Source organism: Acomys russatus, chromosome 6 (assembly GCF_903995435.1).
Source record: "Acomys russatus chromosome 6, mAcoRus1.1, whole genome shotgun sequence".
NCBI lineage: Eukaryota > Metazoa > Chordata > Mammalia > Rodentia > Muridae > Acomys > Acomys russatus.
Window position 1 is genome coordinate 70,583,185 of NC_067142.1, and position 65,064 is coordinate 70,648,248.

Here is a 65,064-nt window from a genome sequence, read left to right on the forward strand (position 1 = left end):
GGGGATATGCTCTCAAAAGTGGGAGTGGGCTGCAGAGCTGGGAGGGGTCCCTGAGCCCAGAACCCCTGGTTTCATGACACCCGTGGCTCTTTATGAGCCCTTTACATGACGTCATGCACATGCTCTATTTGTTTTTTGGTTTTTTTTAACATGTAGCCTGCAGTGAGTAGCTGTGCGCGCGCGCGTGTGTGTGTGTGTGTGTGCGTGCGTGCGCGTGCGTGCGTGCTTGTAGGGAGAACTCCTGGGTTCCATTTGAATGTAAAAATAAAAGGAGGAGGACCTGACTACTACTAAAGTATGAAGATTTTTTTTGGGGGGGGGAGGATTTTTTCCCTTTTTTAAAAATTTTTTTTATTAATTTATTCTTGTTACATCTCAATGGTTATCCCATCCCTTGTATCCTCCCATTCTTCCCTCCCTCCCCTTTTCCCATTATTCCCCTCCCCTATGACTGTTCCTGAGGGGGATTACCTCCCCCTGTATATGCTCATAGGGTATCAAGTCTCTTCTTGGCTACCTGCTGTCCTTCCTCTGAGTGCCACCAGGTCTCCCCCTCCAGGGGACATGGTCAAATGTGAGGCACCAGAGTACGTGAGAAAGTCATATCCCACTCTCCACTCAACTGTGGAGACTGTTCTGACCATTGGCTAGATCTGGGAAGGGGTTTAAAGTTTACCGCCTGTATTGTCCTTGGCTGGTGCCTTAGTTTGAGCGGGACCCCTGGGCCCAAATCTGCCTATCATAATGTTCTACTTGTAGGTTTCTAGGACCCTCTGGATCCTTCTATTTTGCTATTCTCCCATGCTTCTCTCATCTAGAGTCCCAATAGGATGTCCTCCCCTCTGTCCCAGTTTCCTGGTAAGTGAAGGCTTTCGTGGGACATGCCCCTTGGGCTAGTATGCAGATATAAGTGAGTATATACCATTTGAGTCTTTCTGCTTCTGGGTTAACTCACTCATTATGATCATTTCTAGCTCAATCCATTTATCCACAAATTTCAGGAATTCCTTGTTTTTAATAGCTGAGTAGTATTCCATAGTGTATATGTACCACAGTTTCTTTATCCATTCTTCTACTGATGGACACTTAGGCTGTTTCCATGTTCTGGCTATTATGAATAAGGCTGCTATGAACATGGTTGAGCAAATTTTCTTGTTGTGTGCTGGAGCATCTTCTGGGTATATTCCAAGGAGTGGAATAGCTGGGTCTTGAGGAAGCCCTATTCCCATTTTTCTGAGATAGCACCAGATAGATTTCCAAAGTGGCTGTACTAGTTTGCATTCCCACCAGCAATGAAGGAGTGTTCCTCTCTCCCCACATCCTTACCAGCATGTGATGTCACTTGAATTTTTGATCTTAGCCATTCTAATGGGTGTAAGATGGAATCTCAGAGTTGTTTTGATTTGCATTTCCCTGAAGATTTTTATTGTAACTATAAAGGAGAAAACAAGCAGAGGGAAGAGTCCAGGCTGTACATGGCTGCCAAACTAACCCTGACCATGAGAGGAGAGAGGGGGAGGGAGAGCAAGAGAGGCACTGCTGACAAAGCAGCAGCTAGGCCAAGAGGCCTGAAAGATTGGTGTAGCCAAAATGGCTGAGTTATATAGGCTAGCCTGGGGGAAGGGAAGTGGAAGGTTATCCCCAAGAGAGAAGAGATTTAGAGGAAGGGGAGGAGTGAAAAGCACAGGGAGGAGCCACAGATACTGAGTGGTGCTGGAAGAGCAAGCCAGCATCTGCTTTGGTATTCTGATCAGCACCTCAGCTATTTTTCCACCAGGGCTTTCTGAGACCTAACTCCTCTCTTCCGCCATTACTTGACTTTATATGTAATCGAAGTCTTTTTCTTCATACCCTGCTCTCCTGCCACAAAATAACACATCATTTACCGTCACTTCCTAGGACACGGTAATATTGTATTCTTTCCATACAAGATACATTTCTAAGCCCTAATGGCATTTTTTTTCTCCATGTGTGTCCTTCCAGTCCACCGTTGTTTGTTGTCTCAGTCACTAGCACACACACAATGGTTGCACAGCTTCATTCTAGGCCTGGCATGATAGTGTGCTACCTTAGTCTGCACACTAGGGAGGTGCAGGCATATACATTTTTTTGGCATTAAAGGCTAATTTGGTCTACATAGTCAGTTACAGGACAGCCAGGCCTACATAATGAGACCCTGCCCTCCCCCCCAAAAAAAGTCACTTTAGAGCCCTCTGCTATAACTGAATTCTGTGTTGGGAATGTAACCACGATCCTTTTAAGTTAATAGTATTGTATTTTTGTGCCATAAGAATAGTTTATGGGTTCTCTCCTTCCACTGTGTGGATGCAGGGAATGCATTCAAGTCTTCAGGCCTAGTGACAAGTGCATTTACCTGTTGCACCATCTCCAGGACCCAAGGATATTAATTTCTATTACTGTTTGTTATTTTAAGTTCCTTTTAATATTGGTATCTGTACAAGTTTTCTAACTTCTATCTGTATAAGTACTCTAACTCATCAGATTAGAATTACCAATTTATTTTTGTTTGTCTCATTTCCGTTTCAAGCATATCTCCAGTTTCTACCTCCCAGTTTAACTTTTTGAAACTCTGCATAATGAGCATTATATAACAATCACCCACAACACATAAAATAGTCCAGTAATTTTTCTTTTTTCTTGTTATGATTTTTATTCCATCAAAGTACCATGTAACCCACATTAGCCTTGAACTCACAGTCCTGTTGCCTCAATGTTTCCAGGGCTGGGGTTGCAGAGGTAGGCCATGTAAAATACATTAATTAATTCACGGAACACCACAAGCCACCTTATGAGGTGCTATCCACCATGGTCCTTCTTGCAAAGAGAACATTGCAGTCTAAGAACTCTCAACTGTTAATGTGCTTTTCCTTCTATTCATCAATAAAAGTAATTTTCTACTTGTGACAGAAATGTAAAGTTCCATTTTAGCTAAATAAAATGCATACTAGTTAGGAACAAAAGTTGAGACATGTGGGGAAGGTGGAATACAAGTAACTGAAATATGGAAACATTGCTTAGTTCATTGTTGTCAATAATGGAAATGTATTTAAAGCCTCTTCATTAATGGGTGGCACTGTACGTCTTTGTTTTAAGATGTAGCCTTATATCTATGGAAAACAATGTTTTTGCATCATCTATCGGTGTTTTTTAGACTCTGGACTTACCTGATAATAATGACCTGACTTGCTCTCGTTGACACTTGCTGATTTGTTTGTGTTTCTGGTTTCTTTGCACTCTGTTCTTTATGGGATGTGACCTTTGTCATATTCCAGAAGACAGGTATAAGCCTAGTCTAACGGTTTTTCCCTTCTGCTCTGAGCTCAACCCCCAGCTGACAGAACTGAGAGCAAGGTTCAAATCTGGTCAAATCGTGGGGCTGGGATAACAGGTCAGTGGCAAAACATATGCACTAGGTTCAGGGTTTGAGTCTAGCACCAGGGAAAGAGACTGGGCTGGGGAGGGACTTCCCATGCTTCTTAATAAAACCCTGGAGGTATGAGCACATGATCTAGTTTGGGCAGTTAGGAGGATATTTTTTGTTTTGGGTTTTGTGGGGTTTTTTTTTTTAAGCTTGTAAGGAACCACCATAAAAGGTTTTATATATATATACACGAGAATTCTATAGGCAGTTTATCAGATAGAGCCATAAAATTCCTGTAAATTAGAGCAAATACTGAAAGGTAGGAAAGCCAGTATGGATGTGTTCTTGAGGTTAGTGGTCTGCTACAGTAAACATCAAATAATATAAATGAATCAAGTGGGAGGAACCCTTTAATGGTCATTGGGGCTGGAGAGATGGTTGAGCGGTTAAGAGCGCATGGTGCTCTTGCAAAGGACTCAGTTTGGTTCTAGCCCCTGTGCAGACTGTCTCACAGCCACCTCTGCTTCTAGCTCCAGGGGGACTCTGAAGATGCATGTACTGACATATGCATGCCCTCTGACACATATACACGTAAATTAAAAATACAGATACATCTTTATTTAAAAAAAAAAAAAAAGAAAATCCCATCAATACAGCAAATATGAACAAACCAAAGCAAAGTACGTCAGCAAGAGATGTTGGAACTCCAGGGGCAAAGACAAGAGCTCGGTATCTTCCAGGGAAGGATACAGTAAGCTCCATATCAAGAAGCAGAAATACCTCAAGATTTCAGAACAGCAGCAGCATTGGAAAAGGAATACGATGACAATGAATAGTAACAAGCCAGAGCTATGAGACGAATTGCAGATGGAGCCTAAGAAGCATAGCACTGAGAAAAAGAAGTAAGCTATGAGACAAAACAGGGCTGAGGATGCAGCAGTCAGTGGTAACCAGAGCCCTTAGCATGCGGAAGGCCTTAGGTTCAATTGCCAGTGCTGAAACACTCGCCCTCCAGTTAGTTGAAAAGAAGTAAAAAAGGGGGGAGGGGTGGAAAGGGGTGTGAAATTTGCTAACATTTATACTGAAAAGGAAAGGGAGAAACTGAGGTCAACTGAGAAAGTAGGAAGAGGGAAAAGGCCGAGGAGAGGGAAAGGGGAGGACACGGAGGCTTCTAGAGGAACATTGGAATCCACATAGCAAAACCACTGCTAGATGCTTGTCTCTAGACAAGAGAAGCTGGCTCCCACGGAGACAGAGTTCATAGGAGAATTGCTCTTCCCTGTGTGCCCTTGCTGTGTCTTTAACTCCATGCTTTGTGACCCAGCCATTTTCTAGCACCTCTACCATACTCCCCCACAGGGGGAGCTATCGAGTGACATTTCCTTCCAGTCCCTACCTAACTAACCCTAACCTTGATTTCCTCACACTCTCCCCAGAAATTAGAAAAACTAATAAATCTTCATTTATGCTCTCATTGTATTTTATATCGCAATACGTTCCAGGAAAGCTCAGCTCACGAATAGACACCCAAACCAAGTATGAAGTAAAAAAAAAAAAAAAAAAAAAAAAATGAATGTCAAAAGAGTGATTAGACGTCCTGACGCCAGATACATGTCTAGAGATGCAGGCACGAACTAGATTCTAAAGTCCGGCGCAAGAAAAAACAAACAAAGCGAAAATCTGGCCAGTTGGTTACACATCTACAAATTCTGGCTCAGGAGACAATGAAGACAGAAGACTGTTAAAGGCAAACACCCTGCGAGGAGCCTTCAAGCCAGATTCTTGGTTGGTCTCAGCAACAGGAGTAAGTTGTGAACTAAGGTCGTCTCACTCTCTGAGAAGTGGAAGATGCTTCAGAAACTCAGATAACACAAGTTTCATTCATACCCAAGTTTGAATGAAAATGAAACTAACACGCGCCGTAGAAAAAGAAGAAGAAAAGCCCAAGACTTTTTTTGTTTTGTTTTCTCTAAGTGTCTTGCACATGGCTGGGCTTTTCAAAATTTGCTTCTCTCAGTGAATTGTCTCTGAGAGCCGAGCTGATTGGACTTTAGGCTTCTAGTGAGTTAAACGCTATGAAAGGAAGTGAGCTTTGACCAAACCTTGCTCCTGGCTCACAAAAACTCTGGGCTACTGGCGATTAAAAGATCACAAAACACAAGCATGTAGGACAGAGCGTTCCAACCTGGACAGAGGTGTTCTGGCAGCTATGGCATCGTCTGACACTCAAAGAAAAAGAGTGGCTGTTATCGGTGGTGGTTTGGTAAGTGTGTTCAGGCGTGGATTGCTCTTTGGGTGTATCTTTATTATTTTCTTATTATCTCACTAATGATTATGATATCATGTGTAGATTGTTGACTCTAATGTTTAAATATACCTACTATAAATAAGCATTGCTTTTTATTAGTAATTATTTCATATTAATCACTGATATTTCCATATAGGCATATATTATGTATTAATCATGTCTGTCTACCCTTCTACTCTCTTTCTTCCCTCATGCCTCCCTCTCAGTATATCTTAAATTTTTAGTTGTTTCTTTCTTTCTTTCTTTCTTTCTTTCTTTTTTCTTTCTTTCTCCCCTGCTGTGTGTGTGTGTGTGTGTGTGTGTGTGTGTTTCCATAAGTAACAGAAACTTGTCTTTATGTCCTTACATTATTTTATTTAACCTGATGTCCTCTAAATCCACTTGTTTTCATTAAAGTGACTTAAGACACATTCCTGTTTTAAATAACAGGATTTTACTCTTTTGTGGCAAAATGCTGAGCCATTGTGTATGTGTTCCATACTGTCTTTATCCATTAACTCACTAACAGCCATCGTGGCGATAAGTTCAGATAGCAGCATTTGTTTTAAATTGCTCTTCCCAGGAAAGGTAAATTTTTAAATTTAACTAACTTATTCAGATTACAACTCAATAGTTATCCCATCACTTATATCCTCCCATTCCTCCCTCCCTCCTGCTTTCACCCTATTCCCCCCCCCCCAGGTCTATGACTGAGGGGGACCTCCTCCCACTCTATATGGTCATAGGCTACCAAGTCTCATCTTGGTAGCCTGCTTATTCTTTCTTTGAGTGCCACCAGGCCTCCTCACTCAGAGGAGGTGGTCAAATATGGGGCACCAGAGTTCATGTCAGAGTCAGTCCCCACTCTCCAGATAACTGTGGAGAATGTCCTGTCAATTGGGTAGATCACAGTAGGGGTTCGATGTTTACTACTTGTATTGTCCTTGGTTAGTGCAATAGTTTGAGCAGAGGCCCCTGGGCAGGAAAGGTAATTTATAGCTACTACATATAAAGATGTCTGTTTTCTTTTGTCACTTTGGTTTAGTATTTTCTAAAAAACAAACAACAAAAATGAGAAAAACAAAAACAAAATAAACTTTATTTTGCTCCCAAACATGGCTATTCTTTTAAAATAGGAATGGGTTTTACTAAAAACATTTTCCCCACTCTTGTTAATAAACTAACTCAGTACTCTCTAATGAGAAGAAGAGGTTCAAGACACCGTAAATTACTAGTTTTAAAATCTATTAGATACTCACTAGGTATTTAGATAAATGGGAAACAACACATTTGCTCACTCAAATGACTTGCCAATGTGACAGGATGGTGAGTGAGCCCTTTACTTTCTACTTCAACAGGTGAAGTTACAGGGATATCACTCAGACCAAGCAAGATGTGAGATGGTGTTGAATTTCACCCCTGTGGAGGAAGGAGTGTGAATATGTACCACATTGTATGTGTGTGTGTGTGTGTGTGTATGTGTGTGTGTGTGTGTCTAGAAAGACAGCATGGGTGTTGGGAAGTGAACTCTTATGTTTTTGGTTGTGAGCCTAGCCTTTAACAGCTAAGCCATGTCTCCAGCCCTGTACCACATTTTTACAGCCAAAACTAGCTCCCTCCAAAACCAAACAACAACCCCCCCAAAAAAAAACACTGTACATTTTTCCTCTCAGTAGAACTCTACTAGAATAAATATATTCCAATTAATTAAAATCATCACAGATGTTCCTTAAAATTAAAAATAGAACCTCTCTGCACTCTAGCTACACCACTTCTTAGTTTATATCTAAAATAATCAAGTCAGCTCACTGTAGAGATAAAAATAAGCCTGTCTTCATTGCTACAGTACTCCCAACAACTAGATTACAGACTGTTTAGGTACCCACCGGGACATGAGTGGATAAAGAAAAGGTCATACACACACACACACACACACATACACACACACACACACACACACACACACACACACATACACACACACCATAGGTATTATTCTCCCATAAAGAACAATAAAATAAAATTGTGTTGCTTGCAGGAAATGGATAGGCTAGGTATATTAAAGGTATTTTATCTGATTCTAAATTTTTAAATGCCTAGAAAGGAGCAGAAATAATTGCCCACATCTGTAATGCTAGACATTGGCAGGCTGAGGCAGCAGAGTGGAGTGAGTCTGAGGTCTACCTGGTACGTACAGTAAGGCATTGTCTCAACAAAGCCGAGCAAAACAGCACAAAGGAAGAGCTGCACGTGTTGTGGTCTTTGGGCTTCAGGCCAGGCTTTGCTCTAACTCTCTTCTGTCAAACTGCCGAACAAAATGAGCACGTGTGTATTGCTGCCTTTGTAGATAAAGGAGTGGGCATTCTTGTTAGAAGTGAGCAGCGGAGGTTAGAGGTGAACGGGGAAGCTGTACAGACGGATGGGATCACACCACGCAACAGATCCTCCTACGAGGTTTAATAAGGGGATACAGAGACCATCTCTGGAGACACGTGGGGGGAGAGAGAAAGAGAGAGAGAGAGAAACAGACAGACAGACAGACAGACAGAGGCAGAGACACAGACACAGACACAGAGACAGAGAGACAGAGAGAAGTAGAGAGGAGGGAAGAGATAGAGAAGTAGAGAGAGAGCCACATGGAGGGTCTGTCTTTTATATGGCCCTGGGCAGGGCCACGCCCCATGGCAGGTAAGCAGTGATATCACAGGTAGGCAGACGAAGCGGAATCCTAACAATTCTAGGGAGGAAAAAGGCAATGAAAAAGGAGACAAGACAGTTGAAGTATGCCGTGAGCTACAAGAGCAATGCAAACAGGGCATTGCGTGCAGAGGGTCTTGGCAGGTTCTGCTTATAGTCTGGTCAAGGACAGCCCCACCAGCAAGGGGATAGGACCAGCCACTTCCACAGGATGCAAAACTGACATGGCCAGAGCTTACAGCATCTTGGAAGATCCGGGAAGTGGTCTGGATTTTATTCAAAGTTGCGTTGTATTTGAAAGCCTTGGGGGAACTTTAGTAAGAAGGTAGACTACGGTTTTGAATGCCCTTCGTGCTGGGCGTCGCAGCGCATGCTGGGCCTCGTAGTGCATGCTGGGCATCACAACACCAGGGAAGCTGAGGAAGAATAAGTTCCAGGCAGGTCTGGGCTTTATAACAAGCCCCTACCTCAAAACAAACAAACAAACAAACAAATCCTCTGGCTTTTTATAGGCAACATCTAGGGAAATTAGGAGACAAGACCAGTTGGAAAGCTGGTATGCTTTCATGAATTACTTAGGGTAGCTTCAGTGATGGCTCTTTAAGCATCTCGGAAATCTCAGGGGAAGGGAACAAGTCCACCTGATTTTAGAAGATGCGAACGTGTGCCAGTTTTCTGTAGCTTTCTCCCGAAATGGTACTCAAACTGTTCCTTCGCAGTGAGATGGCTTCCTACACACATCCTGAAGCAAGTTCGCTGCTGAGAATTTGCTTCTGACAGCGGATTTCCAAACTCAAAATGCTGTTGATGCGAAATCGGTTTCAAGTGTTATTGCTGTTCAGTGACCTCGAGATCTTTCTACCCCCACAGCCGGTATGAACTCAGCCAAGATAGGAGATACAGCCCAGAGGCACCAGGAGTGTCTGTCACCAGTCAGAGGCTTAGGAAACCGTTCTTTGCCCAGATACTTCTTCTCGGGCGGAAACTTGAGCCTGGGAGTTTGAACTCAACTCTCCTACCCTTTTTTGCGCTTTTCATACAGAGATCTCTACATTATCCTCCACCTGGTCCTTCCTAATGCCAAAATGGGTCACTCAGAACTTTCACTTTCCCTAAAGGAAACTCACAAAATTCATGTAGTTTCAGGTCAAAGTCTTTACAGTGTGCTGTTTGGGCCAAGTCTGTAATTTCTGCAAATGTTACTGATATGCATGTGTACAGGGCTTGCTGTTGACCTTCCTTAGTGTTCTTATCTTATTAATACTAAAATAAATCTCAATTCGGATTTTTACTGATATTTTAAATTATTTTTTGCAAAGAAATGAATTTCTTTTGTGACATTTGCATATATGTATTCCATTATACTTTGTTCTTGCTCATTCTTCACACAGTGCCTTCCCGGTCCTCCCTCCATCCCTCTTGCTGTCTTCACCCTCCCCCCATGGTATATGTATACATCTTATTGTCCTGATGGTTTCCCACTCACTGTAGTCCTCCTCCTCCCCCTCACAGCTCCCTTCCTACTTTCATGCCCCCTCACATATAGAAATCTGCATTTCACACATGAGAAGAAACATGCTGTTTGTCTATATGAGCCTGTTTATTCCACTTAACAAAGTCATCTGTGATTCCATCTGCTTTCCTGTAAATGTTAAATTTTATTTTTCTTTGCGGCTAAATAAAATGCCACTGTGTAGATGTACCATACTTCCTTCTTTTTTGTAGCTTTTTTTTTTTTTTTTTTTTTTTTTTTTTTGATTACTTAGTTCTTTGACAGCCTTGCGGTGTAAAAGGGACACTATTTATTCTCTCTTCCTTGCCCTTTCTAATCTCCCTCCTACCTCCCTCCTCCACACCTATGTCCCAGATTCCTGACTTTCAGTTTTGTTTTGTGACCCATTTAGTTTAACCAGGGTCCTGTGTGTGGCCATTCATTTTTGCTTCCCACTCTTTAGGCTCGGAGACTTCTCTGTCATTCCATCCCCAGGACATCCTACCAACAGGTAGATGGACTTCGATGGGCTGTGGAACTCTATCTTCCTTTATTCAGCAGGTCAAGGGATACTTTTGATGTTTCTGTAAACCTTTCTCCATCCTCTGAGGCTTTACAAGGGCTCTGATTTCATCAAAGAAGTTTTAACTCCATACCCCCTGCCTCTATCTCTCCAGTAGTCTTGTGGGGGTTCTGAATTACTTCACAGAACCCACACTTGCCTAAATGCAAAAATTTTATTCCTTGCTCTTCATTTGCTGTTTACTTTTGTAGGCGTTTGATGCAGTTATTTAAAACAAATGCAAAATTGATTCATAGATGGCCATGTCACTATGGGTGGCTGCCTCAGGAAGTCTGGCTTATTATGCCCAGGTGTCTAATCCTGTCCAGTTTCTTCCTTCCTCCATCCTTTCTCCCTATGGTCAGGAATTCAGCTGTGCCTCAACAGAGGCAAGGACGCTTGGGGCACTTGGCACATCACATTTCCATGTATATGTCCTTGTCTTCTTAGTCACTTTGCCACCTACCAATTGAAGATGTTAATCCAAATTGTGCACTTTCTACTGACAGTGAGATGAGGAAATAAATTTAGAGCATAAAATCTGTATTCCTAGCCATACGGACCATCCTTGGCAGCTGAACATATTACGCCTATGTTTTCATTTAAGCTTCATTTGAACCTCAATGTCACAGAATAGGATTTCCCATAGTGTTTAATATACTATTGTGACTGGACTTGGAGAAGATGCTCTTAGCTACTTTGTGTTGCAGTTACTAGTTTATGGTTACTGAGCACCCACGAGCCCCCCACAACACAAGAACTAACATATTCCATGACTCTCACTGACCTCTTATTCCTCATCCATGAGATCATTTCCTTGAATATTTTTTAATTTATACATTTATCATATCCATATCATATGATCATGATGCATTAATAAACATAAATGTGTATTTTAATGATATACATAATATACCCATGGCTCTGTCTCTCTATCGTCTTTTTTATAAGAACACCCCATGGTATGAATCACCTGCAACTCCCTCTTCATTTACACTGTGTTAAAAAGTCATGTTGTTGCATTTCCTTGCATAAATCCATCAGAATGTATTTGTCCATTCTTTCGTGATGACCATTTGCAATGTGTCCCCTCATTGACACACACAGAGTCTTCTCTTGGGTATATGCCACAGTATGTGAATATTTAACTTGACATAATAACTACAAGTGACAAGGAAGTGATTCTGTCAATTCATGATTTCTAGCGCGTGATGATTTCACTATCCAGAAACCAGGATGAATCCTATTTTGTCCACAGGAGCAAAGGTTCTATCTTTCCCTCCTCTGACTTGAGGAACCACACATTTGCAAACAAGCAGGGAATGGGGGGAAATTTTAAGAAGAAACATAGGCAAGTTATGGAGCTGTCCCATGTCTGAGTTATACTATGGTGACAGCGATGATGGGCCTTAAACTATCCCAGAAATCCAAGGATGAGGCACGGTCTGCAACTTCCAACCTTAGAAAGGACCCAAACAAACCTTCCACTCAGGTCATCCTTTTCCCCCTAGATCCTAGGATCAACTTTTATCCACGCAAAGGAGCATAAACCCATGGAAGTAGCCCACAGCCCATCACTGGATGCTGTGCCTGGCATAGCCAGTGAGACCCCTGTTTACCACACTGCTTACTAGGCCTCCTTTCCTGAAGCTAATTTTTCAGGGAGTGGATGAATTGATCCCTTGCTTCTAAACCCCGGGCTCCCCATTCTGAAGCCATATTATTCATTGTCCATCGTTTAGATCGTGGCTTGTGTTCCTTCCTCACTTTCATCTGGATGTTTTCCTTAATAGGAGGAGTTTCTCTCTCCCTCCCCGCCTCTCTCTTTCTTTCTTTTTCAAGACAGGGTTTCTCTATGTAGCGTTGCTGTCCTAGACTCACTTTATAGACCAGGCTGACTTCGAACTCACAGTGATCTGCCTGCCTCTGCCTCCTGAGTGCTGGGATTAAAGGTGAGAGCCACCGAGCTCAGCTCCAGGGATTTATTTCTAATGAGCCTTCTTGGGCTCATGCCTACTCTCTGACCCTGTTGTCTTCTGAGCTACATCCCTTCCAGAACCGATGTGTATAACTTTAGAAGGAGCAGTTATGATTATATTCTGATAGAAAAAGAAATCTGCTTCTTCTCCATGTGACTCAACATTCCCAATCCTCAAAGGCTGACTTAGTCTCCAGGAAGATTTACCAGTCCCCTTGTTAGGATTATCTGTTGTCATGTAATAAACCATCCTAAAACTGAATGTCCTAAAATAGTGGCATACTGAGTCTCATCTAGTGGAAGGTTTGTAATGTGGTTGGGGCAGGAGTCACATCCAAGGCTTCACCAGACTGGCCAGACAGCTCATGCCCATACTTGACAGCTGGTGTTGGTTTCTGGGATTCAAGCTCCTGACAGAATAAACTACATGTGGCTTGTCCCTGTGACCTCTCACATGTGACAACATCTAGGTCTTTACAGTTGTTATGATGGAAGCTCAGTGGGCAAAGTACTCATTGCTCGAGCAGGAAGACCTGCGTACGTGCCCTAGCAACTAAAGAAGAGTCAGTGAAGCACGGCTTTAACCCCAGGGCTGGGAAACACAGAGGCAGATCCCTTAGGCCTGCAGGTCAGCCACTCAAGCCAATACATCAGCCTGAGGTTCAATGGGAGACCCTAGCTAAAACATAAGATGGAGACCAATAGAGGAAAAGACCTAATGCTGAACTCTGGTCTCCACACAAACATTGAACCCACACACATGTGCACACATATGTATATACCACACACACAAAGACATAAGTAAGTAATAGATGGTTTGAGATTTTTATATGGATGAACCTCCAAAACATGATCTGTGTTGAAGAAACAGGTGCCAATTTTTAAAAATCCAAACTGTGAGTCTTAAGTATATTGTTCAAAGATGGGCAAAATTAAACTATATTCCATAGGGAGATAGATCTAGGTGGTGAAACTATGAAGAATCAAGAATGAATTACCAAAAAATTCAAGCATCCATCTCCAAGGAAAAAGAAGGGTATGGTATTTAGGTAGAGGTGGGGGAGGGTGTTAGAAGGGGCAAAAATATTCTAGATTTTTAGTTGAGTATGAGTTATAAAGTTTAAGAGGTCATATGGGGTTTGTTTGTAGTTATTCTGCAAACTGCCTACATTTTTATATTCTTTCTGTTTGCAAGTTCAAGTAATCTTGAATTAATTCAATTGTTTTGTTTTCCTTTTCCTTTTTTATTATTGATGAATGAACTCAGATTTCTGCACATGCTAGTCAAAGGCAGTGTCCCCAGTGCCCTTTTCATCTTGAGACAGGCTGCCTCTAAGTTGCACAGGCAGATCTTTAACTCATGAACCTCCAATTTCAGGCATAATCAGGCCTAGATAATTGGACTGGTCTTGCCTGTAGTCTTCTCGGGCAGTGACTACAACTAACTCAATATACTGAATGAACTAATATATCTCTCCATATACAGTATTGCATTTTCCACCAAAATATCTGTGTATGTACAGAACCAGATGAAGACATGAAAAAGATGATTTTGATTTCTAGGTTGGAGCACTCAATGCATGCTTTCTGGCAAAGAGGAATTTTCAAGTTGATGTGTATGAAGCTAGGGAAGGTAAGTTGGTCATGAGAAGAAAACGGGCGAAGAGTTTCCGATCCCTTGATCTATTTCTTTAGATATTACGAATAGAAGACATTTTAATAAAAGAATTTTAAGATATAAGAACTAATAAAATATCTTTAAAACCTCATTGATTTAAGTTTATTGAATACTAATTTTCACTTGACATGTTCTTTAAATGAGTTAATGAGTCTTTCGGTTTGATTCTGAATTGAGCAATTAATTGTTCAAATGCAAGGATTTGCTTACTCCTTAGGAGCATTTAAGAAAGTGTGTGCAACATGGAGTCTGTTTCCTGCTTTTAGATATTCGAGTAGCTAAATTTACACGTGGAAGAAGCATTAACTTGGCCCTTTCTTATCGAGGACGGCAGGCCTTGAAGGCCATTGGTCTAGAAGATCAGGTACATTCTTGATGCAGTTTTCTTTCTTTAAAAAAATTGTGTGACTATGCATGTGTGTGTGTGTGTTAGCCCTGTGTGTTCACGTATTTCTTGGATGAACATGCCCATGATAGTACCCACAAATGCCAAGAGTGTTGGGTGTCCTGCTCCACCAGTCTCTACCTTATCCTCTTGAGACAAGGTCTTTCACAGAGTCTTTGGTTTGCCACTGAGATGGGTCTCATTCCTGCACAGCAAGCACTCTCACTCACCGAGCCATTGTCTTAACCCTCATACGTTTGTATGTGTGTGTGTGTGTGTGTGTGTGTGTGTGTGTGTGTGTGTGTGTGTATGAAGTCCTTGATGGTTTTCAACAAGTCCATGGCATTGATATTTATCCTGATTTGAAATGCCATCTGTTGCTAATGAACTACACATGAAAATTCATTCTGCAAAATCTTGGAAAATTCCAAATTTGATGAGCTAGCGAACCCTTAACAGATGATATGTCTAAAGACTTGAGACATGGCAGACTTGGGGGATATGGAAAAGGACACTCCAAACCCATGTGCTCTCATGTCTCACTCTGGGCTCTTACAGGAAAGGAGATCTCTGATTGGGTGTGCAGGGGTGCCCTAGCTTCCTTTCAGTTTCGATGATGAAACCCTCTGATCAATAGCAAATTAGGAGAGGAAAAGATCCATTTCACCTTAGAGGTCCCAGTCCATCTGTGAAGGAGGACAGAAAAGGAACTACTTACTATTGCATGCAACATTACCAGTGGCCGCAGAATACACAGCCAAGGGAATGCAACAGAAACCACGGAGGATTGCATTCTTCTCCTCACAGGGACCCTTTCTATAGTCATCAGAAAATCACTTAGCCCCCCACTCAGTCCCCTCTACACCTAGCCACTCCCTGTAGTCTGTGACATCTGGCTTAAACCAGATAAACATTCATTTTCTTCCAAGTTAGAGAAGCCCTGGCATACCAGGGAGCAAAATTTTCACTGAGTGACTTTTCAACCATATTGGGCTTCCTGAGTCCCCTTTAAAAACTTTAACTGAAAAAAAAAATCACAATTAACTTCACATCTGTTTAATTCTCCTGGCACAGTAATGGAAAAGGTTATTTCTGGTTCTCCTCAGATAGTTTCCAAAGGTGTGCCCATGAGAGCCAGAATGATCCACTCTCTCTCGGGAAAGAAGTCTGCAATCCCCTACGGGAACAAGTCACAGGTACGTTTACACTGGATGCAGTGGCTTACATGTCAATTCTAACTTAGCCTGCGGTGTGCCTCTTGCTTGTGAGCCCCTCTTTTCCTCCTTGTACTAACTCTGACATCTCCAGCTTCTGTCTAGACACCTGGACATATATATACTAGGTAGCTAGTTAGTTCATAGCGGCTACTGTAGGCAGGGTCTGGCCGACAACGCCGTGACAAAGACTGGGCTACTGCTACTCATCTCATATGAAGTCACTTCCTGTTCTGTGCGTGGCTCCTGCTGCCAAGCTGTTTGGGATGCACCCTCTACCTCCCACCTCCTTTTCAATTAGAGATAATTATGGTATTATTTGTGATTGGGTATCATGAATAAGGACAACTCTGGAGTGTTCTGCACTGCAGTTGCCTTCCCCTAAATGATCCTCTTGGCCTAGATTTGCTGTATAGAATGAACCAGAAATGCTATCAGTACTTTATAGTTCCTAAAACAACAGAGGCCGGATGGTGATGTCGTTTTTGAAAGCAGATCCGTTATCCTGCTCTGTGGTTTTTCTTGTCTTTTACATGCTAACATCCATAACTGGAAGAAAATGGGTATTTATAGCTAATTGTACCCTTGTGTTTAGTTCTTCAAGAGAGAATGAGGGCCCCAAATAGCCATCAACAAGAGAGAATTCATGGTTTGCTTGTTCTTTATGGAGCCATGCCTTAGAAGGCACAGGGCAATGAACAGCCATCAGGATCACAGGAAGAGACTTCAGTAAACCAAGATGAGGGAAGCCTCACTGTGTGGTATGGACAGGAAATGGAAAAGTGGTCTGAAGAAAAGAGGAAGTTGTAGTTTACAGGAAGGCTTCTGAGAAAGTAAAATCTGAAACATTTTGTAGGAATTTGAAGTCCGTAGCAAGACATAATTAACCTAATCAGACGGAGGAAGGCTGGGCGAGACTTCATTTCTAAGCTTCAAGTCTGAAACGCAAAGTAGGTTTCAAGATTTGGAGGTGAGAACTTGAAAGCTCACTCTAGCAGCGCAGAATCTTTAGAGTCCTTGAGCTTGAATCCAGCTGCCAGGCTTCACGGAAGAGGAAGCAGCCTACAGATTTGCATGAGCTATATCAAGGGCAACGCTAAGGCAGCTTTCTTCTCGGAGGTGTGTGCAGGTGTGACCGGCAAGCCGGGAAGCACTGCCTATAGCTGCATTGCTCGCTCTCACTACTGTTTTGTATTGCTCTGGAGCATCCCAATGAAGCTAAGCCATCCAGCTGAGCTCACTCCTGAGCCCTGGCGAACCACTTACCAGTAAACAAAGAAATGGTAGTTCAAATACCAGAGAAACTTGATGAAGAGAGTGACTAGGACCAGAGGCCATGGTGCTTTCTTTTTTTTTTTTTAATTAATTTATTCATATTACATCTCGATTGTTAGCCCTTCCCCTGTTTCCTCCCATTCTTCCCTCCCTCCCATTTCTCCCCTTCTCCCCTCCCCTATGTCTGTGACTGAGGGAGACCTCCTCCCCCTATATATGCTCTCAGAGTATCAAGTCTCTTCTTGGTAACTAGCTATCCTTCCTCTGAGTGCCACCAGGTCTCCCCACCCGGGGGACATGGTCAGAAAAGGGGCACCAGAGTTCGTGTGACAGTCAGAGCTCAAAGAGCTACTCATGGTGCTTTCTCAATCCCCAAGAGGGAGCAGGTGTGTGTGTGACTTCCACTGTTGGTGCCCTCACTACGATAGGGAGGAAGTGGTCCCTTTCCACCGCACGCTGTTTCTCAATTCTGATGAACTGAGTGACTACTAAGTTTACAGCCACCCTCATTCTTCAGTTTCCACATGATTGCGTTGACATCCACTGCATTTTAGTTCAACACAAAGGCCGCCTTGCCCTTAAAGAATTACATCAAGTTGCTTTGAACCACTCAATTGTTCTGCCTTAGGAAGTACAGTCATCCTTATGACTCCAAGAGTTCTTCCCATCTTTGGGGAGCCCACCTTCTGTTGGCCTCTGAAGCCTCTTGGCACCTGGGTCCCTCTCACCCAGTACTGGCTAGTACCACCAAGAGCCATATACATCAAGTCCACCCTTCATCAGTCTCTATGCACAAAACTTCCTTAGTAGCGCTTCTGTGTCAGTATGAGACCCTGAGTTCAAATCCCTCACATCCAGTCTGGCGAGATGTCTCAGCAGTTAAGAGCCTGAGTACAGGCCCCTGCACCCACAGATAGCTCACAGACACCTGTAACTCCAGCTTTGGGAAACTAACACCTTCTCTGCCTTCCTCCACAGACACCTGCATACACACACACACACACACACACACACACACACACACACACACACACACTCAATGATCCAGCAACCACATAAATAGCCAGGTACAGGCACACCTATCATCCCTGCAATCCCAAGGCTGTGAGGTAGAGACAGGAGACTCACTGGGTCTTGCTGGCTGCCAGCCTACCTCCAGGTTGAGTGAGAGATTTTGTTTCAGAGGAATAAGGCAGAGGGTGACAGAGTGGGACATCCGATGACCTACTACGGTCTCCAACCGCACCCATCAGACTCGTATATTACACACATACACACAAACACACAAAAGAGGGACAGTGGAAGGTGGAGAGAGAGGGAGAGAGAATGAATTCGCTGAAGAGATCTGGGCCATGGGTGAAGCATTTTGCACCAGACACACAGTTTAGATATTCATGTGTAAAACTGGCTTCCCAAATCCTTCCTGACCCTTCCTCCTCTAGCTATTTGTCTCTTAGCCCTTCCCCCGTACGATGTACAGATACTTCTTGGCTTTTTTGGACGTTGCCCTCTCCCTCCTAGCCTGCCTGGGGGACTGTCAAGATACCGTGTGATACACAGAGGCGGTCAACTTCAGTCACACTCCTAAGCTGTCTTCCCTCGCTCCCTGAGTAGGAGGCGTTCTCCTTTGAAGGTGCTGAGGGCAGAGGAAGTAACTGTGTTTCCCTGTTGTAGTTGAAACAGTCTGCATTAAAACTTTTGCATTACGTATCTCCAAATAGATTGTGGTTTGCTCCTAACAGCCCCTTTATTCCTTTAGACGTCTTTACTCATTTATTCCTTGAGGGGTCAGCGTTTCAGACTAAGGTGTTGGAGGTGTGTGCTGTGGCAGGAGAGACCCTGACTCTTGCTTAGGAGGCAATGCCATCCAGAGTGCTGCAGAAGGAGATGCATGGAGAAGCCCTGGTGGCCCTCTTGGACCAATGTGTCCTATTGGTTCCCACAGCACAAATGCCCTATAACTAACATATGAAGAATATTTTCATCACATTAACTCAAATATGTATAACTGGAGCGTTTCTTATCATCTCCTATAATGTCTCCTCGCTGTGATGGGAGTGGAACCCGGGGCCTTGCACATGCTGACAAGCCACAGCCCCTGCCTGGCCTTACACACTCTGAACACACATTTGGTTTTCACTGAAACACCGTGATTAGTTACACAGAAATCCAGAAAACAGAACTGTGAGTTAAAGAACAGTCTGTCTTCTTACAACAAAGACAGTGTTACAGGAAAGCTTACCAGGCATGTCTCCCCTAATTTGGAAATTTTATATGCTTTAGATATTTAAACAATGAATTCACTCTAACTCCATCTTTGTTTGGCTTGGTTTGGTTTGGTTTGGTTTTGGAAACAGTGTTTCTTTGCATGGCCCTGGCTGTCCTAGAACTCACTCTGTAGACCAGGCTGACCTCGAACTCACAGAGATCAGCCTGCCTCTGGCTCCCCAGTGCTGGGATTAAAGGCTCAGACCACTACTCTAATTTATAACACTGAATTGTGACTTTCATGGTCCATGATAGATATTTTTGATATAAAATAGTAAATATTTAAACTTAAGTTTTTATGGCTTTACAGGCATGAAGGTGAATACAAGCAACTCAAGATATATTATTATGCATCAGTTTTTATTTGATTTGATTTTTTTCGTTGTGCTTTTAAACCTAACTAAAAATAAAACATTTTAACTGATGCTTAAAACACGATGGTCCCTAGATACCATGTGCATTGCGTTATAGGACAGTCAGCCTGCTACATTTTACCACAAAGTCTGAAAAAACCAACATATGTCATAGCTAGCAGCAGCCTTCCTATTCCCCATGTTACTTGCCGTCACACACAGTTTTCTCTAAAGTTAAGGCTTTGGAAGTAGTTGGAGTTTTTTTTGGTTTTGCTTTTTGGGAAACAGTGCATTGCTCTCATGTTATCAATAGTGAAGCAAATAAACAAGTATTTATTTAGCAAGCTCTGGTGGAAATATGAAAGTTACAATGTTAAAATTATAGCAGTGAAACTAATACTTCAACTGTATGAGAAGGTTTTGATTTTTATAGTATCAAATTTTGAGAACGCCTAAGCTAAAATTTGGATATTATATTTAAGCATATTTGATTAGAGTTGTTTATTATTATCATCATCATTATTATCACACAACTTAAGTGAATGGTTTTAAATCTAGTTTACAGCCTTCTGCTAACTAAATATTTATTTTTGTTGAATAAATTAGGGTTACATTTGCCCCCTGTCTGGAAACAATGTCTACTTTGTTTTTCTTACAGTATATCCTTTCAATAAGCAGAGAAACCTTAAACAAGGACCTACTGACTGGTAAGTCTAATGCTTTTGTTCACTGGATTGGGTAAAGCCCATGAGAATGCTCAGATTGTCACATGGTTTAGTAGGGTTTGGTTGCTGTTCCTTTTTATGGGTTATAAAGAGTCAGACTGTGTACATCACAGAGGCCTTGGAAAAAGAAATAGTAGTAAAATTGCCAGGTGTCTCTTCTCATCTCATCAATTACCTATGGGAGGCTCATTCATTCCTTAGACGCTTCAATTCTTCCACACAGTGTTCAGTCAAGGACTCACAGTCCAGGGGCTCAACAGACAGGAGCAGACACCTTGCCAGGGGCCCTATTAGACATGCATGTCAGGAAGAGAAGATGTGTAGCCTGAAAGGAGGTTACAACCCTGAGGCCATTGCCATAGTCCCTGAGGGCCAAACAAAGCCCCAGGCAAAGTTACATAGCAGTGTAGTTGGGGGGAGGGGAAGAGTGGGAGCTAGAGGAGGGCTAGTGGGGGCCAGATTCTTGTCTGTAGGAGACCAAAGAGGATGTGTGGAGGGGGCAGAGAAGGAAGAAGATATGAGAGCGCAAGATCTAGCACTCAAGTTTGTTCTCCGAGTAACTAGAGAGGACCACTCATAAATAGAGAGCTACCGGGCTGTCAACCAAATCTACAGTTTAGGGAACCAGTGCCCCCCCCCCTAGATTACTACCCATACTCCTGGGAACCAGTGCCCCGCCCCCTGATTACTACCCATACTCCTGGGAACCAGTGCCCCACCCCCTGATTACTACCCATAGTCCTGGGAACCAGTCTCCAGCCCCCCCCTGATTACTACTCATACTCCTGGTATCCTTTCTGTCCTTATTAGAACATTAGATGTTCCACAGAATTAATTTCATCTCTAGTTATATTTGGAACTGTCTTCTGCCTAGATGGTGAGTGGAATGGGAATGATTTACTGCACACACCCCTGTTGATCCTTAAGAAGAAAACAAGCAAGCTTTCAGGAATAGCAATGGAGACCTGTTCAACATACCCCGAGTTTACTAAGATGAAAACAGTAGCCAGCTGTGACTGATATGCCACGCACTATAACAAGTGGTTCACACGCCCGATTTCCACAACCCCCTGACAACTATGTGAGGTGGAAGTCAAGTTTATCCCAGCTTTACAAATGGCAAAACGGGAGCTTAGGGATCTTCAGAACCATTGTTACAAGTGGTAGAGTCTACAAGTGAACTTTAGTCTCTTAATTCCAAAGTCTTTACTTTTTAATGACTCAATTTCTGATTTTAGTATTATATACAAAACACCACCTAATACTAAAGAGCTGAAATATAAAAAAAAGTACAGTTTGGTGTACACAAAAGACATTTCCATAATGCTTTTCTCTAGGAATGCACCTCATCAAATTAATAAAGGGGTACATGTATGCCTCTCTCTCTCTCTCTCTCTGTCTCTCTCTGTCTCTCTCTCTGTCTCTCTCTCTGTCTCTCTCTCTCTCTCTCTCTCTCTCTCTCTCTCTCTCTCTCTCACACACACACACACACACACACACACACATACACACATACACACACACAGTTCAAGTCATGAACCATGTGATCCACCCATCCCACACATTTGATCAACTACTAAATACGCATTTTCCTCTAACTAAATCACCTTCCCTCTGAAAACATTGCAGTAAATCCATTCTCGGATGGACCCACTTTTCATATACAATTGTTTCATGGTTTGCTCAACTATTCAGTATCAATAATAAGGAAAACAAGATAGATATGGTTGGGACATTCAGTAATTCCTGAATCAAGACACTTGTAACAGTCTTTTTGTAAAAGTAATTCTCAGGGGGGTGGAGAGATGGCTCAGAGGTTAAGAGCACTGGCTACTCTTCCAGATGTCAGGAGTTCAATTCCCAGCTAGCACATGGTGGCTCGCAACCATCTATAATGAGATCTGGTGCCCTCTTCTGGTGTACAGGCACACACGCAGGCAGAATACTGACAATAAGTAAATCTTTGTTTTAAAAAAGTAATTCTCAAGATCCTTTATGTAAGGTTCTATAGATATCTGTTAGATCCATTTGACCCATGGCATTGATTAATGATGTTATTTCTCGGCTTAGTTTCTGTTTCAATGACTTATCCTTCAGTGAGAGTGGGGTGTTGAAGTCTCCCACTATTATTGTGTGGGGATCGATGTGTGATTTAAGCTTTTTTAGGAGATCTTTTACAAATGTGGGTGCCCTTGTATTGGGAGCATAGATGTTCAGAATTGTGATGTCATCTTGGTTGACTTTACCTTTGATGAGTATGAAGTGTCCTTCTCATCCCTTTTGATTAATTTTGGTTGAAAGTCTATATTGTTCGATACTAAAATGGCTACGCCTGCTTGCTTCTTGTGACCATTTGCTTGGAATATTTTTTTCCAACCTTTTACCCTGAGATAATGCCTTTCATTATGGGTGAGATGTGTTTCTTGGATGCAGAAGAATGTTGGATCTTGTTTATGTACCCATTCAGTTAGTCTGTGTCTTTTTATTGGAGAATTGAGGCCATTGATGTTGAGAGATATTAATGACCAGTGACTGTTAAGAGTCTTAATTTTGATGTTGTTTCCAGTCGAGCGTTTGTGTAGTTGTGTTTTTGCCATGAGATAGTTACACTCAAACTAAGGCACCAGCCAAAGACAATACAGGAGGTAAACTTTAAACCCCTTCCCAGATCTAGCCAATGGTCAGAATATTCTCCACAGTTGAGTGGAGACCTTGATATGACTTTCTCACGTACTATGGTGCCTCACATTTGACCATGTCCCCTGGAGGGGGAGACCTGGTGGCACTCAGAGGAAGGACAGCAGGTAGCCAAGAAGAGACTTGATACCCTATGAGAATATACAGGGGGAGGTAATCCCCCTCAGGAACAGCCATAGGGGAGGGGAATAATGGGAAAATGGGGGGGGGGGAGGGAGGAATGGGAGGATACAAGGGATGGGATAAACATTGAGATGTAACAAGAATAAATTAATAAAAAAAAAAAAAGAAAAGAAAAAAAAAAGATCCTTTATGTAATGTTCTTTTATGTGAATTTTCTAAGGTGGCATTGTCCAGTCTGGGACCACAAATGCCAGCCAGATGTGTAATATTCCAATTGTATGCGCATGGCTTTATGTAATCTGGCATACTAAAATTTAATTTTAAAAAGACAGCATAATTGTATCAGATAAGCTCTGATTTCTATAGCTATTTAATTCCTTTTGAGTTTGGAAACACTGTTATTATGTAGCTCCCGCTGTCCTTGAACTCACGACTCCCCCCGTTAGCCTCCTGAGTGACGTATCACAGGCAGGCACCACCACACCAAGGCCGGCTGATTCTGTAGTTTCTCAGTGTTCATATGTTGTACATGTAGTACCATGAATCAGAAGCCCAGAACAGAAAGAGACACGCCTGGATGGTGGAGTAGACATTTGTAATGGCCAAACATTCCCAGTTACAATCAGCCATAAAGGCAGCTTTAATAATAATATATGTGACAACTGTTTCTTTTCAAGGGCACAAACGATCACAGGGGTGCAGGAGTTTGTACAATACTATTAGTTGTTTTGTTTTAAGTGACAATGGCAGTTTTTTATTTGTCTATATTATTACAAATTATACTAGACTATCTACAAAACAGCTGTCAGATTACCATTTTGACAAATTCATGTCATATTAAGAAAAAGTATCTTCTCTGGTATGGTAGGTGCACACATGGAAGCCCAGCTTTCGGGTGGTAGAATCGGGGGGGGGGGCATTTTCAGCTCATGGCTAGCCTGGGATACAGTCACAAATAAACAGATCCGTCAATTAACTAAGCAGTGTCTCTATCACAGAACATGACCAGCATTTCAGTGTGATGAAGTGAAGTCACACTTGAAACTCAGCTCTGTTTACCTTCTGTTTCTCCCTCAGCTGTGGAGTCATACCCCAATGCGAAGGTGCACTTTGGCCACAAGCTGTCGACATGCAGTCCTGAAGAAGGGCTTGTCACCGTGATTGGGTAATTGCTGTTCAGGCTTTTGGCTTCAGAGGGCAAAGAGTGGAGAATTCCACCCGTAAACTTTGTTCTTTGCCTCTTTTGGAAGAGTTAGATGATTACTGAAGGGGAAATCCAAACAGCCTTCACAACTAAGGAGTTTTTGTTCGAGAATTATCCTCTGATGCTTTCTGGGTACCCAGAACTGGCAACTCCTGGTAATTTCCCTGCTCCAGTAATCACTCTCTGTTGAGACTTCATCCTCTTTGGAAATAAGTGGCCCTACCCTGCCTTGTGTCTCCCTTCCTGTGTCATGGTGTGATTTCTCTGCCTGACCTTGGCCAGTTCTATGTCCTCTAAAGTCCCACTCTCAGAAGGTCATAGATCCAGTCACGGGTTCACAGTCATTTGTAAATTCTCATCTCTAGCATTAGCATATGTGCTCAGGCTTTTTCTTCATTCTTGGTCTCAGTGAGGTCCTGATCAGTGATGTCCCAACCCTGCAACACTGGCATTAGCTCAGATTCCTGGAAGGCTTGCTCATCTCTATTGTCTTCCCTGGCACTGCTGCAGCCTGGTCACCATCCCTCATGGTGTGCTCGCCCCTGTGCGTTCTCACCAGCATGCCATTCTTCTCCTGGTTCTGTGGTATGATGGGGTCCAGGTCTCGCCTCTTGCGTGTCCCCTCTTTGACTTCAGTTTCCTGAAAGTGCCAGTCGTCCCTTCCAATGGAAGAAATAATGTCCTGCCTTTTGCCAGAACCAGAAAAGTAAACTTTTGTCTTTATATCCAAACAGGCTCCTTTTCTCCCTCTTCGCCCTCTATGCATCATCCAGTTAACCTCCCCTATATAAAGACTCTTTAACTACTGTTGTGACCAACCTCAGAATGAAAGGATCCAAAATAGAGATTTGCATCTCCAAGAAAACACAAAAATGAAAGCAGTTCTCCATGCTGGCCACACGCATACTTTGATTCTTGCCCTCGCTCCCTAAAGATACAGCCTCTCACAGAACATTTCTACAAGGAAGTTGAAGCATTTGGGAGGGTGTGCATAGGCCAGAGGCAGATACTGTGCTGTTTTGACATAAAGAATTGGAGCATCTGCAGATACAGATATTCTGGAACCAATCCCAGAGGTCAACAAAGGACATGAATGTTCTGTTCTTTATATTATTGTCTGGTGTCTTGTACTCCAGCCACGCCTCTTTCCTTGAGCAAGTCCTAGTCACATCCCTGCAGTGCTCAGGAGTTCACCCACACACTAGGGACTTAGAGGTTGTTTACCCCTCCATGTTGGAACTGTGCTCTCGTTTTCTCAAGATTTCCTTCCTTCAGCTCTCACACTTCAGGAGCATAGCGTGTCTGACTTTAGTACCAGGGTAGTTGAACATTATTCTCATTTTCAAAAGCAAAATCTATGACAAGCACTTTCATCTTCATTTTAAATCTGCAGATTCAAGTTAGGTAAAGTCAGGCTTTAGGTTGAATGTGTCAGAGCTTTTTAGTCACCTCTAGAGTTTGCTTTTTACACCCAAGTAGAAATATGCTACCGTTTTCACTAGTTTTTCGTTTGTTTTCTGTTTTGGTTTATGGGTGGTATGGTTCATTCTGTTTTTTTTTTTTTTTTTTTTTTTTTTTTTTTTCAGACCTGACAAAGTTCCCAGAGATGTCACCTATGACCTCATTGTCGGATGTGATGGAGCCTACTCAACCGTCAGGGCCCACCTCATGAAGAAGCCTCGCTTTAACTACAGTCAGCAATACATCCCTCACGGGTACATGGAGCTGACAATCCCACCTCAGAATGGAGAGGTAGGTCCTCTCCCTTGCCGGAACCCTTCCCTCACAGGGTCATCTGAGGAGAGCTAGTGAAGCAAATTAATACATTGTTGAAGAGAGATTTAAATTGTGGTTTTCTATCTGCATATTGTTCCATCGTTAAGCAATATGCTGCCCCAGAAGCAAATATGCACTATGGAAATTTTCACATGAAGTTATTTTAATATAAAATTTTATGTTTAAAAATAAAGTGAAGCTATTTTACTCTGTCATAATCAAACATGGAACCTTATTATGGAAAGAGAAATACTAATAGAGGCAATATAAGGATATTAACTTCCAAGAGCAAGCAGGTAACATCAAATGTTTATTTGCATCTCAACACCCTTTCTAGAGGTCTGATCTGACTTCATCTCTCCTAGATGAAGTACGGTCATCTTTAAAATAGCCGATTAATAGAGACAGGGAAGCTACATTCTTGCACATTGTGAAGGCCAAACAAACGGGTGTTTCTAACATCGCATTGTCTATCATGTCACTAATTATTCTGTGCCTGCTGTATGAGGGTCGTGACCTCACAGTTGGAGAGCTGATTCCAACTGATACCAGGGATCCAGCAGAATCCAGTCTGTGGCCAGGCCAGCCCTGACTGGCCCAGAAGTGTCCAGGGAGGTAACCTTGAGACGATCACTTGAGCTTCAGCCACATGTAATTAATAGTAATGACCAAGTCTTTTTTAAAAGGTCTCATTTTTCAAGCCAAGAGTCTTGAGACAAATGTGGTTCAAACACAGGGACATCTTAACAAGGCCCCCAAACAATCCGTAAACATGTTCTTCACTTCTCGCTTGTGAAAAGTATTTACTTACATATTTCAGTTTCTGTCCACAACTTCGGCCCTCAACATGTCCTTTCCCAGGCCTGCTGCCCTGATTTTCCTCTCCTTCTTTGCCCCCTACACAGTTTAACCTCAACTTCCATGCCACATATATGCACAAGTTTATATGTCTAAGTAAAACCTAGCAGCCCAAATCTGTGTAAGAACAGCTTAGGCCACGTCCTGGGATTTTCGGCATCTTTCCTTCCTCTCTTCTTATTCTCTCTTTCTTTTCTTTAACATGTAACTTGTAGAAAAATACAGAAGATGGCAGGAAGGACAAGCAGGCTACTGGCTTGACTCCCACCTGGGTGCTAGGTGCATCTCTGCCTCCCCCACCTTGCTCAGCTGACAAAGCTGTACCGAAGGCCTGTTCTTCCCTGCTCAGTTCCTCTGCACTCTGGCCTCCTATGTAAGACTCTGCCTGTCTCAGCTCCTTACATGCCAATCGGTTATGCCCTATACTTTTTTTTTTTTTTTTTAAGATTTATTTATTTATTAAGTATATAGTGTTTCGCCTGCATGTACACCAGCAGAGGGCACCAGATCTCATCATAAATGGTTGTGAGCCACCATGTGGTTGCTGGGAATTGAATTCAGGACCTGTGGAAGAGCAAGCAGTGCTCTTAACCTCTGAGCCATCTCTCCAGCCCCATGCCCTATACTTTCAGTCAGCATCAAACACCCACTGCCTTCCTACCTCTCACATTATTAAGGAGAAACAGCTTGGCTTTCCATAGTATCTGTACTTTCTTGTCCGTTCTATTCCCTGTATAATCTTTGAAAGCCGAGTGAGTCACTTTATTCATCTCAGTGTCTCTGTATTAAGCTTTCTTTAGGGTTCTGGGACAAAAGCAACAACAATAATTAAATAAAAATTAAACAAACCACAGAAGAGCAGCAAAGCCAGGTGCAAACAGAGCCTTCGAGGCAGAATGGCTTCGGTACTTCATGACAATCGCAGCTGGGAGACTGTTCCTTCAGTTTTGTTCTTACTACTTCAACTCAAGGCTTTTGTGGCTGGTGTATAAAAGTGCTAAGGGTAAAACAATTGCACACACTCCTACATGCACATATATCTAGCCACATGCATGTTTTCTATGTGTATATTTTTTGTGTGCATGCACATACATAGTACATTGGCATGCATACTTATGTTTACAGAAAGACAGGGTGAAAGAGAAAGGATATCTTACTGTGGCATGTTCTCAAATCTTGAAATAAACGTAAAAGGATGAACAGTAAGTGTTTCTTAAGACAGCATCTACTTCCTGTGGCACCACATGTGCAGTGTGCCGTTATCAACACACACACACACACACGTGCAATGAGCTGTATCTATGGAGACGATCTAGCTCGCTGCAGAGGCAGGTGTAAATCAGGGGTAGAAATGAGTTGCTTGTTAACTGAACCTGTGCTCTTTGCTCCACAGTATGCCATGGAACATAATTATCTTCACATTTGGCCTAGAAATGCCTTCATGATGATCGCCCTTCCGAACATGGTAATGCACAAATTCCTGTCATCTATCTATACATCGATGATTAATATTTGTATTACTTACTTTTGGCCATTTATGTAGTTAGTTGATCTCTCATCATTATCCAATCTATTTAATGATTCTGTCTTTGAAGCTTTGGGTTTCTGAGGAAAAAACCAGAAGAAAGCTCAATATTTACTTTGAAAAGGAGACTGCACTTACATGAATAATGACTAGCCCATACCTACGGTGCTGTTGTCTCCATTGGAAAGAGTCTAGGAGCAAGTGGCCCCAACAAAACCAGAGAGTTTTAGGTTATGTATTAGAAATCAACTCCAGTCTTTAAGGTCTATGAGAAGTGTGCGCATGAGCGCATGTGTATTCTTTCATTGGTCACCAGGATTCTTTCTTTATATACCAAGCTTGCTATGTGTTCTCTGGTGGTCTTTTTCTTTTTCTTCCTGGTGCTGTCTATCACAGAATTAATACTGGCATAAGAGGAAGAAAAAGAGGAGGGGAAAAAATCACATTGCCCATTCTATAAGCAACCTAAGGACTTCAGTATTTGCTTGGTGAACATGGAAGGTTTGCAGGCTAGCAATTCTCTAGTGACCTGGGAAACAAGGAGCACCTCTGAGATATGGCAGAGCTTTCCTCTAGGGAAGAGGGGACAAAGCTAACTTCAACATTCTCCTCCAGGAGAACCCTAGTCCCAGTGAGGACCCTCCGGTTTACTGCTCCACACTTAGTGCCACCATGACAGGTCTGTTCTCTCTCACCCCGCTCCCCTCCCTCTCAGGACAAGTCTTTCACATGCACCTTGTTCATGTCCTTCGAAGAGTTTGAGAAACTTGCCTCGAGTCACGATGTGCTGGACTTCTTCCGGAAGAACTTTCCAGATGCCATCCCTCTGATGGGAGAGTAAGTCTCAATGTAAAAATGTGCCTTTTAAATTTTTGGTTTACGTTATTCCAATTTAAAAAAAAAACTGTTTCCCCCTGGATGAAAAGGCCTGGCGGCACTCAGAGGAAGGATAGCAGGTTACCAAGAAGAGACTCGATACCCTAAGAGCTTATATAGGGGGAGGAGGTCTCCCTCAGTCACAGACACAGGGAGGGGAGCAGGGAGGAAGCAGGAGGGAAGGAGGAATGGGAGGATACAAGGGTTGAGCTAACAATTTAGATGTAATATGAATAAATTAATAATAACAATATAAAAAGTGACATGGAAAAAAATAAATGCTATGTCTTGAAAAAAACTGTTTCAATTTTTTTCTTAAAAATTATTTTAAAAATGCACTGGCTTGAAGCCAACAAAAGTCTAAGTGGGCTTTTTATTGTGAGTGGAGATGTGCTGAAAATTGTGCCCAGTTTGTTCTGAAAACACAAGCATCCCCAGGCTTTCCTGGACTCCCCGGACTTGGTGTGCTTGTGACATTTACTTTTTTGAGAGACACAGATATGTGTGTGATATGGCAGATGCAGATCTCAGGCCTGACCCCTTCCTAGCTGTGGGTTTTCCTATGTCCAGGGCTTTTCATGGGGGAAATGCTGCTAGAAGGATCCTACCTGCTTGGGCAGGGTGTTGTAGGACTAAGTGAGGCCATCCTGTACATATATGAGACTGTCACCACTGTTCAGCACAGTCACACAAGTTCTGTAGCGAGTTAGCTGGCTAAGCTGCCTTATGATCTGCTACTCAACTGGCCCGTGACGTCAGTGTCACCCTCCACATGTACTTTGCCATACATTCTCATTTAAGGACGTTGCTTCTTACTGCTACTATTACTACTACTGCTGCTATGACAACGGCGACGATGACAACACACACTCCAAACAGAAAGAACACATAACTCAGTTTTTTCTCCAGTGTTCTCTCCAGGGGACACAACAATGCTGCAGAAAGAACGTTATCTATCTAGGCTACCACACACTGGGTGACTTAGAAGTGACAGAAACCATTTCTCTCAGTCCTGGAAGCTGAGACGTTCAAGATCAAAGCACCAGCAGCTTGGTGTCCGGTGAGCCCTGCTTCCTGCTGCACAGGAGGTGCCTTCTGCTTGTGAGGATTCCCATGACTAAAAGGACATGGCTCTTCTTATGGTCTATTTCATAAGGACACACACACACACACACATACACACACACATCCCTTTTTTATTTCAGCTCCAGGCTCAAGTTCCTGGCTGCAACTACAGTACAGTTGAAATCTTGTGTCCATTGGCCAACTGATTCCCACCTCCTCAGACGGGATTTTTGATTATTGTTATTTATTTCCTAATACATAAGGATTCACATTAATAATACATTTGTAAACACTATGGCCCATGTACATAACATTGTTTTTATGACATGTTTCAAATTATTCAAATGTTGCAGGACTTATCCATTTGTGTGCGATTAGCGTCACCACAACCAATGTTAACTAGAATGGTTGGATTGTGTGTGTGTGTATACATGTTTGTACTGTATGTGTACATGTTTGTATTAATGTATACGTGGGGGTGGTCCAAATGTACCTGTGCACACACATACATGCTTGTTTCTGGAGGTCAGAGGGCAATGTTGGGTGTCTTTCTCAATTGCTCTCCACCATATTTTTAGAGACAGGGTCTCTCTTAACCTGATGCTCATCTATTGGCTAGAATGCCTTGCCAACAAGGTGAACACCTGAGGCATGACACATAGGCAGTCTAGCCAATGACTAGTCACACATGGTTTTGGTGATAGAAATATGTCAAGTAAAAGCAGCTTGTAAATGTTTTCTATAGAGCATTGACAGGCATTCTGGTTCTTGAGAATATAAGGAAACATTAATTGTAACACAGTGAATATGTGCTCAAATTCTGACAGTAGAATGCTGGTCAGTCAGCCCCAGGGATCCTGCTATCTCTATTCATACCCAGCGCTGGGATGGCAGACACATTACTACAGCCACATCCTGTGTTGACACGGATGTCACCACACTTGGCTTTTGCCTGGGAATCAGGGCTCTGAACTCAGGTCCTCGTGCTTGCATGGCCAACCTTTTATGAAATGAGCCATCTATTTAGCTCCAGGATAGTGGAATTTAGGCCTAAAAGAAACTTCAATTTCTCTTTACTTTGTTTTCCCTGGTTCTGGGAATTGAACCAAGACTGTGCATATATTAGGCCAGTACACTTCCACTGGCCTACATCTCTTTCCTTCATTTTTTTTCTGTATTGATGGCGTTCTTATATGGTTTTTTTTTGTTTGTTTTTTGTTTTTTTTTTAGAAAAAAGTCATAGTAATTAAGCCAATAAATCTGGAAGAATGCAGTAGGGCTTGGCCCCCAAGTAACCTCTTCATATTCTGCTTGCTTTCTTCCAAGGCAAGCCCTCATGACAGACTTCTTCCTGTTGCCCGCCCAGCCCATGATATCGGTGAAGTGCTCTCCCTTCCACTTGAAGTCACACTGTGTGCTGATGGGAGATGCGGCCCACGCCATTGTTCCATTTTTTGGCCAAGGAATGAATGCGGTGAGTTCTTTTTCTCTAGGGAGGCTCCGTGAGCATTCCAAGGCCTGCCTCATAGCAACTCCTAAATAGAAGCTCCTCTAAGCCATCCTCATGTGGTTCCAAGAACACAGGCATTCCTCTTGTCACTCCAGTTGCTCACTGAATTTCAACTCCAATGAAAATTATTTGACACAATAACTCAGTACCAAGAAAAGCACAGCATACAATGTAGCATCCTGTTTTCTTGGGTACTATGTCTACAACCTGAATGCCAAAATTCAGCTAATATGATTAGCAGGTCTTAATAAAACTACAAAGCCATGTTCATGGAAATTGCTATTCTTGTTTAGAAAGAATAATTTAAAAAATAGTGCTCCTATATTACATATTAATATCAGGGATTCTCATTAACTTCTTTCATGTGTACACATGTACAAATGATAATAGTTTAGCAATCACTAGTCATATCTTGATATGACAAGAGAACAATATTCCAAGGAAAAGTAGCTTGTGACTTTCCCACAAACAGCTGCAAGCCCTTTGGTTCATAAGAATGTAATACAACCATCAGTTGTAGCATTGAAGATAAAGGCCCAGGTTCTGGCTGGAGTTCAAATCTTGCCTCCAGGATTCACTACACAATGTGTTTTGTATAACGTGCCTACTCCCCACCTTCTCGCCAGTAATATTACACTTTTATTAGTGTCTACTCCTATATTGGCAGAAGGAAAGCAAATTATTTTTAAGTAAGATTTTATAACTGTTGTCTTGGCCTTATATGCGATCACTTATGTCAAAGTTCCTGTACAATAAAGAATCTGCAAACATGAATTGAAACTACATTTACTTTCTTTGAATGCAATCAATATATTTGATATGAAATGTGTATTTTATGTATTTTTATGGTGTCTCTAAAGCTATAGTTTGAATGTGTAGGTAATGGAAATACAGTACTCAGGGTTCTTATTCTTTGTTGCATTTTGTATCATCTTACTAATTTTTAAGTTCTTCATGTTTTAAATTTGAAACTTAGGAACAAACTTACTTTGGTTCTATCAAAATTTTTGGCAGTAATGGGGATTGAACCTAAGGCCTCATGCTTGGCAGGCACGGTCTTCTACCACTGAGCTATATGCTCAGTTCATTAAATCATTCTGGTCAGTATTATTAAAGACCTGAGCAGTTTACAACTAACTCATGTTAGAGACATGTACTCGTTAGTCTTCAAAAAGCATTGGGATCCACCAAAGTCATAGATATATTCAACTCTTTGGTTAATTTCCAAATTGTTATAGTCATTACAGGGGTCAATGGGACAAAGGTGGCACCAGGCTCCAGCTGCTGGTCTTTGTATGTGATTAGTCATCAGATGAGAACATGTTACGAACTGAGGATCAGCAGCCTGTGCATTCGACCTGTATTACTAGTCCTGTTCATAACTGCTATCAAGTGTTTCATTATTGTCTGCCTTAGTTTGACTCATGTTTCTTGTTTCAGGGCTTTGAAGACTGCTTAGTATTTGATGAGTTAATGGACAAATTCAATAGTGATCTTGGTACGTATACTTTTTTAGTGGGACATGGACTAGTCCAGGTGACTAATCGTGGGCCTAGTTACAATCCTGACACTCTAATAGCATCTCTGTGACAGACATTGGCCATCCCAAACAGGGGTCCATGGAGGTCAGTGTTAGTCACCTTTCCATAACTATAGTAATACCTGGGATCATCATCTTAGAAAAAGTTTACTGTGGCTCTCAGTTTAAAGAGTTCTAGTTGTGATCAGTTGGCCTCCCCAGTGTAGGAAGGAGGCAGCATCATGGTAGGAGCCATCAGCAGAGAAAAAGCCCTCCTGGCCTGTACATGAAAAAGAGAGACAGGGGAGACCTGGCATCCACAGTCCCCTCTGAGAGCATGCCAAGAGCAGTGACCCAAGGATCTCTTGGTACGCCTCACTCCTGCAAGGTAGCCCTTACCTGGAGAGCAAATGTGCCACATCTGGGCCATCAAGGGACACTAGACCCCAGCCTAAGACAAGTGCAATGACTCACTCACAGATAAAAGTTCAGAGGATCAAATCATGGTAGATCTGTGCCCCTTTCCCTCCCTTCCAGCCTCAGTGGTTCACTTTGCCTGCAGTCTTCACAGCACACCCTCAGAAACACTTACGTCCCCAAAGAAGCATGAACGACAGTAATAAAGGTCAGGGGTCACTTAAAGCAGCTATATGAACTCGTTGCTGTAACTATAGAAGCAACTTGAGAAGGAAAAGGTTTGGTTGCATTTACAATTCAAAGGGTCATAGTTCATGGGACGGGGGTGGCATGGCGGCAGAAGCGTGAGTCACATTGCATCCACGGTCAGGAAGCAGAGATAATTGCTGGTGCTTGGTCCACTTTCTCCTTTTCACTCATTTTGTTTCTCCAGTCCATTGGGTAGTGCTGCTCGCATTCAGGGTGGGTCTGCCTTCTTCAGTTCTGCCTCTCTGGAATCATCCCTATAGACACGTACCCAGAGGTGTGTGTTTCCATGGTGATTCTAAGTCCAATCAAGTTCTCAATATAGATTAACTGTCACGGAGTTATGCTCCATTTGTGGAACAAGGGAGATGTCTATTTTAACAGCCAATAGTCTAATATTAGTTTCATTGTAAGACAGGAAATACTCTATGGATATTGACAAGAAGCTTTTTAAAAAGATTTATTTATGTGCACGTGTGTGTGTATACCACATGCATATGGATGCCCTTGGAGGCCAGAAGATGGTGTTAGACCATCTGAGCTGGAGTGACAGGTGGTGGTGAGCCGAGCATGGTGGGTGCTAGCAACCGAGCTAAGGTCCTCTGAACAAGCAGCCAGTGCTTTTAACCACTGTGTCATCTCCCCAGCATTTCTTTCTTTCTTTCTTTTTTAGATTGTTTTAAACACATGTATATTTTATTTAATTTTGGTTTCTAGGTATTTGCCTTCCTGAATTCTCAAGATTTAGGATTCCAGATGACCATGCAATTTCAGACCTATCGATGTACAATTACGTGGAGGTGACTAAAATTTGGCTTCTCTCCATGAGATGATTTGCCAGTACACTATAAGTCTTTTTATTTGCCTTTGCTTCAGCCCCATCTTCTATATGCTGCATAAGAATATGTGTGTACAAGAGCACATATGTACACAAACAGTAGACTCATGTGAGTGTGCATGCACACGTGTGTGAGCACGTGCATACACACACCCAAAACATTCCTTAAACATAGGTAGCTAATGGAAAAGACACACATTTCTCCCTGCATTTCAGAAATACTTAGAGGATAGAAGAAGTGACAAAATATCTAAAATTTCACAAGTCCAAATTTCAAACATTTAGGAGTTAGGCTTACTCTGCTTTCATGAAATAGGAATTTGAGATACATTAAAATAATTGTGAAATCTTAAAATTTTTGAATGACTTTTTCTTAACAGAATATCCTGAGTCTTTAGAATGCCACATAATAAAAACAATGTATAATACCAAAGACCTTTTTGATCAGAAATCTGAGTACTTTTAAGACTTACACATTCATTCTATTTTAAGCCAACCATCTGAAAGTCTCATGACAATTATTATTATTATGAAATTTACATACTAAGAAAGAAAAATAGTGACCATTTCTACTTCTCTTGAAGACAGAAAGAAATAATTGATCTTCATCATGTGCATCATTGTATCGTAATATGATGGAATTCTAGAAGTCATTGGGAAAGTTGATATACATTGCCTGACTTCAAGAATAGGTCACAGACCAGGAGATGACCCAGGTGAAGTCACTTGCTACCTGAGCATGAAGACCTGAATCCAATCTCCAGGGCATATGTGAAAATCTGGGTGTGGCCATGTACTTGTAGTCCCAGAGCGGCGAGGGCCTTGCTTGCTGTCAGCATAGCTCCAAGTTCAACAAGAGACTCTGCCTCACTGGAACAAGAACAGTAACAGAGAAAAACACCCGTGTAATCTCTACATACATGTGCATCTAGAAGTGTGCATACCTATGCACATAAACCACACACTCAACATGTGCATATGGATGTGCATGCACACACACACACACACAAACACACACACACACACACAGAGAGAGAGAGAGAGAGAGAGAGAGAGAGAGAGAGAGAGAGAAATCCAATTGGCTATAATATAACATTTTTTTCTAAGAAGTGATATAAACCAGGACAGAGGAGGCTCTAAGTAATCCGTGTTGCCATAAACAATGTTATCCGCTAAGAAGCAGGCAACAGAAATTGATCAAATCTTTGAGCTCACAGGTTACTTGAAATTCTGGTTCCATAAATGTCTTGCTGAAATAGTGTTTTTATATTAAAATTGTCTTCTGAGAAAAACCAGATTTTGCATGTTTTCAAGGCAATGTCTTGTCCTACTGAGATTTCTTAAGAGAGCTTGTAAATAACTATTATGGAAGTGGAGTTTTATCTGACCCTTCTGTCAGCATCCATTATTGTGACAACTATGAGTAAAGGATAGTAGTAAGATGCTGTGAGGAAACAGGTGCTTCATTCCAGGTGTTCTTTTTAAGACTCTTGTCATTGCAGATGCGAGCGCACGTCAACTCGAGGTGGTTCCTGTTTCAAAGGCTCCTAGATAAATGCCTTCATGCTGTTATGCCATCTACCTTTATCCCTCTCTATACCATGGTAAGGACTGTATTGAAGACTTGCCCTCATCTGAGACCTCTGTTTAGCTATCAAAGAACACACTGGATGCTTTTTAAATCTCCCTGCAGGTCGCCTTCACCAGAATAAGATATCATGAGGCAGTGCTGCGCTGGCATTGGCAAAAAAAGGTCAGAAGAGATTACACTATTGAAAAACATGATGTATTGAAGTGTCATATAGTTTTGTGGTCATATTTACTTCAGGGAAAATACAGACATGAAAAGACAGAAGCATGATGTGTGTCTTCCAAATAAAATCTGTCCCAACCCTAAGAGTACAGAGCACAAAAAAAAAAAAAAAAAAAAAAAAAAAAAAAAAAAAGCACCCAAAGCAAGCGAGCAACCAAACAAACAAACAAAAGAAACAGAAATTAAAGAGGAAACCGAGCTGATATTTCTCAGCTTTTTACTTTATGTTAGCAATGTGATTCATTCCTGACTTTTGCATTATATGGTATCTTTGTGGGCCTAATTTGTAAGAGTAGGCAGGACTGTGTCACTTATAAAACACGACCTAGTGAAATGCCATGATGCGGTTGACCCAGAGGTGCCATTAGATGCACTTCAGATTCCTGACTGCTTTGGGGGAATTTTATAGCTTCGTTTGTTGGTAGTTTTATTCAATGCATATACACTATGCTAGATACTTTGCTGTTGGATGCAGCCTCTACCCTGCATGGGCCTCAGGGGCTAATAGGAAAGGAGGACAAATACGGTGGAAAACTTCATTGGCTACTGCAAGGAGAATATGGGAGTAGGCCAGACAGTGAAGACTAAAGAAACACGAGCCGGGAGGCCCAGGGTGTAAGGACGGCCAGCTGGAAGCTGGAGAGGCAAGTGGGATCTTCAGCATCCTTCTGAAACAGAAAGATTAGCTTAGGGAGATGTGAGATGTCAGAAGGTTTAAACACCCAGGCTAGGATGTTAGATCCATCACTTCACTGTGTGGACAACAGCTTGGAAAGAATCGGTATCCACCTGTAAGCTCGACCTCTGTAAAGATGGATAAAATGGGGGCGTGGAAGATTGCTCAATGGGTAAAGGATTTCCTGCACAAGCATTAAAGCCTGTGATGAGGCCCCCAGCCCCCACACAAAAGCAGCACACATCTGTAACCCTGGTCTAGGGGTGGGCTGGGGGCACAGATTGCAAGGGCTTGCTAGCCAAAACAGTGAGTTTCAAGTTCCGTGAGAGACTGTCTCGACACAATAGACTGGAAAGAGAAGTGGAAGCGACCTGAGAGTGACCTGTGCCCTCTGCATGTGTACACACTGGCAAGTGTATCCCCCATGTGTGCGTGGACACACACACACACACACACACACACACACACACACACACACACCAAATAAAATAGGGCTCCTGCCCTCATAATATAAACATGCAAGAGAGAAGAGCCAGCAGCAGGCGCTGAAATAGGGGCAGGGACAGAACAGAAGCCAGGCTAATCAAGTTGCTGCTTGAAGTTAAAGCAACAGAGGATTACACGCTTGTCTGTGATGTAGGAATAAAGTTTATTTCAAGATTCAAGCTCTTGATGCATGGTTTTGGACCTTTGCTGTCCTTGCAGGTGATAAACAAAGGACTCTTTGTCCTTGGATCCCTGACAGCCATTGGAAGTGCCTACCTGCTTGCGTACTACCTGTCCCCAAGACGTGTGAAATTTTTGAGAAGACTAGCCTGGCCCGGAACCACTGGCTACTGGAACAGGAGCACAGACATTTCCCTACAAGTTCCATGGAGTCATTAGGACAAATTCCCTGTTTCACTAACCAGGGCAACAAGATTCTGGCTAGGAAATGTTTGGTGTCTCTTCAAAATCAAGGACGAAAAGCATGTTTCCACTGCAATATTTAATTCACTACTGAAAAATAATAGTCAGCAGATAATTAAGCTCAGTGCAGAGTTTCTGTGTATTTGTCAGATGAGGGAGGGGAGAATGCTGTTTTCGAAGTGTTTCCAATCACTTTGCATACTTGGGCGGGGCCATTTTAAATTTAAAATGCAACAACCAAGGTCTCTTTCACTTCTCAAAAACATTTTTTTTTCCTATAAAGGACATTATAGGATCAACACCACTCAAGGCTGGAAACCGCGGCTTGCCCAGTGCTGCTTCCTCTTTGTAGCAGCAGATGCAGCTTGCCTAAGCACAGGTTCATAGCCACTTGCTAAACACAGAGGCTGAATGAGAGTCAGGGTGTTCCGAGGAGTTCTAGGATAAATCTGTTTTATTTCCCCATTCCCAGACACCAGAACTACTGCCTCTGGAAGATAAGAGAAGGGCTATTAATGGCATCCTTAAGTGAAGGACAAGAAAGTGTTCCTGTTAGTAATAAATATATACAAGGGTGGAGAGGAGGTGGGAAGGTGTTTTCCAGAAGCATGGCGACACATGTGCTTCCATTTTGGACACACAGAAGTGATTCCTTGACCATCACACTGACAGAAGCAGTGGCAGTAAACTTCATCACAGCACAGAGACACTCTCTGCTTCTTTTCTAAGATGACTGGCTGGTTGGGACACTTAGAAATTCTTTTCATTGTTAGTTTTGAAAGCTACGATACTAGTTATCTAGAAAAAATAAAAACTGAGGTAATGAAGATAAAACAACTTGGCTTTTACCACATTATCAAAGACATCCTTGAGCTCTAACAATCTCTGGTGTGTCGGGAAAGGAAGCAATGTTTCCCTGGTAAAGGGATGTGGTAGAGCACTTATGTACCATGCACAGAGCCCTGGGCTAGATTCTCTAGCCCTGAAACACTAAAGTGTCGCTGCTACTTTAACGGTATGGCCTAAATGAGTGTTTATTATTTGGCTTATAATTATCAGGGTGGTATTATTTACCCACTTTCACAATCAAAAAAGACACAAACACCTAATCTATTTTAGAATAGCCTTAATTGACCTGGGGCATGCCAGATAGTGCCTCCTAAGCTCCCTTCCATTATCTCCCAGCCTCCATCCCATGCCATATGCATCTAATAATTTCTATTTGGACTACCTCACATATATACTCCCAAAGTACTTTCTAAGGTTGTTGTTCATGTGGGCCATTTCTTTTCATGTGGAACTTCAGAGTTCCTCCTCTGGGCCCACGTGATTCTCTCCTATCCCGTGGCGATCCTTCTCTCTCCAAGCTTCAGAACCTTCCTTTGCCACGCCTACCTTCCTCCGGCCCTGCTCTGGTACCAGATTTACTAGTCAAGCAGGGAGATAAGGTTATATAGCAATACTTGGGACATACGACAGTCTGCACTGAGAATCTGGGGCCAGTGGGGGGCAGGGGAGGCGGGTGGCAATTAACAAGTACACAACACCAGACAAAAGTATAATTGTTTGTTTGTTTGTTTGTTTTATTTATCTTAGGTGCATTGCCTGTGGCTAATATAACAGGCAGATTCACTAAGGGAAACCAACATTTAGGAGCATGTATATTTCATACGCACATGGGAGACACTCAGAAAATGAGCTGGCTTAAGGTCTGGAGAGATGGCTCAGCTAGTGTGTGTGTGTGTGTGTGTGTGTGTGCGCGCGCGCCCTGCTCTTGCACAAGCTCCTAGTTCAGTTCCCAGCACCCATGTAAGGCAGCTCATGACTGCCCATAACTCAGCTTCCAGGAGATCCAATTCCTCTGGCTTCCTTGAGCTCCTGTACCCATGTGCGCATAACTATCCATAGACAACCCATCCCGGCATACTTAAAAACATTTAGGGGCCATAATTTCTAGAAGAAGCAAGGAAGTACATGGAAGGGGCTGAAAGGGAGACCAGAAGAGGGAATAATGTAATTTTATCTTAAGTCAAAAAACAAAAGAATGTTTAAAAGGGGATCCATGGGATACACAAAGCTGTAAAGAAATCACTTTAATAAAAATCTAGCACATTTAAAAGACTCTCTGAAAAGACAGTGAGCTGGGTTAGAAAGCCCCAATTTATATACATCATCTTCACCATGAAATGACGCTTTACAGAACACCGAGACAAAGGGAAAGGACTGGAGTCCCCGGGGTAGCAACCATTAGGAGGTCATCTTGGCAAGCAGGGGGAGGCCTTTCTTCTCAGTGACGTCGCATTCAAGGTAGCCCTGTAAAGCGGAGCGCATCATGTGTGGCCAGTGCATTCTGCTCTCCCCCAGGTATGAACAATGGCACATGGGAAGAAGTCTTCTTTACTAACCCAGGGAACATACTGAGGAGTCATGAAAATTAAATACTACCATGTATGGAGCTGGCAAGCTGGCTCAGTGAGAAAGGGAGCTTTCTGCCAAGCCTGGTGGCTTGCTTTTGTCCCTGGGACCCACATGGTGGAAGGAGAAAACTGATACCCACAAGATGTCCTCTGGTTTCCACGTGCACAATATGGCATGAATGTGCACGCGTGCGCGCACACACACACACACACACACACCATAATAAATTTAATAAAATGTAAGTGATAAAACATGGTATTAACACACAAAAACATTCATTTTCATCTCTCTCTGAATGTAACTGTTTACTGGGACCTCCTGGTTCATAACTCCTGACAAAAACAATGTGACGTTATTAAAAGGAAAGGAAAATTTGTCAAACTGACTTCTGAAATGAATAGACGGAGGTATCAATCTGTCTTCAACATCCTATGTCCCATGGACGTCCTCCGCTGTGGTATCACCAACCATCCACATGACCAGCATGAAGTCCCATCGTTTCCCATAGTATCTTCTGGAGCCCTGGCAGTTACACTACACACATGACAACAACCTTTGGTTTACAGAGAAAAATAGGGATTGGTTTATTACCTCCTTAATAAATAATTGGTCAAATACACAAAATGACAAAGAATAGGACCCAACACTTGAATATACTCCAGACGTCCTAGCCAGCGCACACATGTGCACAAAACAGTTATTTTTACAGTGAAATATATCTGAAATGTATTATGTGCTTTGGCAAATATGGTCATTCAAATGGTAAATCCTGGCATAGTAGACGATGGTGCCAGATGCTCACCTTGTGCCACCAGGAGTTTCTCATGTTATAAAGCACCCATTGAATTAAAATAATTTGTCTTGCTCAGTTACTTCTTGAAGACAGACAACATATGGGCAATTTGGATTTCCTTCAGGGCCACAGAGGTTCCATTGCTGTTTCACTAAATGGGGACCCTGGGGCCGTCCTTACAGTAAATGGTGCATGGCAGCTGACACAAGACTCCATCTTCTGTTCTTATAAAGGACGAACTTGGATTACATCGGCCTTGGAATGGTTGGTTCTGTCACTGTCGTCGACTGATAGGGATTCATCACTGGTGATGATAAAAATGATGGAAGAGGAGTTGAAGGTCACTTTCTTTTTTGGCCTGTCCCCATCCTTCTGTGACATCACAATGGGACGGATCTGCATTGCACTCTCAGATGTTGGTAGGTCTTTAGCAGGCCGCTGGCATCTCAGCAGTCGGAAGCATAGGAGCTGCAGAAGGGACCTCCGAAACTGCAGAGAAAAAGAAATAATAAAAAAACAAAACAACAACAAAAAAAATGGAACAATAAAGTCAGCTATAAAGTCACTACCTGGTCATTAGTTTGAAGTAAAATCCAAGACAACTAGTTGAGATTTTAATTTGGGTTCTCTCTCTCCCCCCGTCCCCCCCTCTCTCCCTCTCTCCTCTTTTTTTTTTTTTTTTTCTCTTCTCTTCTCTCTCCCTTCTCATACATGTGTGTGCCTGTGCCTGTGCCTATGCCAGTGGAGGACAAGGCCAATCCCAGGTGTCACATACCTTGTCTATTGGACCTGAGGGTTACTTTTAGGCTAAGCTGGCTGGCTGGCCAGTGAGTCCCCAGTGACCAATACATTCCCATCTTTCTCTGTGATGGAATGCTAACACACACATACCACCACACCTGGCTCTTCATGTGCATGCTGGAGAGAACTCAGGTCCTGGTGCTTGCCATCTCCTCAGCACCCCCACTCCTGCCTGCTGCCACCTTTCTTCATTAGATGGCACGGGGTGAAGTTATACAGTGATGCTAAGATCGACCTAGGTCTCCTCATTGACTTTTAGGTCTTTTGTTTGCTGTAATTCCTATTAACTAGATTCAAATAAATATTCTAATCCTTTGTGGTCTCTGTGCTTTCACTGTACCTTCTCTGAGGTCAGCTTTCCCTGTGGCTTTAAGGAATTCAGACTTTAAATACTCAGTGAGCAGCCCTTGAGTGACAGCCACTGGGGCTGAGATCTTCAGATATGACTCAGGACTCACACTAGACTAGGAGTTCTGTGCTTCTCAGACCCCCTCAGGTTTTTCTCTCTGCTCATCCCCTTCTACAAGAGTCGGGGTGGTCAAGGTTCGACTATAGGGGCGTCCCAACGGGCAGGAGATGTTTACTCTGAGGAAACACCTTGTCACAATGAGTGCACTACCTGCAGCCTCTGGCCGCATGCAAATGTTGCTTCATTGTCAACGTGCTGAGATTCTGAAGCTGTTTGCTAAGTACTGAGCCTGCCACCACCAACAGAGCAGATAAGTGGGAAGTTAATTTGTTTGCCTTTTGTTTAAAATAAAACAAAAGCTTAATGCCTGGGCTTTCCCAGTTCGGGAAACATCAATAAGGCGATACATTGATTTCTGGGTTCTTTAGTGGCTCCGCCAGCTATATGAAGGTCACATTTAGCTTATATTAATATTTTAAGAAACAATTTGATTATGTATTCACCAAACCACTACTTTACAAGTCAAGCTTAGCACTCAACATGAATTGCTCTAAGAGTTATGTAAAGCGGCACACATTTCCTTGCCTTCAGCTCCTTATGAATAGAACTACTGTCCTACCTGTTGTCAGTTCATTGCATTTTTTTAGGATTATTGTTTAAAGTGTGTTGTCAGGAATTGAAGCCATCAGTACCACTGGAGAGCTTGTTAGAAATGCAGACTCTCAGGAACCCAGACATTGTAAATCAGAATATGCACTTTGCACTTTTAAAAGGTATTTTTTTCTTTGAAAATCTTTTTTTTTCTTCTTGAATATTTGCCTTTTTATTTCTTAAAATATTTTTATTTCATTGTTTATGTAGTGTGTGTGTGTGCGTGCGTGCGTGCGTGTGCGTGTGCGTGTGCGTGTGCGTGTGTGTGTGTGTGTGTGTGTGTGTACACATTTGTGTTGATACCTGTAGAGGCCAGAAGAGGGCATTGGTCCCCTGGAGCCAGAGCTGCAGGCAGTTGTGAACCAGCTAAAAGGGGTGCTGGGATTCAAATTCTAGTCGGATAGAAGAATAGCAGGCACCCTTAGCCTACGCTCTCCCTAGCATGCTTATACAAAATTCTTGACTCGGGGAGGATGCTGTTTCCTTATACTTGTTCCTTTATCCTTGACACTGTTCTAAGTTGTCAGACCTCATCAAATCTATTTCTACTTGTTCCCCAGGGTGAAAACTTAGCCCTTAATTCCAGCGCTTACCTTTCTGATCATGAAGATGTAGATAACGGGGTTGTACACAGTGCTTGATTTAGCAAAGAGATAAGAAACAATGGAGACTGTTGGAGTGACCAGGTGTCCGTAGCCATTAACCACCAGGAAGCGAGTCACTATGTAAGGCATCCAGCAGGTGAGGAAGATACAGGCCATCAGAAAGCACATTTTGGCCACTTTCTTTTCATATCTTAAAATCTTGATCACTTGAATTGTCTGAAGATCTTCAACACAGCGAAGCTGCAGGAAGTGAAAAAAGGATGGGACTGAAACTGATCTTTTATCTCTTTAACTTTGGGGAGTGCTGTAGCATACGGGTGGGTGTCATCCATCTGCCTTTTCCTTGTTTCTTTCGGCTTTACGGAGTGGTGTACAGAGAGCAAATGTCATCCCTCACTGATGTACTTAGGGGACGACTCATGGTGCAAAGTTCTACCAGACACTGAGTCCAGTACGGTCTTTCAACTCTGGGTAACTAGGAAGAGTCTGACTCTTTTCACATCAAGTGATAGATGTGGGCATGGTTTGGGGAGGGACGCCTGTAGCCTTCAACTCACCATTCGAACAGAATACAGGATATGGCCATAGCAGTGGGCTATAATGCCCATGGGCACCACCAGGCAGCCAAGAAACGAGAAGAGCACAAAAGAGGAGTCGTTGGCATCCTTGGATCTCCAGTCCACAGTACAGCCCAGTCCATGCACATCTAGGATGTACCTATTCCAGCCCAGGAGAGGTGCTCCTGCCCATGCCAAGGAGTAGAGCCAGATATAGGTAATGGCCCTCCAGGCCCAGGAAAAATTGATCACTCTGGCATGCACCACACGGATATAACGTTCGTAGGCCAGCACAGTGAGAGTGGTAATGGAAACAAACCCTGTAAGAAAAGGAAGAAAAGTAAAGTATGGAGCAGGGTGGAGCTACAGGAAAACCACATGTTCCACCAAAAATACTGTACAGAGAATCTGAGGTCAATGGGCACTCTGGGAACATAAAGAGATCCAGAGTGGTAACAAGTCAGGCTCCCCAGGAAAATCAATCAGGAAACCTATTTAGCTATAAAAAAAAAAAATGCAGAATAATAACAGCATGTGGATTGTAGAACAAACATCAAAGCCCCCAAATCAGGCCACACTTTGTGCAGTGCAGCCCCTGCACCCAGTTCTCCCTAAGAGAAAGTGCAGAAAGAACCAGGCATTCATCCCCTGACTCTGCTTCTCAGCCAGCCGTGGCATGAGGACCTGCTAGGACAGAGGTGCTCTTTTCCCTCACATACCACACTATGATGTTCGGAACCATCTAAAACCACGAGGCTAAAAAAAAAAGCCCTTTTCCCGTTTACTGTTTTGCCAAGTGTTTTGTCACAGCAACACTTCTAGAAGTAAGTGATGCAGCCTACAAGCAGACATGGAGAAGAAGAGCTTCCAGTAATGCACCATGCATGGCTACAGCTCCAAGTTGCAAGGGGCAGCTCTCACAGGGAAGGAAAACAGGCTGGTCTTCCAAGAAGCAGCCTGAAGGTGTTGGGGGCCCTGTGAAGAGTTCTGAGGGCCAGCCCCAGCCCTCTTGCTACCTTGCTGCATAGCTTCCAGAGAGTAGGACAATCTCTCTATAGCTCAGATTTTTGTTTTCATAAAACTGAAGATCCATTCACTATAAAATTCTGTGATTAAAAAGATGTGAATTGAAGAGACACTTGGCTTAAGGATTGGCAAAATTGTTAATATTCATTTGAATCATGTGTTTTGTATGTGAAAAGGCGGAGGGGCAGCATTAATCCCAGTGTTTGATACATATGACATTAGTAAGAATTGTTGAATAAATAACTGAACGTTTACTAATTTCTGACCCAAAGAAATCTGGCTTCTAGAATACAGTGTGAGAAAACAGCACTTCGGAGAGCAAATGGGACACCTCAATTCATGTTATAGTAAGAGATTCTGAGGGTTAAATTGGATGTGTTGTTTCAGAAATCTAACTTCAGTCTATTAAAACTTTATGCCAAGAATGAGATATGCTTTAATTATTTTCCTAGAAAGACATTTAGAAGCCTAGTTAATGACATAATAAGTTGATGTTAAAAACATAATTGACTCTACAGAGTTTACAAATATTATTATCAAATATAATGGTATTTAATTTTATGATTAACTTCAAATGTTAAATTTTGACCTTTAATTTGTCATTAATTTACATTGGATATGATTTAGTTCTTCACAGGCAAGAAAATTTAGTGCAAAGAATTTCACTGTTGTAAATTAACAAGCCTCAACATATTTTAGAGATGAATAAATTGATTTTTATGGGTCAGGCAACATGCTTGCATACTAAGTGGCTACAGGCATATGATTATGTTCTTGTGTAATCATTCATTTGGCTATTAGTCATTACTGTCTGTCTCCATCCATGTCAATCACGGTGCCAGAAGGTAGGCGTAATGTCCCGTAGACGAGAACAGTGCCTCATAGAACCTCAAGTCCAATGGCAAGTCTGAGAAAATGCTCAACCAGTAACTAAGTGAAGTGCAATAAACTCAAAGGTGGGGAATAACACAAGGCCAGGAGAGGGAGGGGACAGAGGGCAGCCTGCTGACTCACTGGGGGAGGGGCCCGAGCAAGGCCCACCTGTCTCAGATCCTCCTGGGTAAATCATGTGGATAAATGAACAGTAGCTGTAGTCTGGCTGGTCTTCCCGGGTTACCCATTTGAAATGAGCTAAGCTTCAGCCCCCTGGCGACATATTAGCAAAAAATATTTCCCATATTAGCAAACAATATTTCCCATGGGCTGGGAAGATGGATCAGGTAGTAGAATGTCTGCCAAGCGAGCATGAGGACCTGAGTGCGACTCCTAGGACGTACATTAAAATACAGGCAGGGTGGCACATGGAGACAGGCGTGGATTCCTGGAGCTTGCAAGCTAACCAGCATAGCCGACTCTGTGACTCCAGGCCAATGAGAGACCCTGCCTCACAAAACAAAATAGACAGCAGAGCCAACAGTGGATGTTGACCTCTGACCTACACATATGTACATGCGTACACACCTGAACACATGCATCCTCTCACACACAGATTACATGCTTTATTCTACTTAGTTCCTAGAGCCTTCCCCAGCAAGACGAGAGTGAACAGGCTGTCGTGTCTCTGCTTTCCAGCCATGTCAGCAGGCCATCAGGTCTTGAGTCTCATTATTTCATGGAGGACATACATCAAGAACATTATGAAATGTGGAAGAAGTGGCCACTAACAAAACAGGTGCCCGCTATGCATCGGGCTTCATGACAATCACTCTATGTACAGTGTGTCATTCTTTTGGGGGCAAATTTTTGTGGCTCAGAAGAGCTACGGAGCCCTGTGGGTGGCAGAAACTATTTTCAGAAGCCAATTCTGACCTCACATCTATTGTTTTCTCCTTAATATCAGGTGCTTCTCTCATGTATGCTATAAGGAAAGGGGACTATGATGAGGGGAAGAAGGGAGCCCAGTATGAGTGGGGAAGGCCAAGAGATGGTGAGGGAGGGGAAAGAATACGATCACAAAGCACAATCATTTATATATATAAAAAAGCTGGAACAATTAATTCCCTTAAGGGAACCTGTATTTTACCAACAACATTCTATTTGAAGGCCCCCTGCTGATTAAACCAAAACAAACCTCATGATTTTGCCTTCACACCACATACTGCCAGAAGAGGGCAACTTCTCCATCCCCCACCCCCTACAGGTGATCTTAGGGTAAAGCTGTGTTGATAAGGTGCAGGAAGCAACTATTTTGGGGCTCATTGGATCTGGGAAGACTTAGAGGTGTGGGGTCCTTCTCCTCTGGGTGCCCAGGTATTCCTGTAAAAGCAAGGCTAACTCACATGCAGCTGGTGTGGGCAACAAGAGAGGATGGAGCCATTGCATGTTAGGCTACGGCACAATAGCAAGCTAGAACAAGAGCTCTCCTGGTGGGCTGCATTGTGGGGGTGACCTCACAAAGACATAGCTGAAATGGGTCATGAAAAGGCACACATGCCAGGTATTTCTCCCTGGAAAAGAAACTTCTACAAATCCAAAGTGAGCTCCTTAGGACTCTGGTTTGAGAGCCTGGACTGAGCCAGGTCCTGGAAGAGAAAGGTGGCAGGACCACACTGTCCTCTACATCCAATGCCTGCAGATGGTTCTCAGCAGGGACCCCAAAGGCTGATTCCATTTTACAGACCAGCTTTTGGCTCCGTGTTGGGTGCAAACAGCAGCTGGATAACTGCACCTATTTTATATGTAGACACCACCTGCTAATGATAAGCTCCTGCCCAGCATTGCCCATAAGAAAACTGACTGATAAGTAGTATTCCAAAAAGTAAAGGGGTGCAACCTGTAAACTGTAAACTGTAGGCTGGGAACACGAGCACGTGGGTTTACTAAAACACCAGAAAAATCAGACCCAACAACTTATTAAACACACCAGATTGCCGGGTGTGGTGGCAGCTCTCTGTGAGTTCGAGGACCACCTGGTCTACAAAGTGAGTCCAGGACAGCTAAGGCTACACAAGGAAACTGTCCCACCCACCCCCCAAAACAAACAAAAACATCACCCTCGACTAGACCCTGCACAGAGGACATAGATAGCACTGTGAGGGCAACACTGACCTGTCATTGGAGAATCCATCAAGGGATGGAGAGGCAGAGAATACCTGTCTATGGTGCCTTGGTCCAGCTGGGTTTCCCACTGCTTGGCACTGGCTTACTCAAATTGCTGTCTGTCTGTCCTTAGACTGGTTTTAAGTGCACACACAGTAAGACAACCCAGGTCCTCTGAGTGGACTTTTAGGGGAAATTGCCCATTTGCCATCTGATGCCTATATAGGAACTGGTGTATTGAACTCAGGTAATCAGACTTGGTAGCAAGTGCTTTTATCTGCTGAACCATCTGACTGACGTTCAATAATAATTTGCAATGTTTTCATTTCCTTTGTATTTTCATCCATGTTTAAAATTATCCTGTGTTGTATAATCCTAGAAGCTTCCTTCTTCCTCTCTGGCACCCCACAGACTGACTTTTAATTGGGAAGGGGAAGGAACAGGCCTCTGTAAAGTGGGAGACGGGTGACAGTGTGCCTTAGGGACTGGAAGCAGATCACCAGGGAAGAATGCAAAGAGAAATGGAGAACTGAGAGCCAGGTACTTGGAAGCAAGCTCAGGGCAGCCACTGGAAGGGTCTGTGTACCCTTCGACTCTGAAGACAGCGCTGTACACAGTCCACTCACAGGGGTGCTGCTCACGCATGCCAACATGGGAAGGAGACAGCTGTGCGAACAATTGCAGTCATTAGACAGGAGCTCAAACAGCTGGGACCTGGCGAGGGCAAGGGAGGCAGGGCTCCCCCAGCCCGGGACCACTGGGATGGGCTGTAAGAGACGTGGCTTTGCATTGATAAATATGAAGAGTTTAGGGAGTCGATGAAAACGTGGACAGGAAACAGACAAAGCTGAGGGCTGGGGAGCTGTGTAAGTAAAGCGCTGACTGTGCAGGTGTCAGGACCTGAGCGCTCATCCCTACAACCAACATAAAAGTGGGTGCAGACACACAGTCTGTAGTCCCAGCACTTCCATAGTGAGATCAGAGGCGTAGACAAGAGAACCCTGGAAGCTGACAGGCCAGCTAGCTTGGCATAGGGAATGGTGAACAGGAGACCCTGTCTCAGAGGTGCAAGGCAAGGACTTACCCATCAGGTTGTCCTGTGGTACGTGTGCACCCATACTCGCTCAAAAGAACACACAGACACATACACAAACACAAACACAGGCATACCCCACACACGCACAAAAATTAAAAATCTGAGATGCAAGAGGCATTCAAAGGGAAATTCTCTGTTTGAGTCAAACAGTTCTTTGAGATACAACTTGATCATGCACTCATTTATAGCATTTACCAACAAACATACAATATGCACACAGCACACTAGGTGCCGTGCTGGGCAATAAGATAAAATCATACAAAGTAGTTGTAGAACAATGCGATAAATTCTATAATAAAGGAATGTGCTTGAGGGCATAGTCCTATATTAAATTCCAGCTTATTTTCATAATCATCCATTTGACCCCAAGACAATTAACATATCTAGTTTAAAAAAAATCGTGTTTCAGTGTGTGTGTGTGTGTGTGTGTGTGTGTGTGTGTGTGTGTGTGTGTGTGTGTGTGTTGATGCTTCATTTAGAATGGGAATGAACTTGATGAGATGGCAGTTTTTGTACACACGAGGGTAAAATTGCTTCAGGTTGCAGAGTGAGCAGAAAGCACCGACTTTCAATACATGGAGTCAAATGCCTGAGAACAACGTTATTTCCTACTTCCGCCACTAGATGGTCACATAAAGTAACCTATTTCTAGACCCGTTACCTAGACTGGATAACAACTTTGTAAAGAGAACGCTAGAGCAGCACTGCCTGCCTCATGGGCCAGACGTGTGTATCTGTTAGAAGAGCTGGTGTGGTAAGGCCCATCACTAGGTAGCACCCACCCACTTGAAGAAAAGCGGAGGGAGAAATTCCTTACTACAGTGGGAAGGGGAGTATCCACCTCAAGACAGTGGGAAACAGGGAAAGGGGCGGAGCCTGTGGATCCTACCCATGAAGAGGTGCGGCTGATCTCCGCTTATCTGCATACTGCAACGGAAACTAAGCCATCTGAAGGCTGCTTCATAAAAACGCTACTTCGTTCTTTCTGTGGGAGACGTAAACAAAACGCGCTACCTATTATATCAAAGGGTTAAGTAGAACAGCAACCCATTAAAATTTTAAAAGCAGCCACTTGGCAGAAATGTAAAAATTCCGCCAGAGTCAGCACTTCTTTTGACGTCAAGGTCGCACTCCGTGCTTAAAGCTGCATCCTGCCTGAGCAGCTGTGTCGCTTTTAAATTAGCCAATGTGAGGTGGAGATCTGACCACTCGGAAGAAGGCATAGGAACTCTTTGTTAGGATTAAAAGTCCTGTGAGATCCTGGCTAGGTGTGCTTGCTCCTTGAGTAAGCACCCATCTGCAGAGGTAAAACTGTTTACCTTGCAGAAAACAATCTGGTTCATGTGAACATTTTATTGAGACTCCAGTCCTGTTTCTTACAGTTAGTAGCCTCTACTCATATCCGAACACTAATGAATAGAGGTGCATTTAATGTTTGAAAACACATGATTATTTTAAGCAAGGTGAACAATTCTTTGACACTTTGTTTACAATGTCTATTGGGGAAGCTTCCTCCACTCCTTCACTAATTGTTAATTAGCTAATTTTAACCCACCGACACTGGGGCCGTGGGTTACTTAAGAGTGTGTCAGGTATGGTGCTGAGCAGCCTGTTGTACAGTTTCATTTCATCCTCTCAACACTATGACATGTGTAGAGAGTACTCTTACCACTGCTGTTAAACTGAGCCAACGTTCAAACCCCACAGCTTACTTCCAAAGCCCGAGCTCAGGAATCAGCAGCATTTTCCTGCAAGTGACGTAGGCTTTTCAAAAGGGAGGTGCAGCCTGCTCTGCGGACTGCACATACTTCGCCTCTGTGTCAGGTCATTTCGTAAGCTCAGTGTTTCCCAAGCCATTGGAACGACCACTTGCCATTTAAACAATGAAGGCAGACAGCTTTCCAAAACACTGATATGACAGCTGTTTTATGGCTTACCTCATTTACTTAAAAAAAAAATGTTCTAATGGATGATCTCTTCTTTCAAATCTACTTCCTGTCCTTGCTCAGAGTCCATTTTCAACTATGTCTTCTGAAACACAAATCTTTCTAGGTAGTACACAAGATCCAGTTCCAAAATTAAAAACTAAAAAAGCACATCATAAAAGTTAGAACTCTTTAAAATGTGTTTAAAGTATCATGCCAAAAAAAAAAAAAAAAAAAAAAAAAAAAAAAAGAAAACCTACTTCAGGAGCTGTAGAGATGGCTCCTGGTGAAGAGTCCCTGTTGCGGAGGACTCAGGTTTGGTTCCCAGCACCCACTTTGTGGCTCGCAACTCCTGCTCCAGATGTACCTCTGAGAACACCAGGTATACAATGGTACTTATGCATATATGTAGGCAAAAATTCATCCAAATAAAATAAAACACTTTATTAAAGAAACACTGTTTCATGTAAGTGCCTTAAAGAGATAGATTGTTCACTACCAAGAAGAAACAGCCACTCTATGCCCGTAGGTAGTGATTTGTAACAATACGGCGCCGTTATTGAGTCCCCAGGGGTCACTCAGCCAGGCAGTGTCCATGCTTTGCTCTATAGCTCTCTTCACAGTTCCAACATCTGCTGCTGTTTCCGGTCTTGTTCATGCTGCCCCTCACTAGGATTGCCTGTGGTTTTGTCCGTTAAATATGGTAATTTCTTAAATGACTGGGGATAAGTAATTGTTGATGCAGCTGGTAAAGCATGGGGTGTGGATGTCCTAGACACCCTGTGGTGGCTTGGAAGATACTCCATGATTCCTCTTTCCATGATCTCATCCTATTATTTAGGTCTTCTGATACCAGCTCTCATTGGTCTCTGACTCCTTTGACTTCCAGCTTAGCTCTCTGTCTTTCTATAGCTCCCCTTGGACAGACTCTCCAGTTTTTGACTATTTACCTTGACCCAGCCTTGATAGTCTTTTAGCTCTTCCTCCTCTGGCTAATGCCTGCAACTGTAGCTGAGGAAAACAGATGCATTAGAACCCACTCTGGGCTTAATTCCTGCTTGCCAGAGGACACTGGACTCAAGGTGGGCAACGTGCTGAATGGAGCAGTCTGTGGTCACAGGATCTTGCTTGAATGAAAAACCCAGATCATCTGGCTGCTGACCCAGGGCCTTTTCTGGATTGTTTTCCTAGAAAGATTTGCCCAAAGCAAGCTGGCTGTGATCAAAGGGTAAGTTTGAGGTCCTTTTAAATCCATGAAAATAAATCTACTTATGAATGATTTCTGGAATACTGCTAGGGTGGCCTTCCTAGTGCAATGAATCTAGTTTCTAAGTATATTCTAGCATGCTAGATTCATAACTAAGCACCAAGGGAGAAAAAATCTCAGATATCCCAAAAGAACAATTAAAAATATTTAGGAAGCCTTAAGGTGTAGCTCAGTGGTAGGGCCCTAGCCTAGCATGTGCCTAGCATCACAAAAAGAAGCCGAAAGCATAAGAGACCCAGAGAAGTGCCTTATTATATTTCCATTCAGCACTTTATAATTTACAAATTTCTCAAAACAGCCAGGTTGTACAGCAGATGGTAGCAACGCTATTTTAAGTGATGTTTCTATTATGATGTTATAATTCAACTAGAGAGTGCAATCAGCCTGAGGGACCAGGCCTTTTTCTAAGAATGAAGAACAGAAGTGTGTGTGTGTGTGTGTGTGTGTGTGTGTGTGTGTGTGTGTGTGTGTAATTAATCAACTAGAACCTATAAGCTACCCAGGATCATAAAAGGAGAATGGAGAGATAAGAAGCCTGTGGGATGTGTTAAAGGAAGACATTGATACATAGGCTAGGAAGTAAAGCACAGGAACAAAACGTCTAGTGCTTAAAGCACTAATTTATCAGGTGTCTGTACCGGAAGTTTAAGGTGAAATTCATTTTGGTGACCAGGGTGGGGACTTGGGATAGGCAAGAAAATAATTTCCTCAGTCCTAGTCACATTGAGTCCCCAGACTCAAAAGAAGAAAGACAAAGAGAAAAAAATGAAGGCCAAGGAGGGAGCTGTATAATTGTTTGGTCCAAGGGCACAAAGCAAGGCTAGATGACGTCAGAGCAAGGCTGGTTCCACAACTACTCAAGCTGTCAAGCTTCTCTTGCTCACTGCCAAGGGAAGATTTGTCTTTCCTTTTCCATGAACAACACGAGCCCTCTAGGTCAGGACAGCAGCCCTTTCCTTAACAAGAACAGGGCTTCCACCCCTCAGCCCTGCGGCTAGCCAATGTGACTCTCCCAGGAGTCTGTCTCAAATGCTGATTCCAATGCTCAGGCCATGGAAACTTGAATTGAGTGTAAAATGGTTCCTATGGTAAGTTTGACTGACTTTCAGATCAACTAACCCAAGTTGGTCTGGATAAATGTCAAATCCCCCTTAGTGTAATCTCATGTTTTTTGTTTGTTTTGTTGTCATTCATTTTCCAAGGTTTCTACCACAGGCCTATTCATTAGGCAGATACCCAATGGTACAGAATCTTTCTGCATCACCCCTACACCAGAATTCAGAACAGACAACCTTTAACTGTGCCATCTGCTCCCAACCATCTCCATACCCAATTTTTCTATTCAAGCCCCTGAATTTTTTCCGCCACAGTCCTCACCACCTACAGCAGAGCAATGGCACCACTATGTCCCTTTGTTGGACAGCAGCAGATGTTGGAACTGTGAGGAGAGCTATAGAGCAAAGCATGGACACTGCCTGGCTGAGTGACTCCTGGGGACTCAATACGGCACATCATCAGTTGTTTTCTTTTCTCATTGGGTCATATTATCTTGCATACCTCTGGATTTTGATGGGGGCGGCTTTTTCATCCTAAGAATCTTTATACAACTTAAAAAATGAATGTGTATTTTTTGGTAGAGAGAACACATATACATGTGTGCACATATACACTATCTATCATCTATCTATCTGGACATATAGCTATCATCTATCATGGAGGGGAGGTGGGTGAGCACAGTGCTGTCATGTATGATGCAGCTCAGTGACACGGTACAAAAACCATGTGACCTAGGTAGAAATCCTGAGTACAACGGGCTAACATGAGGCACAGAGAAACGGGGTTCCCAGTGAACATTCAGGGTATTCATGTGTTCCGAGCTCCTCAATCTTGGCAGCACTGACATTTGTGCTAAGGAACTCCCTGTTGAGAGGAAGCTGCCTTGAGCATCTGATGAGATCAACACCCATACCTCAGACTCACGTGTTGGTAGCATCCCTTCCCCATTTTGACAACAAAGACTCCCAACATTCCCTATTGCCTCCTGGAGGCCAGGTGCTTGGTTTGAGAACCACTGTCCTAATGTTAGAAAATTAATATAAAATATTAATGGAACATCCTAAACAATTAAAGTTTGTACCATTTTGAAATGGTCTTATTGGTTCATTCTAGGCTGATTCTAAAATAGGAAAAGTCATACTAATTGCCTAAAAGCAAGGCATTCTGTGAAGGCATAAAGAATTCTTCCTTATGATGGCTAAGGTTTGAGATTTATTCAAAAGATTCAACCATAAGATTAAATATGATGCTAGCTTACAAAGAATATTCTAACTTGGTTCAAAATAGTAGTAAATATGAGATGAATAAAGGAACAAGTGTATTTCAAAAGACAGAGGACTTAAGGGCTTTAATTATATGGCATACAGCAAAAGCAAATGAAGTGGGATGTGGTGGTACACACATATGAGCTCAGAACTTGGGAGGTGGAGGGTCACAAGTTCAAGATTATCCTTAGCTTCCCAGCAAGTTCAAGGTCAGCTTAGGCTCAAAGAACCAAAACCATGTAATACCCTGGTGTGAAACCTCTCATGCAGATGTCTAAGAATTATTACCCACAAACTATATAATGTTTGGAGATGCTATGTCCTCCTGACTGAACTACGAACACCTACCTTCCTGACACTTTGTCAGTCATACTCCTGCCATTCTTCCTCTTGTCTCTGCACGTAGTTGCAAGGAAGAGTTTAAAGGATTAGATATATGTTTGGCAATGGTAAATGCTAAATTCACAGGACAGCAGTGGGGATAATTTATGTACAGCTCTTGAGAGCAATAGCAGCATAAAGACAGTACCCATGTGAGCATATTAACTTCCCTGATCCATCTGCTCTAATTGCACAAATTTTAATTCATAGGCTGTTTGTTAGAAAGTTCTCAGAGACACCACTCTTCAGGTTGTGATTTATGTGTTTTGCACATGCATGTGAAACAATCTACTCTACTCAGACACAGGACAAGCAGAACCACAGCATCTTAAGAGATACTGGTGCATCTAAATACTAACTGGGTGTCCAGGCAAATCACTTACATCCCAGGACTCACTGTAAAATGGGTATAAACTTGCCCTTCCTTGCCTTATAGTGGTACCCTGAGGAAACTAGTCAGTGCTCTATCCACGCTGTAGTAAACTGTCCCAGTGTCCATGAAATAGCCAAGTCACCCATGATATGCATGGGCACATCTTACACAAAGCTGCAGATATTCGTCCCCCTGCTAAAACATGAATATATTCTTTCATTGGTCAAAAAGAAAGGAAGACCTCATTCTAATAAAGGTTAATAAAAGGAGTTGGGGATGTGGCTCAGTTGGAGAACGCTTGTCTAGCATGCATGACACCCTGGGTTGTCTCCAGTACCCCCAAATTAGGTGTGGTGGCACACACATGCAATCTCAGCAGAGGCAGAAGGATCAGAAGTTCTTGGTCATATTCAACAAGTTCAGTAACAGCCTGGATATATGATATCTTGTCTCAAAAACCAAACAAAACCAGTACTAAAAGTTAAAAAGATGGGTGAGATGACCCAGTGGATAAGGACCCTGCTGACAAGCCCAAGGACCTGATGCCAATGCCTGCAAACTTTGTAGTGGTAGGACAGCCAGACAGTTGCCCTCTGACCTCCACAAGTGCACTGTAGCAGGCCCCACTCCAAATAAATAATGCAAATTAAAACAGAGTATGGGCACAAATGAAATGGGACTTTGACTAGAGCCACCACAAAGGCAAATGAAACTGATCCTCAACAGAGCATTATTTTTGGTACACTTAACCCTTCACAGTCTGCCTCTGCCATCCGTTGTTTATGCTCACCTCCCCCAGCACTCAGGGCCTGGTGCTGTGGCCTCAGTCTCTTGCACTTCCTCTTCTCCAGGCAGGACCCAAAGCTGCTGAATGTTAGATGGAAGAAACCTCAGCAACTGCTCACTGACCCAGCTTTTAGTCTGTGAGCAGCCTGTTTCCAACCATGCAACTCAAAGCTTTGGTACCCTCATAAAAAAAAAAAATGCTGTGGGGGTGGGGGGGGGGGAAGGTTGAATGTTCTTACAAACTGTCAATCTAAAAAGAAAAATCTTACAAAACAAAACTGGGAGAAAATGTCATGTATCAAAAGTAAGAGGGTTGTTTTCATTTTTCACACTAAGGGCAAGGGTGGTGGGCAGAAAATGTCACAAATGCTTGTTAATGGGAAGGCCACCTTACCTTAGGGCTAGCATTCCAGCAGGCTTCTCAGGTAGAGACCATGTCCTGTGTCCTATTTCTTTCGCATTTTTAATCCCTAAACTGACTGATGGCAACTCAGGCACGGTAGGTGTTTGGCTGATGACTGTTGAGTTAAATCACTTTGGATCGCTCAGGCAGACTGAAGAGAGTACTGGCCTATGTCCACAGTCCCTGAGTGTATCCTTGGCAACAGACTCCCTGCAAAACCACTCAGTGGATACCTGTGAACCAGCTTCATCTCCGCAGCTCTCAGACCTAAAGTCTCCACAGTAATGTATGACTTTAGATTTGGATTACTATGCAATTCTCATTCTCTAGCTCCTGAGACAGGATGTCTGCATAGCCCAGGATGGCTTGTTATGTAGTCCAGGCTGGCCTCAGACTTAACAGCAATTCCCTTACCTCAGTCCCCCAAGCTTTGGAATTACAGGTGTGTGCCGTCATGCTGGGCCTTGGAAGATCTTCACACTGGCAAACTGGACTGCATCTACTATTTCTATAATTATTTCTTAAAAAGTCAGACAACTGAGAAAAGACACAAAGGTAAAAGTCCATCTCCACCAAAAGTTTCTTTTTACAAAGTCCTGCAAAGACTTGTAGCCACCCATCTTTGGAGATTAAGTTTTAACAGTTAGAAATTTATTACTATTATTTTTAATGTAAAGGAGAATTTACATGTTTCCAAGAAATCAGTATTTTTTAATCAATTAAGCAAACCACTTCACCAGTTAATCTTTTATTCTTATTGTGCACATTAATATTTTACAGAATTAAAAAGATCAAGTATTCACCTGCAATTACATGCCTTCTGATTCCGTCCAGTGTAGAGACCTAAGTTTTTACACAAATGTAACCAGCACACAATAATTTCTGGTGTAAACTAACATCTTTTCTGATTCTGAAACATGTTTACACATAATTTTAACACATGCCATTTAACTCTCTGTAAGCTTACAATGGCATCAACAATACACCAAAATGTATTCATTTCTTAGTCAGCCGGCTCTTTAAAACATATTTTTAGAAGTGGCTTTATTGATTTGCTTGTTCATTCTGAGTATTTTCCTGGGCATGTGCTACTCAAAGGGATACAAAAAGTATCTGCTATACAGGTCTGGTTAATCTGCTAAGTAGTTCTTCAAAATGATCACAAACACAGGATGCCACTGTGGGGACTCATGCCAACTAGTAGGAACTCAGTCAACATTGCTTTAATCTCTATTTTAATGCACATTAATTTGAGGATCAAAGAAATTATGTTTACTTTTTTCTCATTTGCTATCTATCACTTAATACTCTGCACAAGAGGAGCAGAAAACCTACAGAATTTTCACCCACTTAAAAAATAACAACAACAAACAAGCCAGGCGGTAGTGGTGTCTTTAATCCCAGCACTCAGAAGGAAGAAGCAGGCAGATCTCTGAGTTCAAGGCCAGCCTGGTCTGCAGAGTGAGTTCCAGGACAGAGAGGGCTACAGAGAAAAGTCCTGTCTCACAAAAAAACCAAACCAAGCCAATCAAACAAAAACGCAATAACCAATGCAATAGAAATAATTTTTTTATTCTATCTTCTCTCCTTGTTTTGGTTTGGTTTTCATTTTAATTTTAGTTGCTCTACCTCGTCAGTGTTCACTACCAGAACATTCCTCAGCACCTTACTGGGGTAAAAATTGTAGTCATTTCTTTTATGCTTAACAGTTTCATTAACAAATAAACATTATTGGATGAAAAATGGTGCTGGTATTTATTGCGTACTGATCCAGTCTTCCTCAGAGAAGCTTCTAAGAACGTCTTTCTAGGCAACTGATTAGTCCTAATGTCTTGAACTCAGCACCACAGAACATCTAGATAGGTCGCCCAGTATCATGTCTTAAGGACTTGAAAGGCAAAGCCCTATAGTTTCTCCTCTATAACTGAAGGCATCCTTCCCTGCTTACTTTTTTGGATAATTTACTACAGTTCTCTCAAATTACACAAAACATAAGCTTCGCATCACAAACAATATCGTAATAAACACCACTTATATACAAATGTCATATGCTGGCATATGCTGACAATAATTCTGTTACATATTATTTCTATGTTATTGATGGTAAGTGGAAGCTAAAAGTGATCGCCTTGGGAGCAGACAACTAGTAATAAATGTTGTGAGGTCTCCTCCCTGTGTTTATAGCATTTCCTCCAAGCTGAGATAGCTCTCATGGGACTATACTCACATTTTAAATTTAGCTCCTCCATTAAACCTTCTAGTTAAGTATCTTTCTTAAATTACTCTAATATAGCTACATAACATTCTAAAGATGCTCATATAAATAGCAATGGGTTTTAAAATTCTATCACTGTTAGATTCTAGAAATGAGATTTCAAAAAACTATGTATTTATCTTGGAACTTGTGAAATTATCTTGTTTGTAGTATATTTATGTGATAATATAGGTTTAGTAAGTTATAAAGCCATGGAAATAGAATATATTTGCACTGTTTTCTTTCTGCGTCTTGGCATTTTTATTCTAGTGGCAATTCTTTTTTTCCAGCATATATAGGTAAAAATAGCAACAAGGCCTTTCATTTCTGTTTGAGAAATGTTTTCATAATATACATTTGAGTTAAGTTTTAAGTAGTTGCTTATCATATTATGAAAAGCCTACAAAATCAGTAGCACACATAACTTAATCAGATGTGACTTTCTAGTTAGTGCAGTTAATATTAAGGGTTCTTACCCTGTGTTCTGTTCATGCAGATATACGGCTACTCTACTGGATACAAGCCTTCTAATCCCAAGTCACTGTAAGCAGTTGTTTCTGTTTGTTCTTATCTATTTTGCCAGCATTTTACTTTGCAGCTCTCACCAACCCAGAATGAGAGGCTTTGTTTGACTTTTAGAATGGAGCCCTAACTGAGTCAAAACGTAACTGGGGAAAAGCAGCATTATGACTTTATTTCTTAAACACCTGAAAACTACCAACAAGCCCATTCTAACTTGATAGAAAATTAGATAATGCCCCTTATATTTTTAAATGCTTTCCATTGGTTCGTCTCACTTCCACCTTATTGTTTTGTGATGATTTAAAGCAATATATTCACTTCCTTATTTAAAAAATGCTTTGGCCTAGTCTAATCATTATTTCTACTACATTCAGCTCTGTCTCTCGTAACCTGTGTTTATCTTTTACACCTATGCCTCTTTTTAATGTCTCTTGAGTAGATTGTGGTTCTGACAGACTTTACAGAGTGGGTTTGAATCTCTCTCACTGCCATTTTACCTAGCTTAGAATTGTTATTCTCTTAGCTGTTATTTTAGGTCATTTCTGCTAGATTTAAACCTTAAGATCTACCCAAGTTTATCACTTTACTATATTAAGAAGCCAACACTAGGACCAATTGATGGCTTTCTACTCTTAGCATGCCGCCCTTCATTTAAATGTCTTGCCTTGCTTCCCTCACTGAAGAGCAGTAAGAGCCTATTCAGACCACATTTTACTAACACACTATGCCTCGTCTCACAGTACAGAGGGCTTTCAGTGCTGGGGTACAGCAGGCAGGTGGCTCTGGAGGGGAAACATCCCATTCTCGCTAACAGTCACGTCCTCTGTCAGTTCTCGATGCTTATTTAAGTAGTACAGCCAACCAGGTGGCATGCTTCACCCTGAGCAGCCTGGATGAGGACATCTATCTGTAAGTTTAAAGCCATCTATAGTCCCACATTAAGAAGCACCACTGTTCTTCCTGGGGAATTAATTCCTTTCTGGAAATTTTTAAACATTTATCCTAGAGTACCCTTTTCTGGGGTTAATTTATTAATTTATGTTAGCCTGAGTTGGGGGTTCTTTTAAGTGTTGTCAGCTCTATAGAAATTATCTGAATAAACACTGTTCCTTTGGTTTTCTTTATAATGTTCTTTTTTGGGGGGTGGGGGGAAGTTGTTGTGTTTTGAAATGAGTCTCAATACTGTAGCCCAGACTGGCCTGGACTTTATAGCAATCCTGTCTCAGCCTCCTGAATGACAGGATTACATGAGTGTGCCACCATGCACAGACTGCAATGTATCCCTTAACTATGAGCTTCTCCGATTACTAATTTTGTAAAGTAGAAGGCTAGGGTAGTCAAGCAGGTGAATTCACATGTATCAATCCCAAGACACAGGATCATGCTAAGCTTCTGACAGACAGTTGTATCTTATCACATGGCTCTTGTATTAGCTGTTACTTCTACTACTGGCTCCAAGTGTTCATGTTTTATATAAAAATGCAGCTTATGACTTAAGTGTTCCTATATGCATCTGGGATGGCAGCCACAGTAGTAGCTGCATCAGTAGCTAAAATTGTCATTGGGCATTAATGTTGTGTAGACAATGATAAAATCTAAACGCTGGAGCGAGTGCAATACAACCTTAAGGTAAGCAAAAGTGTTAACACAGGACCCAGAAGTAAAATAAAGTGAATGACATTCAAAGACCCTGGATTCCTGGAGCCAATTCTGAAACAACAGAGCTAGTCACCAACAAATCAGTTGCTGACAGGTTAGCAGAGCTATCCAAGGACCGGTGTCTCGGTGTTGAAAACCCATGACCAGCACTTAGTAGAGAGATGGCGTCTGTCTCTCAGATGACAGTATTTTGAGGCCAGGATGAAGGCGTTTGCAGTCTGCTTGTTTTTGTGTTGAAGGTGTTCTGGGCTTTACAAGTTCTTCCTGCCCTTGAGGTGTCTAGCTTGGTGGTAAGTGCACTACTGACTCTGGGAGTGTCTGCTCGCTAACCCTCAGCTTCAAAGATAATGTCTTCCGGATTTGGCGGAGGAGGGCAGAACTCTTCACTGGGAAAGAGCTCCTGGAACAGTGCTTCCGCTTGCTTGACTGCATGCTCGTTCCCCAGCCCAGAGTCAGGCCCAGAGCAGATGTACACATTGGAAGGTAGGCCACAGTATGCACTTCGGTTCACTCCTGAGGAATCTCTCATGTTAAAATAAAGAGCCCACAAGAGTCTTGGTTTTCTGAGTTCTTCTCCGTCTGCTTCTGCTTCTGCAAAGGGAACGAATAACTGCTTCACCACTGGTTCCAAGTCTTCTCTGGCTGTTTTTGAGGAGAAACAGGTCAGGTGGACCAGATAGCTGTCCTTCATGCAAGTCATGGTTGATGAACATAATTCCATGACCCGAATGGAACCAGTTCCTGGCTCTAGAGGAGGCACTATCAGAATGGAAATCTGCTGGTCTGAATCCGTCTTCAGGATGGACTGATCTGTGATGAGCACAGCCCTCGAGATCTGCTTATATTGCACGTTTGAACATGTTTCCTTAGAGAGGTAACTGTCCTCCACAATAAAATAGCTGGCACTTATTCTCTGACCAAGGTGGTCTATGATCCCCTTACATCTTCCAGAGCCTCTGTCAACTACAAGGCATTGCACTTGATGGCGAAGGCAATAGACTCCACCAAAAACCGCACACATCCTGCAGAAACACTGGGGAATTTCTCCTTGGCCATATAAAGGAAATATAAAGGGGGTGTTGCCAAACCGCCCAAGACACTGAAGGAAGTTTTTCGTTGCTTTAAGGCCATCTAATGTAGTACAGGACGATTCTGATGTCATTGCAATTGAGTGTAGTATAAAATGTTGAAGGTTGGGTGTTAATTTTTTGGTTTTTAAGTACTCAGAAAAGGAACGCTGTGTGAAATCTTGGCATTCGTCAGAATGTTGCTCGTAGTCTAAACAGAATGTAAGAAATTTCATTAGCATTCTCTTTTCAACCATAGTGAGCTCTTTACTATTAAAGACATCTGCTCTGGAGCAAGGCACCTGCTCTACCTTCCCTTCCCGAAATGCCAGGATCCTAGTGACATTCTTAAATTCTGCATAACGACTAACATTGGATTTGATTAGCAGATCAATCAGCGACCCTTGAGAATACAGCAGCTTCGACACCAAGTCAATATTAAATCTCCGGCTCTCCTTCACCATTTGAGGGTAAGTGATCCTACTTCTCTTTGGTAGCTCAAGGTTGTCTTCTACAACAAGTGCATGTTCATCTTTGTCTCCATCCGAAGCTGCCCGGGCACCGGGTTCATCTCCACAGCACTGCCCTTTCTCCAGTGATTCCTCTGCATCAGCCTGGGGTAGCAAAAGCTCTCCATCACTTCTCTCTGTGTGTCTAGAAGGCACTTCATAGCTTGTAAAGTACGTTGAGTGCCTTTCTTTGGACAAGCCTGCAGAATCCAGAGAGTCGGCCAGGGTACCAGATGCCTCTGGGGAGGGACTTTTCTGCAGAGCATCGGTCTCTTGTATGCTGTCCTCCAACTCCTGGCTGGCGTAACAGAAGACTTCTATATGCTGAATAGTCTCATCCTTCTTGCGAAGAGCAATGGCTTCTTCTGTTTCATGGATCAGGTCTTGCCACGCAGCGGCCATGCCTTCCTCACCATTGCGGCTCTGTTGATAGTCCTTCAGCCAGGAGAGTAAACCTGTAAAGCTAAAACTCGCCCAGTTCCCTCCGTAGTAACTTCTTGAGTCAACATGCAGGACTCGCTGTCCGCCTCTTGAACATGCAGCTGCCAAGATGGACTCAGGCAAGCCTGTCCCTATTACAACCACATCAAACTCCGTGGGAAGCTTGTCTGCCATGCTAGGCGCCGAAGCTTCAGGTCACAGCTGAGGAAAGAACTCCGTAAGGATCTAGGTTGAAGGCTCCTCTGTGGTACTTAGGCTATAATAAAAATCTCTACTTGTAATGTTCTTTCAGAAACACTGAGCTGGTTAAGTCCTAAGCTGTTTGACTGTTACAATTTTTAAACATTAAAAAAAAAAAAAATAGAAAGTCAGTAGCACGGAACACATGACAGAGTACATGGAATCATGCCTGAGAATACTCAAATGGATGTGTCCTTTTCATTCCTGCATTTCACTTTAGCGGTAAATGTTACCATGCATCACATATGCATTTGTGACTGGAACTCTTCTCTGAAAGAAGAAAATTCAAGAAAAGAACACAATTGTAAATAATGTAAAAGCAACTTCATGCAACAGCAAATCCAATCCACTGGAGCCTGGCTTGTTAACGTGGATACAAACCTCTACCCAAAGCAACTCACTAAATGTTTTCCAACAGTTCTTCTAAGTTCTTGAAAATGAACCAAAGACATTTTATATACCCTCCCTCGAAGTCAGGCAATACTGGTGTGAGGCACAGATACAATATCGCCCCAAAATAAAAAATAATTCATATTATACAATTATTTTATTTTTAATAAAATATTTGGGCAATGCCATGAGCTTAGACTAAAAGATATATGTGGCTTTACTGTCTTTATGGAAGCATGCTATGTGTCGTGATCATACCAACATAGTGAGGAAGATGCTACGGCCGGAAAAGTCTGTAACAGCAGAACAGCTGCATAGACGATTTTTATGTCCTTACCTACCCTAAAGATCCTGCAGTAGACACCCAAGACACTCAGCTATTACAAAAGAATTCAATAACTAGTATATGAAAGAGCAGGTAGGCATGAGGGAACACAGTTGTATGACATTTCCTATACCAAAGTACATGTATAAGTTAAAAGAGAAAGTTCCTGGCTTCCTGTATTAAGATATTTTAACATAAGTAATATCTATTCATAACATCTAAATATGGAAATGTTTGCATTTCGTCAGACTGTCTCTGAAACCGTGAATATCTTTCTAAGTATGTTATTTTCATTTCTAAAGAAGTAATGAAAAAAGATTCTTCTGTTCCCTTCCACCGCAATGCTGGCTATACATCCCTCGTGATGCTAGCTGTCCCCCTTGGACATACTCACCTGGAGATCTGCAGGCTAACACACACACCCCACTGCCAGCCTTTTGATGGCTCATCGCGCACAG

The 65,064-nt window shown here is 42.5% G+C and overlaps 3 protein-coding genes across 3 annotated transcripts in view; 1 reads left to right on the plus strand and 2 right to left on the minus strand.

Annotated features, from left to right (window-relative positions):
- The first annotated feature begins 5,400 nt into the window (after positions 1-5,400).
- On the plus strand, positions 5,401-39,015 carry Kmo (kynurenine 3-monooxygenase). Its single transcript, XM_051147943.1, has 15 exons — positions 5,401-5,645; positions 13,962-14,031; positions 14,343-14,440; positions 15,568-15,657; positions 20,230-20,278; positions 24,194-24,281; positions 25,907-26,072; positions 28,348-28,419; positions 29,195-29,316; positions 31,747-31,894; positions 33,371-33,428; positions 34,830-34,912; positions 36,453-36,554; positions 36,644-36,703; positions 38,145-39,015. The coding sequence occupies exons 1-15, from the start codon at positions 5,592-5,594 to the stop codon at positions 38,322-38,324; spliced, it is 1,440 nt and encodes a 479-aa protein (XP_051003900.1). The 5' UTR covers positions 5,401-5,591; the 3' UTR covers positions 38,325-39,015.
- Positions 39,016-41,494: 2,479 nt separating this feature from the next.
- The window catches only part of Opn3 (opsin 3), a 26,681-nt gene continuing 3,111 nt past the window's right edge, over positions 41,495-65,064 (minus strand). Inside the window, 3 exon segments of the mRNA XM_051147945.1 lie at positions 41,495-42,048; positions 44,014-44,265; positions 44,583-44,902. Of these exon segments, the coding sequence (XP_051003902.1) occupies positions 41,785-42,048; positions 44,014-44,265; positions 44,583-44,902 (836 nt within the window). The 3' untranslated portion in view covers positions 41,495-41,784.
- On the minus strand, positions 61,785-64,005 carry Chml (CHM like Rab escort protein). The gene has a single exon (XM_051147944.1). It carries the CDS (start codon positions 63,823-63,825, stop codon positions 61,960-61,962), a length of 1,866 nt encoding a protein of 621 aa, XP_051003901.1. The 5' UTR covers positions 63,826-64,005; the 3' UTR covers positions 61,785-61,959.

Excerpts from the sequence above, each read along its gene's own strand:
- Kmo (XM_051147943.1), top strand. The coding sequence starts at position 5,592 with ATGGCATCGTCTGACACTCAAAGAAAAAGAGTGGCTGTTATCGGTGGT. Across the intron at positions 15,658-20,229 it reads CCTACGGGAACAAGTCACAG|TATATCCTTTCAATAAGCAG; the intron begins GTACGTTTACAC and ends TTTTTCTTACAG. Across the intron at positions 20,279-24,193 it reads AAACAAGGACCTACTGACTG|CTGTGGAGTCATACCCCAAT; the intron begins GTAAGTCTAATG and ends TTTCTCCCTCAG.
- Chml (XM_051147944.1), bottom strand. The coding sequence starts at position 63,825 with ATGGCAGACAAGCTTCCCACGGAGTTTGATGTGGTTGTAATAGGGACA.